At 46.9% G+C, this 72,089-nt stretch overlaps 1 protein-coding gene, 1 long non-coding RNA gene and 1 pseudogene across 7 annotated transcripts; 1 reads left to right on the top strand and 2 right to left on the bottom strand.

Annotated features, from left to right (window-relative positions):
* Positions 1 to 3,809: 3,809 nt before the first annotated feature.
* Positions 3,810 to 36,760, bottom strand: tsnax (translin-associated factor X). Of its 2 annotated transcripts, none has more exons than XM_052477436.1 (8): positions 36,739 to 36,760; positions 26,850 to 26,945; positions 23,579 to 23,693; positions 19,901 to 20,031; positions 14,785 to 14,894; positions 5,060 to 5,218; positions 4,590 to 4,655; positions 3,810 to 4,478 (listed from the first exon to the last, which is right to left on the bottom strand). In XM_052477436.1, the coding sequence occupies exons 2-8, from the start codon at positions 26,923 to 26,925 to the stop codon at positions 4,320 to 4,322; spliced, it is 816 nt and encodes a 271-aa protein (XP_052333396.1). In that variant the 5' UTR covers positions 26,926 to 26,945; positions 36,739 to 36,760; the 3' UTR covers positions 3,810 to 4,319. The 2 variants fall into 2 exon arrangements, with proteins under 2 accessions (XP_052333396.1, XP_052333395.1); XM_052477435.1 differs by lacking the exon at positions 36,739 to 36,760 and adding an exon at positions 34,052 to 34,201.
* On the bottom strand, positions 14,902 to 16,022 carry LOC127911274 (uncharacterized). 5 transcript variants are annotated; one of them, XR_008077682.1, is made up of 4 exons: positions 15,925 to 16,022; positions 15,604 to 15,822; positions 15,417 to 15,437; positions 14,902 to 15,382 (listed from the first exon to the last, which is right to left on the bottom strand). It is a non-coding gene; the product is annotated as an uncharacterized LOC127911274 (long non-coding RNA). The 5 variants fall into 5 exon arrangements; XR_008077685.1 differs by having other exon boundaries at positions 15,714 to 15,822; positions 15,871 to 15,969; XR_008077681.1 differs by lacking the exon at positions 15,417 to 15,437 and having other exon boundaries at positions 14,902 to 15,349; positions 15,494 to 15,822.
* On the top strand, positions 36,410 to 37,616 carry LOC127911253 (egl nine homolog 1-like; annotated as a pseudogene).
* The last annotated feature ends 34,473 nt before the right edge of the window (positions 37,617 to 72,089 follow it).

A 72,089-nucleotide genomic window follows, 5' to 3' on the forward strand; every position in this document is an offset into this window, starting at 1 on the left:
TGGTCCTGCCGTACATACCTACACGTACGCTACGGTCACAAGATGCAGGCCCCCTAATTGTCCCTAGAATTTCTAAGCAAACAGCTGGAGGCAGGGCTTTCTCCAATAGAGCTCAATTTTTATGGAACGGTCTGCCTACCCATGTCAGAGACGCAAACTCAGTCTCAACCTTTAAGTCTTTACTGAAGACTCATCTCTTCAGCGGGTCATATGATTGAGTGTAGTCTGGCCCAGGAGTGGGAAGGTGAACGGAAAGGCCCTTGCTGTCTCTGCCTGGCCGGTTCCCCTCTTTCCACTGGGATTCTCTGCCTCTAACCCTATTACAGGGGCTGAGTCACTGGCTTACTGGGGCTCTCTCATGCCGTCCCTGCAGGGGGTGCGTCACCTGAGTGGGTTGATTCATTGTTGTGGTCATCCTGTCTGGGTTGGCGCCCCCCCCTTGGGTTGTGCCGTGGCGGAGATCTTTGTGGGCTATACTCAACCTTGTCTCAGGATGGTAAGTTGGTGGTTGAAGATATCCCTCTAGTGGTGTGGGGGCTGTGCTTTGGCAAAGTGGGTGGGGTTATATCCTTCCTGTTTGGCCCTGTCCGGGGGTGTCCTTGGATGGGGCCACAGTGTCTCCTGACCCCTCCTGTCTCAGCCTCCATTATTTATGCTGCAGTGTCGGGGGGCTAGGGTCAGTTTGTTATATCTGGAGTACTTCTCCTGTCCTATTCGGTGTCCTGTGTGAATCTAAGTGTGCGTTCTCTAATTCTCTCCTTCTTTCTTTCTCTCTCTCGGAGGACCTGAGCCCTACGACCATGCCCCAGGACTACCTGACATGATGACTCCTTGCTGTCCCCAGTCCACCTGGCCATGCTGCTGCTCCAGTTTCAACTGTTCTGCCTTACTATTATTTGACCATGCTGGTCATTTATGAACATTTGAACATCTTGGCCATGTTCTGTTATAATCTCCACCCGGCACAGCCAGAAGAGGCCTGGCCACCCCACATATGCTCTCTCTAATTCTCTCTTTCTTTCTCTCTCTCTGAGGACCTGAGCCCAAGGACCGTGCCCCAGGACGACCTGACATGATGACTCCTTGCTGTCCCCAGTCCACCTGACTGTGCTGCTGCTCCAGTTTCAACTGTTCAACTGTGTACTAGGTAGAGACTATCGTCCTGGTCTAAAGTAGTGTACTATGGGAATAGGGAATAGGGTGGCATTTGCTCTGGCCCCCCAATGGTGGAACAAACTCCCTCACGACGCCAGGACAGCGGAGTCAATCACCACCTTCCGGAGACACCTGAAACCCCACCTCTTTAAGGAATACCTAGGATAGGATAAGTAATCCTTCTCCCCCCCCTAAAGATTTAGATGCACTATTGTAAAGTGGCTGTTCCACTGGATGTCATAAGGTGAATGCACCAATTTGTAAGTCGCTCTGGATAAGAGCGTCTGCTAAATGACTTAAATGTAAATGTAATGTAAATGTAAATTTGGGGCTAAATAAATCAGACAGGTGTAAAGGCTACTTTAGATTACCAGACAGGTGTAGTCTATTCTAGATTATCAGACAGGTGTAAAGTCTACTTTAGATAATCAGACAGGTGTAAAGGCTACTTTAGATTATCAGACTGATGTAAAGGCTACTTTAGATTATCAGACAGGTGTAAGGGATACTTTAGATAATCAGACAGGTGTAAAGGCTACTTTAGATTATCAGACTGATGTAAAGGCTACTTTAGATTATCAGACAGGTGTAAAGGCTACTTTAGATTATCAGACAGGTGTAAAGGCTACTTTAGATTATCAGACTGATGTAAAGGCTACTTTAGACTATCAGACAGGTGTAAAGGCTACTTTAGATTACCAGCCTGATGTAAAGGATACTTTAGATTATCAGACTGATGTAAAGGCTACTTTAGATTACCAGACTGATGTAAAGGCTACTTTAGATTATCAGACTGATGTAAAGGCTACTTTAGATTATCAGACTGATGTAAAGGCTACTTTAGATTACCAGACTGATGTAAAGGCTACTTTAGATTATCAGAAGGTGTAAAGGCTACTTTAGATTATCAGACTGATGTAAAGGCTACTTTAGATTATCAGACTGATGTAAAGGCTACTTTAGATTACCAGACTGATGTAAAGGCTACTTTAGATTATGAGACAGGTGTAAAGGGCACTTTAGATTATCAGACTGATGTAAAGGCTACTTTAGATTATCAGACTGATGTAAAGGCTACTTTAGATTATCAGACTGATGTAAAGTCTACTTTAGATAATCAGACAGGTGTAAAGGTTACTTTAGATAATCAGACAGGTGTAAAGGCTACTTTAGATTATCAGACAGGTGTAAAGGCTACTTCAGATTATCAGACTGATGTAAAGGCTACTTTAGATTATCAGCCTGATGTAAAGGCTACTTTAGATTATCAGACAGGTGTAGTCTATTTTAGATTATCAGACAGGTGTAAAGGCTACTTTAGATTATCAGACAGGTGTAAAGGCTACTTTAGATTATCAGACAGGTGTAAAGGCTACTTTAGATTATCAGACAGGTGTAAAGGATACTTTAGATTATCAGACTTATGTAAAGGCTACTTTAGATTACCAGACTGATGTAAAGGCTTCTTTAGATTATCAGACAGGTGTAGTCTACTTTAGATTATCAGACAGGTGTAAAGGCTACTTTAGATTACCAGACTGATGAACAGGCTACTTTAGATTATCAGACAGGTGTAAAGGCCACTTTAGATTATCAGACAGGTGTAAAGGCTACTTTAGATTATCAGACAGGTGTAAAGTCTACTTTAGATTATCAGACTGATGTAAAGTCTACTTTAGATTATCAGACAGGTGTAAAGGCTACTTTAGATTATCAGACTGATGTAAAGGCTACTTTAGATTACCAGACTGATGTAAAGGCTACTTTAGATTACCAGACTGATGTAAAGGCTACTTTAGATTATCAGACAGGTGTAGTCTACTTTAGATTATCAGACAGGTGTAAAGGCTACTTTAGATTATCAGACTGATGTAAAGTCTACTTTAGATTATCAGACAGGTGTAAAGGCTACTTTAGATTATCAGACTGATGTAAAGTCTACTTTAGATTATCAGACAGGTGTAGTCTACTTTAGATTATCAGACTGATGTAAAGTCTACTTTAGATTATCAGACAGGTGTAGTCTACTTTCGATTATCAGATAGGTGTAAAGGCTACTTTAGATTATCAGATAGGTGTAAAGGCTACTTTAGATTATCAGACTGATGTAAAGGCTAATTTAGATTACCAGACTGATGTAAAGGCTACTTTAGATTACCAGAATGATGTAAAGGCTACTTTAGATTATCAGACAGATATAAAGGCTACTTTAGATTATCAGACTGATGTAAAGTCTACTTTAGATTATCAGACAGGTGTAGTCTACTTTAGATTATCACAGGTGTAAAGGCTACTTTGGATTATCAGACAGGTGTAAAGGCTACTTTAGATTATCAGACAGGTGTAAAGGCTACTTTAGATTATCAGACAGGTGTAAAGTCTACTTTAGATTATCAGACAGGTGTAAAGGATACTTTAGATTATCAGACTGATGTAAAGGCTACTTTAGATTATCAGACTGATGTAAAGGCTACTTTAGATTACCAGACTGATGTAAAGGCTACTTTAGATTATCAGACAGGTGTAACGGCTACTTTAGATTACCAGACTGATGTAAAGTCTACTTTAGATTATCAGACTGATGTAAAGGCTACTTTAGATAGTGATAGAGGAGAGACCCAGCCTCACACACAATAATGCCTGAGAGTGTCATCTTCACAACACTTTTTGAACTTTATTGAAAAATACTAAATTAAGAGTGACATTTTCCATGCTATATCTTGACGACCTTCAGATTGTGATTGACCGTTTGGCACAGCAGAGATTGTGACGACACTGATCAGATTCAGAACAAACAGCAATGAACAATGTTTGAATGAAACAACAGTTGACACCAAATACCATAACAAACACATTATCCAGACCAACATCAGATGTCATCACAGAACAACAACAAACCAGAGTATAACGTTGTGGAACTTTCAGATAGAAATGTACTTTGTAGAACAAACATGCCTCTTGAACATCTAGAAAAAGGAATCATCACATCTTTATAGATTTATATCTGCAAAGTTCCACAACATTTTGCCTATTGAACATGACCCTGACTGCATAACAGGGCTCGGGGTGAAGTTTCCCCTAGGTACAGACCACGCCCATCATTTACCCCTACCCCTTTCCAGATCATTACACCCCACCTCCACCATTAAACCCCACCCCCATCGCTAGGCCATTCCTTCGTCCTGGTCCATCATGGCTGTCCTGCTGGAGAAGACGTCAGCCAGCATGTGTTTGGGGATCTCTGACCCCCGCACCTTCAGGGTATAGCAGGCATCCTCCACCTTGGACAGACTCTGCCTCAGCGTGTGGAGCTTCTTACTGACCTGGGATAGATCAATTCATTAAATTAGCCAATCAATCAATCAATCAATCAATCACAAAATGTACTGCCCCAGCCACCCACACACAGACAGAGTGAGCAGCTTCTTACTGACCTCATAAGGACCAGTGTTACCGATGTAGGAGAAACCATCGTGTATCTGACGCAGGAACATGGACACCTGGGATCGAGCAATCAGATGGATTTATAAAGCACTTTCTACATGAGTTGTCACAGTGTTTTACAGTGACAACAATATCTAGATCCAGTCTGTCTGTCAGTCAGCCTTTTTACATCAGTAGTTGTCTGTGTTTTTACATTAGTAGTTGTCTGTGTTTTTACATTAGTAGTTGTCTGTGTTTTTACATTAGTAGTTGTCTGTGTTTTTACATCAGTAGTTGTCTGTGTTTTTACAGTGACGAGGCTTACAAAAGTCTGGTAACTTTACCAAAATTCCCAGAAATCCTTCTTGGATTATTCCTGGATTTCCTGCTTATTGCCTCCTGAGTCTGGGAATACTTTAACAGAAATTTCTGGGGAAAAAAAATAATTGCAACCCTAACACAGATACAGGAATATGCTGACCTGGAAGGGTGTGTCCATGTCCCCGTTCCCCACGCTACTGATACACATCCTCATCAGCTCACCTGTCAGGTCGGCCACGCCCAACAGGTAGTCTGTAGGGGTCACCTGAAAGGTCAGCACTTGGGGGGTTCCCATTGGCTGCTGGCCCTCTGGGGTGTCCTATAGGTCAGAGGTGAGTCACGGTTAGTTAGTGACTATACTTTCACATTCCTTATCATTATTCTGTCAGTAGTACCACGCAGTCTGTCGTCCCTGAGGAACACTATGATACACTGACTGACTGTAGAGAGGAAAGAGCAAGCAGCAGATCATCTTGATATTGACAAACTTGGCTAAATACACAATAACTTGGCTAAATACACAATAACTTGGCTAAATACACAATAACTTGGCTAAATACACAATAACTTGGCTATATACACAATAACTTGGCTAAATACACAATAACTTGGCTAAATACACAATAACTTGGCTAAATACACAATAACTTGGCTATGTACACAATAACTTGGCTAAATGCACAATAACTTGGCTATATACACAATAACTTGGCTAAATACACAATAACTTGGCTATATACACAATAACTTGGCTAAATACACAATAACTTGGATATATACACAATAATGATTTTTAATAATTAAAAAAAGAAGGTAAATCCGAAACATACAATATACTTGCAGTGAAGCCGCTCAACAACTACACCACACCAGTCATCCAATAGACTCCCACTCAACAACTACACCACACCAGTCATCCAATAGACTCCCACTCAACAACTACACCACACCAGTCATCCAATAGACTCCCACTCAACAACTACACCATACCAGTCATCCAATAGACTCCAACTCAACAACTACACCACACCAGTCATCCAATAGACTCCCACTCAACAACTACACCACACCAGTCATCCAATAGACTCCCACTCAACAACTACACCACACCAGTCATCCAACAGACTCCCACTCAACAACTACACCACACCAGTCATCCAATAGACTCCCACTCAACAACTACACCATACCAGTCATCCAATAGACTCCAACTCAACAACTACACCACACCAGTCATCCAATAGACTCCCACTCAACAACTACACCATACCAGTCATCCAACAGACTCCCACTCAACAACTACACCACACCAGTCATCCAACAGACTCCCACTCAACAACTACACCATACCAGTCATCCAATAGACTCCCACTCAACAACTACACCACACCAGTCATCCAACAGACTCCCACTCAACAACTACACCATACCAGTCATCCAATAGACTCCCACTCAACAACTACACCACACCAGTCATCCAACAGATTCCCACTCAACAACTACACCACACCAGTCATCCAACAGACTCCCACTCAACAACTACACCACACCTGTCATCCAATAGACTCCCACTCAACAACTACACCACACCAGTCATCCAATAGACTCCCACTCAACAACTACACCATACCAGTCATCCAACAGACTCCCACTTAACAACTACACCACACCAGTCATCCAACAGACTCCCATTCAACAACTACACCACACCAGTCATCCAACAGACTCCCATTCAACAACTACACCATATCAGTCATCCAACAGACTCCCACTCAACAACTACACCACACCAGTCATCCAACAGACTCCCATTCAACAACTACACCACACCAGTCATCCAATAGACTCCCATTCAACAACTACACCACACCAGTCATCCAATAGACTCCCATTCAACAACTACACCACACCAGTCATCCAATAGACTCCCATTCAACAACTACACCACACCAGTCATCCAACAGACTCCCATTCAACAACTACACCACACCCGTCATCCAACAGACTCCCATTCAACAACTACACCACACCAGTCATCCAACAGACTCCCACTCAACAACTACATCATACCAGTCATCCAACAGACTCCCATTCAGAGCGACACACAGAAGCATCCAGGGTCAATGCCTTGCTCAAGGGCACGTTGACTGATCTACCACCAGGCCAAAAAACGTGAACCCGAACCCTCCAAGATCCCCCCCCACAGTTCCCCAATAGCTATCCCTCAACCTTTCGAGACCCCTTCCACAGACCCCCTCCCCCAAGAAGAAAAACAAAAAATACAATCAATTCCACTCCCCACTCCACAATGCACCAACAACCAAGAGAATAATAAACTAAAGAGACAAAAGAAAGACAGAAGAAAAGAGCAAACAATGCAAAAAAATTGAAAATGTAAAAAATAGATTTAAAACAAAGGACAATAAAGTTCATAACAGAAATGCCAACTGTATATGTTTTTGTGCATGTCTGGCACTATTACATGTATGTGTGTGTTCTTGTATGTGTTTATTTGAATGAGAGTTTTTTATTTTTTATTTCACCTTTATTTAACCAGGGAGGCCAGTTGAGAACAAGTTCTCATTTACAACTGCTAGCTGGCCAAGATAAAGCAAAGCAGTTTGACAGAAACAACAACACAGAGTTACACATGGAGTAAAACAAACATACAGTCAATAACACAGTAGAACAATCTATATACAGTGTGAGCAAATGTAGAAGAGTAGGGCGGTAAGGCAATAAATAGGAGGCAAAATAATTACAATTTAGCATTAACACTGGATGTGTAGATGATGATGTGCAAGTAGAGATACTGGGGTGCAAAAGGAACAAGAGGATAAATAACAATATGGGGATGAGGTAGTTGGGTGTATATTTACAGATTGGTTGTGTACAGGTACAGTGTGAGCTGCTCTGACAGCTGGTGCTTAAAGTTGAAGAGGGAGATATAAGACACCAGCTTCAGTGATTTTTGCAATTCGTTCCAGTCATTGGCAGCAGAGAACTGGAAGGAAAGGCGGCAAAAGGAGGAGTTGGCTTTGGGGTTGACCAGTGAGATATACCTGCTGGAGCGCGTGCTATGGGTGGGTGCTGCTATGGTGACCAGTGAGCTGAGATAAGGCGGGGCTTTACCTAGCAGAGACTTGTAGATGACCTGGAGCCAGTGGGTTCGGCAACGAGTATGAAGCAAGGGCCAGCCAACGAGAGCATACAGGTCGCAGTGGTGGGTAGTTTATGGGGCTTGGTGACGAAACAGTGATAGACTGCATCCAATTTGTTGAGTAGAGTGTTGGAGGTTATTTCGTAAATGACATCACCGAAGTCAAGGATCGGTAGGATGGTCAGTTTTACGAGGGCATGTTTGGCAGCATGAGTGAAGGATGCTTTGTTGCAAAATAGGAAGCCAATTCTAGATTTAATTTTGGATTGGAGATGCTTAATGTGAGTCTGGAAGGAGAGTTTACAGTCTAATCAGACACATATTCTAAGTCAGAACCGTCCAGAGTAGTGATGTTGGACAGACAAGCAGGTGCAGTGATCGGTTGAAGAGCACTACCCCAGAGGGTAGTGAGGTCTGCACAACGCATCACCGGGGGCAAACTACCTGCCCTCCAGGACACCTACACCACCCGATGTCACAGGAAGGTCATAAAGATCATCAAGGACAACAACCACCTGAGCCACTGCCTGTTCACCCCGCTATCATCCAGAAGGCGAGGTCAGTACAGGTGCATCAAAGCTGGGACCGAGAGACTGAAAAACAGCTTCTATCTCAAGGCCATCAGACTGTTAAACAGACACCTCTAACATTGAGTGGCTGCTGCCAACACATTGACACTGACTCGACTCCAGCCACTTTAATAATGGGAACTGATGGGAAATGATGTAAAATATATAACTCGCCACTTTAAACAATATATATGCCATTTAGCAGACGCTTTTATCCAAAGCGACTTACAGTCATGTGTGCATACATTCTACGTATGGGTGGTTCCGGGGATCGAACCCACTACCCTGGCGTTACAAGCGCCATGCTCTACCAACTGAGCTACAGAAGGACCATGCTACTTAATATTACATTTACATTTAAGTCATTTAGCAGACGCTCTTATCCAGAGCGACTTACAACGTTTACATACCCTACATTATTTATCTCATATGTATACGTATATACTGTACTCTATATCATCTACTGCATCTTTATGTAATACATGTATCACTAGCCACTTTAAACTATGCCACTTTGTTTACATACTCATCTCATATGTATATACTGCACTCAATACCATCTACTGTATCTTGCCTATGCCGCTCTGTACCATCACTCACTCATATATCTTTATGTACATATTCTTTATCCCTTTACACTTGTGTCTATAAGGTAGTAGTTTTGGAATTGTTAGCTCGATTACTCGTTGGTTATTACTGCATTGTCGGAACTAGAAGCACAAGCATTTCGCTACACTCGCATTAACATCTGCTAACCATGTGTATGTGACAAATAACATTTGATTTGATTTATTTAGTTTTACTTGCATTTAACAGCAGTTGGAGGCCACGGAAGAAGAATTGTATTGAAGCTCGTCTGGAGGTTATTCAACACAGTGTCCAACAAAGGGCCAGAAGTATACAGAATGGTGTCGTCTGCGTAGAGGTTGATCAGAGTATCACCAGCAGCAAGAGCAACATCATTGATATATACAGAGAAAAGAGTCGGCCCGAAAATTGAACCCTGTGGTACCCCCATAGAAACTGCCGGAGGTCCGGACAACAGGCCCTCTGATTTGATACACTGAACTCTGTCTGAGAAGTAGTTGGTGAACCAAGCGATGCAGTCATTTGAGAAACCAAGGCTGTTGAGTCTGCCAATAATTTCACATTGTCCATAAGCTTGAGTTCATTTGCACACAAAAAAATCATACAATGATGGAAAGACCAGTGTTGTCCTTGTTAATGGAGACAGAGAAGAGCTCCAACTTCTTAATCATAGCCCCAATTGTGTCCCGCACATTGAATATAGTTGTGGAGATTCCCTGTAATCCTAGATTCAGATCAGTCAGATGATAAAAAAACATCACCCAGACAGACCAGTCGTGTGAGAAACTCATCATCATCAAGCGGTCAGACAAGTGAACATTATGGTCAGTGAAGAAAACTTTAAGCTCATCTCTCAATTCAATAAAACGTGTCAATATTTTGCCCCTTGATAACCAGCGCTCTTCTGTATGTTGTAAAAGCATTACATGGTCACTGCCAATGTCATTGCATGATGTAGAAAATACACAAGAGTTCAGGGGCCTTACTGAAACAAAGTTAACCATTTTCACTGGTGTCCAAAACATCTTTCAAGCTGTCAGGCATTCCTTTGGCAGCAAGAGCCTCTCAGTGGATGCTGCAGTGTACCAAAGAGCCTCTAGGTGGATGCTGCAGTGTACCCAAGAGCCTCTAGGTGGATGCTGCAGTGTACCCAAGAGCCTCTAGGTGGATGCTGCAGTGTACCAAAGAGCCTCTCGGTGGATGCTGCAGTGTACCCAAGAGCCTCTAGGTGGATGCTGCAGTGTACCCAAGAGCCTCTAGGTGGATGCTGCAGTGTACCCAAGAGCCTCTAGGTGGATGCTGCAGTGTACCCAAGAGCCTCTAGGTGGATGCTGCAGTGTACCCAAGAGCCTCTAGGTGGATGCTGCAGTGTACCCAATAGCCTCTAGGTGGATGATGCAGTGTACCCAAGAGCCTCTATGTTGATGCTGCAGTGTACCCAAGAGCCTCTAGGTGGATGCTGCAGTGTACCCAAGAGCCTCTAGGTGGATGCTGCAGTGTACCCAATAGCCTCTAGGTGGATGCTGCAGTGTACCCAAGAGCCTCTGAGGTTGATGCTGCAGTGTACCCAAGAGCCTCTCGGTGGATGCTGCAGTGTGAACCAAGAGCCTCTCGGTGGATGCTGCAGTGTACCCAAGAGTCTCTCGGTGGATGCTGCAGTGTACCCAAGAGCCTCTAGGTGGATGCTGCAGTGTACCCAAGAGCCTCTCGGTGGATGCTGCAGTGTACCAAGAGCCTCTTGGTTGATGCTGCAGTGTACCCAAGAGCCTCTAGGTGGATGCTGCAGTGTACCCAAGAGCCTCTAGGTGGATGCTGCAGTGTACCCAAGAGCCTCTAGGTTGATGCTGCAGTGTACCCAAGAGCCTCTAGGTGGATGCTGCAGTGTACCCAAGAGCCTCTCGGTGGATGCTGCAGTGTACCCAAATGGCAACTGCTTGCACGAGCGTTACCACTCCACTATGTCTCCCTGTCATGGCTTTTGCACCATCAGTACAGATAACAACACATCTTGACCACTAAAGGCCATTTGATGTCACAAAGCTGTCCAGTACTTTATAAATACCCTCTCCTGTTGTCCTGGTTTCCAGTGGTTTGCAGAAAAGGATGTCTTCCTTAATTGACCCCCCCATAAACGTTACGGAGATATACCAGGAGCTGTCCCAGGCCCGCCTCGTCTGTTGACTCATCCAGCTGTAACAGACATATACCAGGAGCTGTGCCAGGCCTGTTGACTCATCCAGCTGTAACAGACATATACCAGGAGCTGTGCCAGGTCTGTTGACTCATCCAGCTGTAACATACATATACCAGGAGCTGCGCCAGGCCTGTTGACTCATCCAGCTGTAACAGACATATACCAGGAGCTGAGCCAGGCCTGTTGACTCATCCAGCTGTAACAGACATATACCAGGAGCTGTGCCAGGTCTGTTGACTCATCCAGCTGTAACAGACATATACCAGGAGCTGTGCCAGGCCTGTTGACTCATCCAGCTGTAACAGACATATACCAGGAGCTGAGCCAGGCCTGTTGACTCATCCAGCTGTAACAGACATATACCAGGAGCTGTGCCAGGTCTGTTGACTCATCCAGCTGTAACAGACATATACCAGGAGCTGTGCCAGGTCTGTTGACTCATCCAGCTGTAACAGACATATACCAGGAGCTGTGCCAGGCCTGTTGACTCATCCAGCTGTAACAGACATATACTAGGAGCTATGCCACGTCTGTTGACTCATCCTGCTGTAACAGACATATACCAGGAGCTGTGCCAGGCCTGTTGACTCATCCAGCTGTAACAGACATATACCAGGAGCTGTGCCAGGCCCGCCTCGTCTGTTGACTCATCCAGCTGTAACAGACATATACCAGGAGCTGTGCCATGTCTGTTGACTCATCCAGCTGTAACAGACATATACCAGGAGCTGTGCCAGGCCCTGTTGACTCATCCAGCTGTAACAGACATATACCAGGAGCTGTGCCAGGCCTGTTGACTCATCCAGCTGTAACAGACATATACCAGGAGCTGTGCCAGGCCTGTTGACTCATCCAGCTGTAACAGACATATACCAGGAGCTGTGCCAGGCCTGTTGACTCATCCAAATGTAACAGACATATACCAGGAGCTGAGCCAGGTCTGTTGACTCATCCAGCTGTAACAGACATATACCAGGAGCTGTGCCACGTCCTGTTGACTCATCCAGCTGTAACAGACATATACCAGGAGCTGTGCCAGGCCTGTTGACTCATCCAGCTGTAACAGACATATACCAGGAGCTGTGCCAGGTCTGTTGACTCATCCAGCTGTAACAGACATATACCAGGAGCTGTGCCAGGTCTGTTGACTCATCCAGCTGTAACAGACATATACCAGGAGCTGTGCCAGGCCTGTTGACTCATCCAGCTGTAACAGACATATACCAGGAGCTGTGCCACGCCTGTTGACTCATCCTGCTGTAACAGACATATACCAGGAGCTGTGCCAGACCTGTTGACTCATCCAGCTGTAACAGACATATACCAGGAGCTGTACCAGGCCCGCCACGTCTGTTGACTCATCCAGCTGTAACAGACATATACCAGGAGCTGTGCCAGGCCCACCATGTCTGTTGACTCATCCAGCTGTAACAGACATATACCAGGAGCTGTGCCAGGTCTGTTGACTCATCCAGCTGTAACAGACATATACCAGGAGCTGTGCCAGGTCTGTTGACTCATCCAGCTGTAACAGACATATACCAGGAGCTGTGCCAGGCCTGTTGACTCATCCAGCTGTAACAGACATATACCAGGAGCTGTGCCAGGCCTGTTGACTCATCCAGCTGTAACAGACATATACCAGGAGCTGTGCCAGGCCTGTTGACTCATCCAGCTGTAACAGACATATACCAGGAGCTGTGCCAGGCCTGTTGACTCATCCAGCTGTAACAGACATATACCAGGAGCTGTGCCACGCCTGTTGACTCATCCAGCTGTAACAGACATATACCAGGAGCTGTGCCAGGCCTGTTGACTCATCCAGCTGTAACAGACATATACCAGGAGCTGTGCCAGGCCTGTTGACTCATCCAACTGTAACAGACATATACCAGGAGCTGTGCCAGGTCTGTTGACTCATCCAGCTGTAACAGACATATACGAGGAGCTGTGCCAGGCCTGTTGACTCATCCAGCTGTAACAGACATATACCAGGAGCTGTGCCAGGCCTGTTGACTCATCCAGCTGTAACAGACATATACCAGGAGCTGTGCCAGGCCTGTTGACTCATCCAGCTGTAACAGACATATACCAGGAGCTGTGCCAGGCCTGTTGACTCATCCAGCTGTAACAGACATATACCAGGAGCTGTGCCAGGCCTGTTGACTCATCCAGCTGTAACAGACATATACCAGGAGCTGTGCCAGGTCTGTTGACTCATCCTGCTGTAACAGACATATACCAGGAGCTGTGCCAGGCCTGTTGACTCATCCAGCTGTAACAGACATATACCAGGAGCTGTGCCACGTCTGTTGACTCATCCAGCTGTAACAGACATATACCAGGAGCTGTGCCAGGTCTGTTGACTCATCCAGCTGTAACAGACATATACCAGGAGCTGTGCCAGGCCTGTTGACTCATCCAGCTGTAACAGACATATACCAGGAGCTGTGCCAGGCCTGTTGACTCATCCAGCTGTAACAGACATATACCAGGAGCTGTGCCAGGTCTGTTGACTCATCCAGCTCCTGCCATGTCACTGATGCGTCATGAAACAGTGTTGTTTGATGAAGGGATTGTCTGTATAGTTTTTTTTGCCTTTTCCCCCAGCATTGTCCCAGCCATATCAGCGGTAGCAGGAAGAATGAAGTCCTCCACAATAGTATGGGGCTTGCCTGTCCTAGCCACTCGGTAACTCACCATATAAGACGCTTCTAGAACCTTCTTATTAATGGTATCTGTTGCTTTTATACATGTCTTACTACTCGAAAGTCGTGTTAATTCTCGCTCCAAAAAACTTCTGTGGCTTATTTGTCAAATTAGAGAGTAACGGTTAGAGAGAGAGAGAGAGTAACGGTTAATGTGACTGGATGTTCATTATTTGACAAGGCTACTCGTAATTGACATTGTGTTGTTATTTCTCTGAGCACTAGACGGTTTTATTTGTTTTGGGCTACTCAGGCGAGAAAGAAAACTCACCCAAATGTATAGCCTCATCGGAAAAGATAAATAAACTGTTTGAATTTGTATTTCATTTTAAAGAAAACCCCTTGAATGAGTGTTCTAATACTATTGACCTGTAGTGTATCTCCACCAGAAGGACATTACTTATACAGTTAATTTACAATCACTTAGCCCAAGTAGTTGCTAAATCCGGGTTGACCGTTGGCAGTAATGTGTCAACCATATCCAGACACTATATCAGGTTCTTGGTATGCAGCTAGCATACTATGATTCATTATAATGGTCATGGTTCTTCCATGTCTATTCACTCAGTGCAATGTTACTCAATATTCTTCTCTCTGATATAAGGGTCAACTAATATCAAGAATTGTGATATGATCCAGTACACCTTTAGTGTAGCATGTTCATACCTCAGGCTCCTTGACGAAGACCAGCTTGGTGTTAATCTCCTCCAGGCTGATGAGAGTACGATGTCTGATGAAGTGATGAAATGACACAGCCTCCACGTACTCCTGGATACCTGAGGGAGGGAGGGAACAATGATCATTGACTACATAACATGTATCCACCTGAACACGCCCACTGACTCATGACTGTCCATCCCTGGCTAAACTAAACAGAATATGACATCAAAAGGTTCTAGAGTCTAAAGCCAGCAGGCCTCTAAACAGGAACTACAACATGATCATTAACCTTGGACCAGAACCGTTACCAGAACCACAGAGGAATGACATGATGAATAACATCAAACGATACCTGAAGGAAAGGCTGAGGGAAGCCCATTGGAACGAGCTGAGAGGGGAAACGAACCTGAAGGAAAGGCTGAGGGAAGCCCATTGGAACGAGCTGAGAGGGGAAACGATACCTGAAGGAAAGGCTGAGGGAAGCCCATTGGAACGAGCTGAGAGGTGAAACGATACCTGAAGGAAAGGCTGAGGGAAGCCCATTGGAACGAGCTGAGAGGGGAAACGATACCTGAAGGAAAGTCTGAGGGAAGCCCATTGGAACCTGAGAGGAAAGGCTGAGGGAAGCCCATTGGAACGAGCTGAGAGGGGAAACGAACCTGAAGGAAAGGCTGAGGGAAGCCCATTGGAACGAGCTGAGAGGGGGAAACGAAACCTGAAGGAAAGGCTGAGGGAAGCCCATTGGAACGAGCTGAGAGGGGAAACGATACCTGAAGGAAAGGCTGAGGGAAGCCCATTGGAACGAGCTGAGAGGGGAAACGATACCTGAAGGAAAGGCTGAGGGAAGCCCATTGGAACGAGCTGAGAGGGGAAACGATACCTGAAGGAAAGGCTGAGGGAAGCCCATTGGAACGAGCTGAGAGGTGAAACGAAACCTGAAGGAAAGGCTGAGGGAAGCCCATTGGAACGAGCTGAGAGGGGAAACGAACCTGAAGGAAAGGCTGAGGGAAGCCCATTGGAACGAGCTGAGAGGGGAAACGAAACCTGAAGGAAAGGCTGAGGGAAGCCCATTGGAACGAGCTGAGGGGAAACGGAAGGAAAGGCTGAGGGAAGCCCATTGGAACGAGCTGAGAGGGGAAACGATACCTGAAGGAAAGGCTGAGGGAAGCCCATTGGAACGAGCTGAGAGGGGAAACGATACCTGAAGGAAAGGCTGAGGGAAGCCCATTGGAACGAGCTGAGAGAGGAAACGATACCTGAAGGAAAGTCTTCTGTCCCTAGTTATAAACAAGTTATCATCAAATAGGCATTGATTAAATGTTCAATATCCTCACCCACGTGGAGATTCTATAAGAGTAATATATATATATATATATATGTGATGATCCGACCGCATTCTGTCCCCTATCAACACTTATTTTCAACTTCTGGCAGTGGGAATGACATAAGAAAGTAGTCAAGATGGCTTGAATGAGCCTCCACCATGTATATCTAGTATCAGCTACATTTATGCCTTTACTAGACTATGGGGATATTTTATATATGAATCCTTCCTCTCAGTGTTTGAGATCAATTGACACCCTTTACCATGATACTTTGATATTTATTTTAAACTGCAAAACCCTTACGCACCACTGCACTTTGTATACCAGGGTTGGCTGGCCTTCTCTAGTCACTCGTAGGCTCAGTCACTGGTATACTTTCATTTACAATGCCATTTTGGGTTTACTACCTTTTTATTTGTGCATTTTTATTGCTCAGAAATGTGGTGGGTCGTCTCTTCGTTCGCTGGACTTTATCCTGCTAACTGTTCCAAATGTCAGAACTGAATTTGGTAAAAGGTCTTTTATGTCCTCTGCGCCATTGTCTTGGAACGCCTTACAAAATACTTTTAAACTGGAAGAACTTGTCCCGATTGGTGTTTTTAAATCACTGATGAAGGATCTTGAGACTGATTCCCTGACTTGTCAATGTTTTTAATTAGCTATTTTATACTCTTGTGAATTCAATGGTTTTTACCAGATTACTTGTAGTTTTTCATGTCGTTTGTCTGTCATTTTTGTAATGACTTGATGCTGCCCATCTTGGCCAGGACGCTCTTGAAAAATAGATTTTAAATCTCAATGAGCCCTTCCAGGTTAAATAAAGGTTTAATAAATAAATTATAATAATAAAATCTCACGAGGTCAGGATAATAAACCTCCCTATATCCACTAGCTCCAATATATCCATGACATTTGTGATTTCCTGTAAGTGCCCGAGGGTGATAGTTGTAGTGTGATTTCCTTTAAGAGCCCGATGGTGATAGTTGTAGTGTGATTTCCTTTAAGTGCCCGAGGGTGATAGTTGTAGTGTGATTTCCTTTAAGTGCCCGAGGGTGATAGTTGTAGTGTGATTTCCTTTAAGTGCCCGAGGGTGATAGTTGTAGTGTGATTTCCTTTAAGAGCCCGAGGGTGATAGTTGTAGTGTGATTTCCTGTAAGAGCCCGAGGGTGATAGTTGTAGTGTGATTTCCTGTAAGTGCCCGAGGGTGATAGTTGTAGTGTGATTTCCTTAAGTGCCCGAGGGTGATAGTTGTAGTGTGATTTCCTTTAAGAGCCCGAGGGTGATAGTTTGTAGTGTGATTTCCTTCACAGTCCATTGAGTTATTTAAAACCGTATTTTAATCTCCCACCATAATAATAGAGTATTGATGGTAGGTTTCATAAATAATTATATACACTGCCGGTCAAATATATTTTAGTGATTGTAGTGGGTGTGTCTATATCATATTGTAGTGGGTGTGTCTATATCCTATTGTAGTGGGTGTGTCTATATCATATTGTAGTGGGTGTGTCTATATCATATTGTAGTGGGTGTGTCTATATCATATTGTAGTGGGTGTGTCTATATCATATTGTAGTGGGTGTGTCTATATCATATTGTAGTGGGTGTGTCTATATCCTATTGTAGTGGGTGTGTCTATATCATATTGTAGTGGGTGTGTCTATATCATATTGTAGTGGGTGTGTCTATATCATATTGTAGTGGGTGTGTCTATATCATATTTTAGTGAGTGTGTCTATATCATATTGTAGTGGGTGTGTCTATATCATATTGTAGTGGGTGTGTCTATATCATATTGTAGTGAGTGTGTCTATATCATATTGTAGTGGGTGTGTCTATATCCTATTGTAGTGGGTGTGTCTATATCATATTGTAGTGGGTGTGTCTATATCATATTGTAGTGGGTGTGTCTATATCATATTGTAGTGGGTGTGTCTATATCATATTGTAGTGGGTGTGTCTATATCATATTGTAGTGAGTGTGTCTATATCATATTGTAGTGGGTGTGTCTATATCATATTGTAGTGGGTGTGTCTATATCATATTGTAGTGGGTGTGTCTATATCATATTGTAGTAGGTGTGTCTATATCATATTGTAGTAGGTGTGTCTATATTATATTGTAGTGGGTGTGTCTATATCATATTGTAGTGGGTGTGTCTATATCCTATTGTAGTGGGTGTGTCTATATCCTATTGTAGTGGGTGTGTCTATATCATATTGTAGTGGGTGTGTCTATATCCTATTGTAGTGGGTGTGTCTATATCCTATTGTAGTGGGTGTGTCTATATCATATTGTAGTGGGTGTGTCTATATCATATTGTAGTGGGTGTGTCTATATCATATTGTAGTGGGTGTGTCTATATCATATTGTAGTGGGTGTGTCTATATCATATTGTAGTGGGTGTGTCTATATCATATTGTAGTGGGTGTGTCTATATCATATTGTAGTGGGTGTGTCTATATCATATTGTAGTGCGTGTGTCTATATCATATTGTAGTGCGTGTGTCTATATCATATTGTAGTGGGTGTGTCTATATCATATTGTAGTGGGTGTGTCTATATCATATTGTAGTGGGTGTGTCTATATCATATTGTAGTGGGTGTGTCTATATCATATTGTAGTGGGTGTGTCTATATCATATTGTAGTGGGTGTGTCTATATCATATTGTAGTGGGTGTGTCTATATCATATTGTAGTGGGTGTGTCTATATCATATTGTAGTGGGTGTGTCTATATCATATTGTAGTGGGTGTGTCTATATCATATTGTAGTGGGTGTGTCTATATCATATTGTAGTGGGTGTGTCTATATCATATTGTAGTGGGTGTGTCTATATCATATTGTAGTGGGTGTGTCTATATCATATTGTAGTGGGTGTGTCTATATCATATTGTAGTGCGTGTGTCTATATCATATTGTAGTGGGTGTGTCTATATCCTATTGTAGTGGGTGTGTCTATATCATATTGTAGTGGGTGTGTCTATATCATATTGTAGTGGGTGTGTCTATATCATATTGTAGTGGGTGTGTCTATATCATATTGTAGTGGGTGTGTCTATATCATATTGTAGTGGGTGTGTCTATATCATATTGTAGTGGGTGTGTCTATATCATATTGTAGTGGGTGTGTCTATATCATATTGTAGTGGGTGTGTCTATATCATATTGTAGTAGGTGTGTCTATATCATATTGTAGTGGGTGTGTCTATATCATATTGTAGTGGGTGTGTCTATATCATATTGTAGTGGGTGTGTCTATATCATATTGTAGTGGGTGTGTCTATATCCTATTGTAGTGGGTGTGTCTATATCATATTGTAGTGGGTGTGTCTATATCCTATTGTAGTGGGTGTGTCTATATCCTATTGTAGTGGGTGTGTCTATATCATATTGTAGTGGGTGTGTCTATATCATATTGTAGTGGGTGTGTCTATATCATATTGTAGTGGGTGTGTCTATATCATATTGTAGTGGGTGTGTCTATATCATATTGTAGTGGGTGTGTCTATATCATATTGTAGTGGGTGTGTCTATATCATATTGTAGTGGGTGTGTCTATATCATATTGTAGTGCGTGTGTCTATATCATATTGTAGTGGGTGTGTCTATATCCTATTGTAGTGGGTGTGTCTATATCATATTGTAGTGGGTGTGTCTATATCATATTGAGTCTGTTCTTCAGATCAGGAGGTTAACTGGAAACCGGAGGACTGCGTGTCCTGCCGTTGTATCCTGTGTCCGTCCATCCGTCCGTCCGTCCATCTGTCCGTCCGTCCGTCCATCCGTCCGTACCTGGTGTGAAGGCTCTATGGAACTGGTGCAGGTCCTCTCCTCTGAGCTCCTCAGCAATCATTCTGATGTTCAGTCTCACTCCATCCAGCTTCAGATCAGCTTCTGTGAGGACCTCCTCCACGTCTGGGACACTGCAGGGACAATAATTTCACATCAGGCTAGTCCATCTACTGTTGGGACAATAGATTCACATCAGGCTAGTCCATCTACTGTTGGGACAATAGATTCACATCAGGCTAGTCCATCTACTGTTGGGACAATACATTCACATCAGGCTAGTCGACCTACTGTTAGGACAATACATTCACATCAGGCTAGTCCATCTACTGTTGGGACAATACATTCACATCAGGCTAGTCCATCTACTGTTGGGACAATACATTCACATCAGGCTAGTCCACCTACTGTTAGGACAATACATTCACATCAGGCTAGTCCATCTACTGTTAGGACAATACATTCACATCAGGCTAGTCCATCTACTGTTGGGACAATACATTCACATCAGGCTAGTCCATCTACTGTTGGGACAATACATTCACATCAGGCTAGTCCATCTACTGTTGGGACAATACATTCACATCAGGCTAGTCCATCTACTGTTGGGACAATACATTCACATCAGGCTAGTCCATCTACTGTTGGGACAATACATTCACATCAGGCTAGTCGACCTACTGTTGGGACAATACATTCACATCAGGCTAGTCCATCTACTGTTAGGACAATACATTCACATCAGGCTAGTCGACCTACTGTTGGGACAATACATTCACATCAGGCTAGTCCATCTACTGTTGGGACAATACATTCACATCAGGCTAGTCCATCTACTGTTAGGACAATACATTCACATCAGGCTAGTCGACCTACTGTTGGGACAATACATTCACATCAGGCTAGTCGACCTACTGTTGGCTTCTTATAGGATGGACATGACATTTAAAGGAGCAAGTTGCAGAAATCACTCAGCCATTTCCTGCTTGCTAAAATTCTAATAGCTAGCCTAATTTCAGGTTGTGACAAAACAAGCAAGTATAGTGTAGAGAATCAAATCAAATTATATAGCCCTTCGTACATCAGCTGATATCTCAGCAAGTATAGTGTAGAGAATCATTGTACCATCTAAACCGCTGTGAGATATATTTTCTATAAGCAAAAATATTGTATTTTCAGCTGTTTGATGCTGGTGTACAAAACCGAAAGTAAATACACATGGTTATCAGATGTTAATGGTCACATGGTTATCAGATGTTAATGTTTACATGGTTATCAGATGTTAATGGTCACATACACATGGTTAGCAGATGTTAATGGTCACATGGTTATCAGATGTTATTGGTCACATGGTTATCAGATGTTAATGGTCACATGGTTATCAGATGTTAATGGTCACATGGTTATCAGATGTTAATGGTCACATGGTTATCAGATGTTATTGGTCACATACACATCAGATGTTAATGGTCACATGGTTATCAGATGTTATCAGATGTTAATGGTCACATGGTTATCAGATGTTAATGGTCACATGGTTATCAGATGTTAATGGTCACATGGTTATCAGATGTTAATGGTCACATGGTTATCAGATGTTATTGGTCACATGGTTATCAGATGTTAATGGTCACATGGTTATCAGATGTTAATGGTCACATGGTTATCAGATGTTAATGGTCACATGGTTATCAGATGTTAATGGTCACATGGTTATCAGATGTTAATGGTCACATGGTTATCAGATGTTAATGGTCACATGGTTATCAGATGTTATTGGTCACATGGTTATCAGATGTTAATGGTCACATGGTTATCAGATGTTAATGGTCACATGGTTATCAGATGTTATTGGTCTCATGGTTATCAGATGTTATTGGTCACATGGTTATCAGATGTTATTGGTCACATGGTTATCAGATGTTATTGGTCACATGGTTATCAGATGTTATTGGTCACATGGTTATCAGATGTTAATGGTCACATGGTTATCAGATGTTAATGGTCACATGGTTATCAGATGTTATTGGTCACATACACATGGTTATCAGATGTTATTGGTCACATGGTTATCAGATGTTAATGGTCACATGGTTATCAGATGTTAATGGTCACATACACATGGTTATCAGATGTTAATGGTCACATACACATGGTTAGCAGATGTTAATGGTCACATGGTTATCAGATGTTAATGGTCACATACACATGGTTATCAGATGTTATTGGTCACATACACATGGTTATCAGATGTTATTGGTCACATGGTTATCAGATGTTATTGGTCACATACACATGGTTAGCAGATGTTAATGTTTACATGGTTATCAGATGTTAATGGTCACATACACATGGTTATCAGATGTTATTGGTCACATGGTTATCAGATGTTATTGGTCACATACACATGGTTAGCAGATGTTAATGGTCACATGGTTATCAGATGTTATTGGTCACATGGTTATCAGATGTTATTGGTCACATGGTTATCAGATGTTAATGGTCACATGGTTATCAGATGTTATTGGTCACATGGTTATCAGATGTTATTGGTCACATGGTTATCAGATGTTATTGGTCACATGGTTATCAGATGTTATTGGTCACATGGTTATCAGATGTTAATGGTCACATGGTTATCAGATGTTATTGGTCACATACACATGGTTATCAGATGTTATTGGTCACATACACATGGTTAGCTGATGTTAATGGTCACATGGTTAGCAGATGTTAATGGTCACATGGTTAGCAGATGTTAATGGTCACATGGTTAGCAGATGTTAATGGTCACATGGTTATCAGATGTTATTGGTCACATGGTTATCAGATGTTATTGGTCACATACACATGGTTATCAGATGTTATTGGTCACATACACATGGTTATCAGATGTTATTGGTCACATGGTTATCAGATGTTAATGGTCACATGGTTAGCAGATGTTAATGGTCACATGGTTATCAGATGTTAATGGTCACATGGTTATCAGATGTTAATGTTTACATGGTTAGCAGGTGTTAATGGTCACATACACATGGTTAGCAGATGTTAATGGTCACATGGTTAGCAGATGTTATTGGTCACATACACATGGTTAGCAGATGTTAATGGTCACATGGTTAGCAGATGTTAATGGTCACATGGTTATCAGATGTTAATGGTCACATACACATGGTTAGCAGATGTTAATGCTCACATGGTTAGCAGATGTTAATGGTCACATACACATGGTTAGCAGATGTTAATGGTCACATACACATGGTTAGCAGATGTTAATGGTCACATACACATGGTTAGCAGATGTTAATGGTCACATACACATGGTTAGCAGATGTTAATGGCTAGAGATTTGAGTCAGTATGTGGCAGCAGCCACTCAATGTTAGTGGTGGCTGTTTAACAGTCTGATGGCCTTGAGATAGAAGCTGTTAACCACTTATTAGACTCACTTTCAATGAGAATGATAGATCTGTAACTCACACTTCTACGTGCATTTGCAGCTTTAATCAATGCATCCACAAACATTTATTAGAAAAATAAACCTAGATGATATTTAACACTGCATTTGAAAACCATTAGAAGTGGCCAACTATATGAGATTCCTTTTTTTCTTCCGCCTTGCTGCTGAGGACCCCTTAAGGACCCTGGCGGACCACATTTTGTAGTTCAGACAATTTACCTGGTGACTCTGTGCAGTAGAAATATTGTCCTCTTGCTTTCAATGGTGATGTCTCTGCTGAGTTTGACCAGGCGCTCATGCTTGTCATGTTTGGTGTCTAGCTCCTGCTGGAACACTGGCATGGAAGAAATATCTGATTAGTCGTCGATATAAGAATATTTTGAAGGTAAATACACAACGCAGAGGATGAGAGAGGACAAAAAACTAGAGAACTAATGGTCAATAGGGATTGGCCATTGGCTCAGTTGTACTGCAAGGACTTCTGATTGGTCAACCCAAGGCTAGGGTGGGGGGTTATAAATGGCATCATGTTCCTTAGTTCTGTGGAAAAAAGCTGAGAGGGGAGACAAAATATCTACCTCCCAGCATAACATTTATGATTTGTCCTCTCTGAATAAACCTAATTTTCTAGATTAGTAGTGAAGAGAGAGGGGAGGTAAAGAGGAGGTGAAGAGGGGGGAGGGGGAAGGAGGTGAAGAGGGAGGAGGTGAAGAGGGGGAGGTGAAGAGAGAGGTGAAGAGGGGGGAGGTGAAGAGGGGGGAGATGAAGAGAGAGGAGGTGAAGAGAGAGGAGGTGAAGGGGGGGAGAAGGAGGTGAAGAAGGAGGAGGTGAAGAGGGGGAGGTGAAGAGAGAGGAGGTGAAGAGAGAGGTGAAGAGGGGGAGGTGAAGAGGGGGGAGGTGAAGAGAGGGTGAAGAGGGAAGAAGGTGAAGAGGGGGAGGTGAAGAGGGGGAGGTGAAGAGGGGGAGGTGAAGAGGGGAGGTGAAGGGGGAGGTGAAGAGAGGGAGGTGAAGAGGGGGGAGGTGAAGAGGGGGAGGTGAAGAGAGAGGAGGTGAAGAGGGGGAGGTGAAGAGTGGGGAGGTGAAGAGTGGGGAGGTGAAGAGGGGGAGGTGAAGAGGGGGAGGTGAAGAGGGGGAGGTGAAGATGGGGAGGTGAAGAGGGGGAGGTGAAGAGGGGGAGGTGGAGAGAGGGGGAGGTGAAGAGGGGAGGTGAAGAGGGGAGGTGAAGAGAGGTGAAGAGAGAGGAGGTGAAGAGGGGGAGGTGAAGAGAGAGGAGGTGAAGTGGGGGGAGGTGAAGAGAGAGGAGGTGAAGAGAGAGGAGGTGAAGAGAGAGGTGAAGAGGGGGAGGTGAAGAGGGGGAGGTGAAGAGAGAGGTGAAGTGAAGAGGGGGAGGTGAAGAGGGGGAGGTGAAGAGAGAAGAGGGGGAGGTGAAGAGAGGGTGAGGGGGGAGGTGAAGAGAGGAGGTGAAGAGAGGGAGGTGAAGAGGGGAAGGTGAAGAGGGGGGAGGTGAAGAGAGAGGAGGTGAAGAGGGGAGGTGAAGAGAGGTGAAGAGGGGGAGGTGAAGAGGGGGAGGTGAAGAGGGGAGGTGAAGAGGGGGAGGTGAAGAGAGAGTGAAGAGGGGGGAGGTGAAGAGAGGGTGAAGAGGGGGAGGTGAAGAGAGAGGAGGTGAAGAGGGGGAGGTGAAGAGGGGGAAGGTGAAGAGGGGAGGTGAAGAGGGGGAGGTGAAGAGGGGGAGGTGAAGAGGGGGAGGTGAAGAGGGGGAGGTGAAGAGAGAGGAGGTGAAGAGGGGGAGGTGAAGAGGGGGAGGTGAAGAGGGGGAGGTGAAGAGAGGGGAGGTGAAGAGAGGGAGGTGAAGAGAGGGGAGGTGAAGAGAGGGAGGTGAAGAGGGGAGGTGAAGAGAGGGAGGTGAAGAGGGGAGGTGAAGAGAGGGAGGTGAAGAGAGTGGAGGTGAAGAGGGGGAGGTGAAGAGAGGGAGGTGAAGAGTGAAGGGGGAGGTGAAGAGGGGGGAGGTGAAGAGGGGGAGGTGAAGAGAGTGAAGAGAGGGAGGTGAAGAGAGAGGAGTGAAGAGAGAGGAGGTGAAGAGAGGTGAAGAGGGGGAGGTGAAGAGGGGGAGGTGAAGAGAGGGACGTGAAGAGAGAGGAGGTGAAGAGAGGTGAAGAGGGGGGAGGTGAAGAGGGGGAGGTGAAGAGAGGGAGGTGAAGAGGGGGAGGTGAAGAGGGGGAGGTGAAGAGAGAGGAGGTGAAGAGGGGGAGGTGAATAGGGGGAGGTGAAGAGAGGGTGAAGAGGGGGAGGTGAAGAGAGAGGTGAAGATGGGGGGAGGTGAAGAGAGGAGGTGAAGAGAGAGGAGGTGAAGAGGGGGAAGGTGAAGAGGGGGGAGGTGAAGAGGGGGGAGGTGAAGAGGGGGAGGTGAAGAGAGAGGAGGTGAAGAAGAGGGAAGAGGGGAGGTGAAGAGGGGGAGGTGAAGAGGAGGAGGTGAAGAGGGGGAGGTGAAGAGGGGGAGGTGAAGAGAGAGGTGAAGAGGGGGAGGTGAAGAGGGGGAGGTGAAGGAGAGGTGAAGAGGGGGAGGTGAAGAGAGAGGTGAAGAGGGGGAGGTGAAGAGGGGGAGGTGAAGAGAGGGTGAAGAGGGAGGTGAAGAGGGAGGTGAAGAGAGAGGAGGTGAAGAGGGGGAGGTGAAGAGAGGGAGGTGAAGAGGGGGGTGAAGAGAGAGGAGGTGAAGAGGGGGAGGTGAAGAGAGAGGAGGTGAAGAGAGGGAGGTGAAGAGAGGGGAGTTGAAGAGAGGAGGTGAAGAGGGGGGTGAAGAGGGAGGAGGTGAAGAGGGGAGGTGAAGAGAGAGGAGGTGAAGAGGGGGAGGTGAAGAGAGAGGTGAAGAGGGGAGGTGAAGAGGGGGAGGTGAAGAGAGAGGAGGTGAAGAGAGAGGAGGTGAAGAGGGGGAGGTGAAGAGGGGGAGGTGAAGAGGGGGGAGGTGAAGAGAGAGGAGGTGAAGAGAGAGGGAGGTGAAGAGGGGGAGGTGAAGAGGGGGGAGGTGAAGAGGGGGAGGTGAAGAGAGAGGAGGTGAAGAGAGGGGAGGTGAAGAGGGGAGGTGAAGAGGGGGAGGTGAAGAGGGGGAGGTGAAGAGAGGAGGTGAAGAGGGGAGGTGAAGAGGGGGAGGTGAAGGGGGGGAGGTGAAGAGGGGGAGGTGAAGAGAGAGGAGGTGAAGAGAGAGGAGGTGAAGAGAGGGGAGTTGAAGAGAGAGGAGGTGAAGAGGGGGGGTGAAGAGGGGGGAGGTGAAGAGAGGGGAGGTGAAGAGAGAGGAGGTGAAGAGGGGGGAGGTGAAGAGGGAGGAGGTGAAGAGAGAGGAGGTGAAGAGGGGGGAGGTGAAGAGAGAGGAGGTGAAGAGAGAGGAGGTGAAGAGGGGGAGGTGAAGAGGGGGGAGGTGAAGAGGAGGGGGAGAAGGAGGAGTGTACTCTAGGCTGAATGTAAATTCAGGTACCACAGAAAATGATCTAGTAGATACCTTTGAATGCAGCCATCACAGGTGATGTCAGGTTAGCTCCTGTGTCGCGGTCATCTGTTTTCTGACTTGTCTTCATCCTCCGAGGATACCCTTCACCTGAGGAGGGGCGGCAGGTAGCCTAGTGGTTAGAGTGCACTGGTCTAGTAACCGAAAGGTTGCAAGATCGAAACCCCAAGCTGACAAGGTACAAATCTGTAGTTGTGCTCCTGAACAGGCAGTAAACCCACTGTTCCCAGGCCGTCATTGAAAATAATAACTTGTTCTTAACTGACTTGCCTGGTTAAATAAAGATACGTAAAAAAGGAGACAGGGAGATTACAAATCAAATCAAATCAAAATCTAATTTTAATGGTCACATACACATGGTTAGCAGATGTTATTGGTTACATACACATGGTTAGCAGATGTTAATGGTCACATACACATGGTTAGCAGATGTTATTGGTCACATACACATGGTTAGCAGATGTTATTGGTCACATACACATGGTTAGCAGATGTTATTGGTCACATACACATGGTTAGCAGATGTTAATGGTCACATACACATGGTTAGCAGATGTTAATGGTCACATACACATGGTTAGCAGATGTTAATGGTCACATACACATGGTTATCAGATGTTATTGGTCACATACACATGGTTAGCAGATGTTATTGGTCACATACACATGGTTAGCAGATGTTATTGGTCACATACACATGGTTATCAGATGTTAATGGTCACATGGTTATCAGATGTTAATGGTCACATGGTTATCAGATGTTAATGGTCACATACACATGGTTAGCAGATGTTAATGGTCACATGGTTAGCAGATGTTAATGGTCACATACACATGGTTAGCAGATTTTAATGGTCACATACACATGGTTATCAGATGTTAATGGTCACATACACATGGTTAGCAGATGTTAATGGTCACATACACATGGTTAGCAGATGTTAATGGTCACATACACATGGTTATCAGATGTTAATGGTCACATACACATGGTTATCAGATGTTAATGGTCACATACACATGGTTAGCAGATGTTAATGGTCACATACACATGGTTAGCAGATGTTAATGGTCACATACACATGGTTAGCAGATGTTAATGGTCACATACACATGGTTAGCAGATGTTAATGGTCACATACACATGGTTAGCAGATGTTAATGGTCACATACACATGGTTATCAGATGTTAATGGTCACATACACATGGTTAGCAGATGTTATTGGTCACATACACATGGTTAGCAGATGTTAATGGTCACATACACATGGTTAGCAGATGTTAATGGTCACATACACATGGTTAGCAGATGTTAATGGTCACATACACATGGTTAGCAGATGTTAATGGTCACATACACATGGTTAGCAGATGTTAATGGTCACATACACATGGTTAGCAGATGTTAATGGTCACATGGTTAGCAGATGTTAATGGTCACATACACATGGTTATCAGATGTTAATGGTCACATACACATGGTTAGCAGATGTTAATGGTCACATGGTTAGCAGATGTTAATGGTCACATACACATGGTTAGCAGATTTTAATGGTCACATACACATGGTTATCAGATGTTAATGGTCACATACACATGGTTAGCAGATGTTAATGGTCACATACACATGGTTATCAGATGTTAATGGTCACATACACATGGTTATCAGATGTTAATGGTCACATACACATGGTTATCAGATGTTAATGGTCACATACACATGGTTATCAGATGTTAATGGTCACATACACATGGTTAGCAGATGTTAATGGTCACATACACATGGTTAGCAGATGTTAATGGTCACATACACATGGTTATCAGATGTTAATGGTCACATACACATGGTTATCAGATGTTAATGGTCACATACACATGGTTAGCAGATGTTATTGGTCACATACACATGGTTAGCAGATGTTAATGGTCACATACACATGGTTAGCAGATGTTAATGGTCACATACACATGGTTAGCAGATGTTAATGGTCACATACACATGGTTATCAGATGTTAATGGTCACATACACATGGTTAGCAGATGTTATTGGTCACATACACATGGTTAGCAGATGTTAATGGTCACATACACATGGTTAGCAGATGTTAATGGTCACATACACATGGTTAGCAGATGTTAATGGTCACATACACATGGTTAGCAGATGTTAATGGTCACATACACATGGTTAGCAGATGTTAATGGTCACATACACATGGTTAGCAGATGTTAATGGTCACATACACATGGTTAGCAGATGTTAATGGTCACATACACATGGTTAGCAGATGTTAATGGTCACATACCCATTGGTTAGCAGATGTTAATGGTCACATACACATGGTTAGCAGATGTTAATGCGAGAGTAGTGAAATGCTTGTGCTTCTATTTCCGACAATGCAGTAATAACCAACAAGTAATCTAACCTAAACAATTCCAAAACTACTACCTTACACACAAGTGTAAAGGGATAAAGAATATGTACATAAAGATATATGAATGAGTGATGGCACAGAACGGCATAGGCAAGATGCAGTAGATGGTATCGAGTACAGTATATACAGTGGGGCAAAAAAAGTATTTAGTCAGCCACCAATTGTGCAAGTTCTCCCACTTAAAAGATGAGAGGGCCTGTAATTCTCATCATAGGTAAACTTCAACTATGACAGACAAAATGAGAGAAAAAAATCCAGAAAATCACATTGTAGGATTTTAATGAATTTATTTGCAAATTATAGTGGAAAATAAGTATTTTCCACCATTTTGTCTGTCATAGTTGAAGTGTACCTGTGATGAAAATTACAGGCCTCTCTCATCTTTTTAAGTGGGAGAACTTGCACAATTGGTGGCTGACTAAATACTTTTTTGCCCCACTGTAATTTTGAATGTTTGTCTGCGTTGTCGTGACCGCTATTTCCGGTGGATTCCGGGGCATAACGCACCAAACTAACGGAGGAATTTGGATATAAAAAATATCTTTATGGAACAAAAGGAACATTTGCTGTCTAACTGGGAGTCTCATGAGTGAAAACATCCGAAGATCATCAAAGGTACTTCCGGCGCCGACAGAGATGGCTGCCTCGCTTTGCGTTCCTAGGAAACTATGCAGTTTTTTGTTTTTTTACGTGTTATTTCTTACATTAGTACCCCAGGTCATCTTAGGTTTCATTACATACAGTCGAGAAGAACTACTGAATATAAGATCAGCGTCAACTCACCATCAGTACGACCAAGAATATGTTTTTCGCGACGCGGATCCTGTGTTCTGCCTTACAAACAGGACAACGGAATGGATTCCATGCATCGACCCAAAAAACTACTCCGAAAAAGAGGGAAACGAGGCGGTCTTCTGGTCAGACTCCGGAGACGGGCACATCGGGCACCACTCCCTAGCATTCTTCTTGCCAATGTCCAGTCTCTTGACAAGAAGGTTGACGAAATCCGAGCAAGGGTGGCATTCCAGAGGGACATCAGAGACTGTAACGTTCTCTGCTTCACGGAAACATGGCTCACTGGAGAGACGCTATCCGGGGCGGTGCAGCCAACGGGTTTCACCACGCATCGCGCCGACAGAAACAAACTTCTGGTAAGAAGAGTGGCGGGGGCGTATGCCTCATAACTAACGAGACATGGTGTGATGAAAGAAACATACAGGAACTCAAATCCTTCTGTTCACCTGATTTAGAATTCCTCACAATCAAATGTAGACCGCATTATCTTCCAAGAGAATTCTCTTCGATTATAATCACAGCCGTATATACCCCCCCAAGCAGACACATCGATGGCTCTGAACAAACTTTATTTAACTCTTTGCAAACTGGAATCCATATATCCTGAGGCTGCATTCATTGTTGCTGGGGATTTTAACAAGGCTAATCTGAAAACAAGACTCCTTAAATTTTATCAGCATATCGATTGCGCAACCAGGGGTGGTAAAACCTTGGATCATTGTTACTCTAACTTCCGCGACGCATATAAGGCCCTGCCCCGCCCCCTTTCGGAAAAGCTGACCACGAATCCATTTTGTTGATCCCTGCCTACAGACAGAAACTAAAACAAGAGGCTCCCACGCTGAGGTCTGTCCAACGCTGGTCCGACCAAGCTGACTCCACACTCCAAGACTGCTTACATCACGTGGACTGGGATATGTTTCGTATTGCGTCAGATAACAATATTGACGAATACGCTGATTCGGTGTGCGAGTTCATTAGAACGTGCGTTGAAGATGTCGTTCCCATAGCAACGATTAAAACATTCCCTAACCAGAAACCGTGGATTGATGGCAGCATTCGCGTGAAACTGAAAGCGCGAACCACTGCTTTTAATCAGGGCAAGGTGTCTGGTAACGTGACTGAATACAAACAGTGCAGCTATTCCCTCCGCAAGGCTATCAAACAAGCTAAGCGTCAGTACAGAGACAAAGGCTCTCCAGAGGGTAGTGAGGTCTGCACAACGCATCACCGGGGGCAAACTACCTGCCCTCCAGGACACCTACACCACCCGATGTTACAGGAAGGCCATAAAGATCATCAAGGACATCAACCACCCGAGCCACTGCCTGTTCACCCCGCTATCATCCAGAAGCGAGGTCAGTACAGGGTGCATCAAAGCTGGGACCGAGAGACTGAAAAACAGCTTCTATCTCAAGGCCATCAGACTGTTAAACAGCCACCACTAACATTGAGTGGCTGCTGCCAACACATTGACACTGACTCGACTCCAGCCAATTTAATAATGGGAACTGATGGGAAATGATGTAAATATATCACTAGCCACTTTAAACAATACTACCTTATATAATGTTACTTACCCTACATTATTCATCTCATATGCATACGTATATACTGTACTCTATATCATCGACTGCATCCTTATGTAATACATGTATCACTAGCCACTTTAACTATGCCACTTTGTTTACATACTCATCTCATATGTATATACTGCACTCGATACCATCTACTGTATTTTGCCTATGCTGCCCTGTACCATCACTCATTCATATATCCTTATGTACATATTCTTTATCCCCTTACACTGTGTATAAGACAGTAGTTTTGGAATTGTTAGCTCGATTACTTGTTGGTTATTACTGCATTGTCGGAACTAGAAGCACAAGCATTTCGCTACACTCGCATTAACATCTGCTAACCATGTGAATGTGGACCATTAACATCTGCTAACCATGTGTATGTGGACCATTAACATCTGCTAACCATGTGTATGAGGACCATTAACATCTGCTAACCATGTGTATGAGGACCATTAACATCTGCTAACCATGTGACCATTAACATCTGCTAACCATGTGTATGTGACAAATAACATTTGATTTGATTTGAAAGGTAAACGGTTAATTTGATTGCTTTTCTGATTTTCGTGACCAAGCTTCCTGATGCTAAGTGCAAATAATGCTATGCTATCGATACGCTTGTATTGCTTTCGCTGTAAAGCATAATTTCAAAATCTGAGACGACAAGGTGATTAACAAAAGGCTAAGCTGTGTTTCAAAATATTTAACTTGTGATTTCATGAATATGAATATTTTCTAGTAATATTTTTTGACTGTGCTATTCGGGAGGGGTAGTTCTAAGAGGTTTTAAATGCAAGTAAAACTAAATGCATGCTCTTCAATCGATCGCTACCAGCAACTGACTTAGAATATGTGGACATCTACAAATACCTAGGTGTCTGGTTAGACTGTAAACTCTCCTTCCAGACTCACATTAAGCATCTCCAATCCAAAATTAAATCTAGAATCGTCTGCCTATTTCACAACAAAGCCTCTTTCACTCATGCTGCCAAACATACCCTTGTAAAACTGACTATCCTACCGATCCTTGACTTCGGTGATGTCATTTACAAAATAGCCCCCAACACTACTCAGCAAATTGGATGCAGTCTATGGCAGTGCCATCCATTTTGTCACCAAAGCCCCATATACTACCCACCACTGCGACCTGTATGCTCTCGTTGGCTGGCCCTCGCTTCATACTCGTCGCCAAACCCACTGGAACTAGGTTATCTATAAGTCTATGCTAAGTAAAGCCCTGCCTTATCTCAGCTCACTGGTCACCATAGCAGCATCCACCCGTAGCATGCGCTCCAGCAGGTATATTTCACTGGTCACCCCCAAAGCCAATTTCTCCTTTGGCCGCCTTTCCTTCCAGTTCTCTGCTGCCAATGACTGGAACGAACAGCAAAAATCACTGAAGCTGGAGACTCATATCTCCCTCACTAGCTTTTCATTTTTTTGCTGCTTTTGCAGCCCATTATCTCTACTTGCACATTCATCTTCTGCACATCTATCACTCAAGTGTTTAATTGCTAAATTGTAAATACTTCGTCACTATGGCCTATTTTTTGACTTTCTTCCCTTATCTTACCTCATTTGCACACACTGTATATATACTTTTTTCTATTGTGTTATTGACTTGTTCTCAACAAGCCTACCTGGTTAAATAAAGGTGAAATACAAATGTACAAATTAAATTCCCATGGAAAGTTTCCGCCTCTGAATATTCCCCAAACTGTGAAACCCTAGGTATGATAAAACATTTATTTTTACTGCTCTAATTACGTTGGTAAACAGTTTATAATAGCAATAAGGCACCTTGGGGGTTTGTGGCATATAAGGACCATATATAATACCACGGCTACGGGCTGTATCCAGGCACTTCGCATTGCGTCCTGCTGAAGAACAGCCCTTAGCCGGTATATTGGCCATATACCACACCTCCTTGGTCCTTATTACTTAAAAATACCACAGCTTTCAGCCAATCAGAATTCAGGGTTCAAACCACTAGGTTTATAATTTACATTATAAACGGTATTACAAAACATGTATTTTTACTGGTTTAATTACGTTGGTAACCAGTTTATATTAGCAATAAGGCACCTCGGTAGTTTGTTGTATTTGACCAATATTCCACGGCTAAGGGCTGTATCCAGGCACTCCGCGTTGCGTCATGATTAAGAAAGTATATTGTCCATCTACCACACCCCATTGGGGCTTATTGCATAAATATAACGAGTCTAGGCTTTATGAAACAAACGTGATTAGCCAGCTATGTGAATTCCACATGTGGAGCTGCATTGATGCGAAATTAGGAGTCCGCAGTTTTTGCCCCGTATCAAATCCAGAGCATTGCGACTTTACACATCATACATAATGTTAATAATGAATTTGATTACCTTCCCGCTTGCTCATAACTTCTATATAATCGTATTATCGTACAGGAATGTTCTTATTTTACAGTTACCTAGCTTGAAGCATTTGATTACAACCTGAAGTGACTGTTGTGATTGCAAGTTGAAGAAGCATGATACCCATGTAAATCGCCTTAACCATTCGAGTTATTTTGATTCATCAAATATATTTTCAGAAGAAGAGAAGGATTACTGGAAGAATACTGAAAAACCATACACAATTTTTGCATTATTTTATATAATGTAGAAGAGTAAACCCAAAGCTTTGTTGTATTCGAATATTCCGGCATTCCTAGGGAAACCCCCTTCTTTTGGAGCGATGCATTTTGGGAAATGTAGTTTCTGGTAGAACAGCCGTGGTGTCCGTGATGATCCGTTTAAAAAAAATGTATTTGTCAACTTTTGTTCAAAATTGATAGGCTACATAAGCATCATTGCCATTTGCCTATAGCCTATGTAATAAATCAGCCTATAGCAAAGATTCCTCGGCTTTGTAATACTTAGGTTCAGACTACAGAGCACCAACATTACAAGGACAGTATTAATAGGCCAGAAATAACAGAATAATCCCTTATTTTTTGTTTTTATTTGATTTACAAATCTATTTTAGTCTACATATCTGTTATATCTGTTATATAGTTAGTAGTAGACATACATAACAAAGCTGGGACTTTGTAACCTCTATTATTGGACAGATCAGATTCTCTCTCTCTCTCAATTCAATTTAAGGGCTCTATTGGCGTGGGAAACATAATTACAATGAAAAAGCAAGTGAAATAGGTAATAAACAAAAGTGAAATCAACAATAAAAATGAACAGTAAACATTACACTCACAACATTTCCAAAAGGATAAAGACATGTCAAATGTCATATGATGTATATATATACGACGTGCAAATGCTTAAATTACAAAAGGGAAAATAAATCAACATAAATATAGGTTGTATTTATGTAACAGTATACTTTTAAACCGTCCCCTCGCCCATACCCGGGCGCGAACCAGGGACCTTCTGCGCACAACGACAACAGTCACCCTCGAAGCATCGTTACCCATCGCTCCACAAAAGCCGCGGCCCTTGCAGAGCAAGGGGAACTACTACTTCAAGGTCTTAGAGCAAGTGACGTAACCGATTGAAACGCTATTTAGCGCACACCGCTGACTAAGCTAGCCGTTTCACATCCGTTACATATACAATGGTGTTTGTTCTTCACTGGTTTCCCCTTTCTCATGGCAACAGGGCACACATCTTGCTGCTGTGATGGAACACTGTGGTATTTCACCCAAAAGATATGGGAGTTTATCAAAATGGGGTTTGTTTTCGAATTCTTTGTGGATCTGTGTAATCTGAGGGAAATGTGTGTCTCTAATATGGTCATACATTTGGCAGGTTAGGAAGTGCAGCTCTGTCCCGAGGAAACCCGGCTGTGTACGTGCCACCCGCCTGGTGCTAACTTCCAAAATGTCGAATTATTCTATGCCATTTTAATACCGAATGTAGGCCAATAAAAACAGGGAGGAGATTTTGAGGACATAATAAGGTTATTTTTGTAATATCTTAGCACACTGAGGCAGGGATGCGGGGAGAAGAACCACGTTTATCAGATGTCATGGGTCAAGTGCAAGTACAGATGATCACATGTAGCATCACCCTCATGCACTCCAGGTAAGTTCATGTACATACGTGATCATTTTTGTATTCTCGGGCTCAGTCCAGAGGAAGAGGGAGACCCAACTCGAGGAAGAAAATGTGTCTCCCTCCAGCAGGTGGCGTTTTCCTGTTGTGTCACCCACCAAGCAAGGAGATTTTAAATTGCTGTCAATGAGAGTTTCGAATTTGATCAACAAAGAAATTAATGGCTTATTGGTACGTGAGGTTTATTTGATCGATGAGAGGTTTCTTAATGCTTAAGTTGTTACGAGTGTACGGCTATAAGTAGGACACGTGACATCCCGGTAAAAAAAACACTTATAGTTCCTGTTTGTATCATAACGGGTCGTGAATGGGAGTCCCAGAGTGCGGCGCACAATTGGCTCAGCGCGGTCTGGCTTTGACCGGTGTAGGCCGTCATTGTAAATAATAATGTGTTCTTCACTGACTTGCCTTGTTAAATAAAGGTTTAAAAATATATATATGTTGTCTCGAGATGGCTATACATATTCATGACATGAGACTAGTAGCATAATACAGGCGGTTGACGTCAACAACCCGAATCAAATGTTAAAAAATGTATTACAATAATGAGATGTATCCACCAATTCAAAGAAAAAAGAGACGGGAGCAAAGACCGACTGCCGTCGCTTTGTGGACAACGATTGTTAGCGCAGAGGGACAGGTAGTGTATCCATAATATTTGCATAGCCCAACGTTTTGCAACTAAAACTAGAGTTTCTACCAGACACATTCAGGTTCCTCGCTGTCTTCCCTTGAAGAAACGTTTTGCTACGGAATGGCGTGATGAATAAGCCCCGGGGAGAGGGAGCGCGGAGCTGAATATACATACTGTCATCGGTGTAGGACACCGACGGGCGCACACGGGGAAGGGTACCATGCGGGACAGATGGTTAACGCCTCGCTACAAAACGACCCGGGGACTTGGATGTATCGATATGTTGGGCTCGAACGCACCGACTCTCCTATTAAAGTGTAATATAAAGTAAACAACAGAATACCTGTGATGAAATGATCGGGTCTTATGTCGTCGGGAGCTGGTTTTCAGGTCCACTCTGTGTGTATTACATCCACATTGATCAGTAGAAGGACGAGTGTAAAGGATTAGCTTTTAAGACCGTAACATTAGTCAACTTTACTTCCAACTGCACACATGGAGACTAAACATAAGACTGTAGCCCAGACTACTCAGGACTTGGAGCGAGAAAGACAGTATTGTGAACTTTGTGGGGAAATGGAAAATCTCCTCAAGTGCGGCCAGTGTCGAAACTCGTTTTACTGCATCAAGGAGCACCAGAAGCAGCACTGGAAAATGCACAAGGTGAATTGTAAAGAATCCGAGGCGAAGAAACCTGCTGGACGTCAGGCACCGTGTCGGGGGATAGATGGACAGACACTACCGCAACAAAACACCCGCACTGCATCTCGGAGTGGAGAGACTATAATGAAAGGGTTCATAACCAGCGCGGTGTCCTCGGTCTATAAGCCCGGCTGGTTGAATAACCATACCAAACCCTGCGGACAAACCACCACCCGGTCCACGCATCAGAAACTCGCCAGGGAGTAGTAGTACATCGTCCCGTGTATGACTAAGCATGGGATATGTGTAGTTGACAACTTCATCGGCGGGGAAACGGGCCTGGCCATCCTGGAGGACGTTAAAGTGCTGCATAAACCCGTGAAGTTTACCGACGGTCAGTTGGTCAGTCAGAAAACGGACTCCATTAAAGACGTTAGTGATGGATCGAAGATCCGGGTGTGAGAAGATCCGCTTCCTCATGAGCCATATGGATGATCTGGCCAGACATTGTAATGGTAAACGGGGAACTTTACAATTAATGGAAGGACTAAAGTAAGTAGCCAGGTTAAATACATTTAAACGTGGGTATAATCCTTGTCTTGGGCCATATTGGCCCAGCGTCGTCCAGGTTTAGCCAGGGTAGGCTGTCACTGTAACTAAGAATGTGTTCTTAACTGACTTGCCTAGTTAAATCCAGGTTACATGTGAAGTCCTATAGACAAGGCAGTGTCCCAAAGGGAACCCTGTTCCCTACATTAATCCCTATGGATCCTGGTCAAAAGTAGTCCACTAGAAAATAGGGTGACATTTGGTTTGGTCTATAGGTGTGGTGACAACAGCATGACTGTGGGATTACATGTATTACTAGTAATCAAAATGTCAGGAACATTTCTCTTGTTGAATGCTTCAGATATACATGTGCTGGGGCTTTCCATAGGCCTTCATGTTACCTGTACACATCGTATAGTCGTAATATATAACTTTTGTGTGTGTGTGTGTGTGTGTGTGTGTGTGTGTGTGTGTGTGTGTGTGTGTGTGTGTGTGTGTGTGTGTGTGTGTGTGTGTGTATTTTGCATTTGCATTTGACTCCTGCATACTTTGTTGACTACAAACTTTCTTTACCCGACGTGGGACAGACTGTTTGTTCCCACACTTTATTTAACCAGGTAGGCTAGTTGAGAACAAGTTCTCATTTGCAACTGCGACCCGGCCAAGATAAAGCATAGCAGTGTGAACAGACAACACAGAGTTACACATGGAGTAAACAATTAACAAGTCAATAACAAGGATCCCTATTGGTTACACAGACTTTTGGCTTCCCAGGTAGGGGTAAAGGATAGATAATAGACAGTAACAGCAGAATACTGTAGGTAGGGGTAAACGATAGATAATAGACAGTAACAGCAGTATACTGTAGGGGTAAAGGATAGATAATAGACAGTAAGTAACAGCAGTATACTGTAGGTAGGGGTAAAGGATAGATAATAGACAGTAACAGCAGTATACTGTAGGTAGGGGTAAATGATAGATAATAGACAGTAACAGCAGTATTCTGTAGGTAGGGGTAAAGGATAGATAATAGACAGTAACAGCAGTATACTGTAGGTAGGGGTAAAGGATAGATAATAGACAGTAACAGCAGTATACTGTAGGTAGGGGTAAAAGGATAGATAATAGACAGTAACAGCAGTATACTGTAGGTAGGGGTAAAGGATAGATAATAGACAGTAACAGCAGTATACTGTAGGTAGGGGTAAAAGATAGATAATAGACAGTAACAGCATTATACTGTAGGTAGGGGTAAAGGATAGATAATAGACAGTAACAGCAGTATACTGTAGGTAGGGGTAAAGGATAGATAATAGACAGTAACAGCAGTATACTGTAGGTAGGGGTAAAGGATAGATAATAGACAGTAACAGCAGTATACTGTAGGTAGGGGTAAAGGATAGATAATAGACAGTAACAGCAGTATACTGTAGGTAGAGGTAAAGGATAGATAATAGACAGTAACAGCAGTATACTGTAGGTAGGGGTAAATGATAGATAATAGACAGTAACAGCAGTATACTGTAGGTAGGGGTAAATGATAGATAATAGACAGTAACAGCAGTATACTGTAGGTAGGGGTAAAGGATAGATAATAGACAGTAACAGCAGTATACTGTAGGTAGGGGTAAAGGATAGATAATAGACAGTAACAGCAGTATACTGTAGGTAGGGGTAAAGGATAGATAATAGACAGTAACAGCAGTATACTGTAGGTAGGGGTAAAGGATAGATAATAGACAGTAACAGCAGTATACTGTAGGTAGGGTAAAGGATAGATAATAGACAGTAACAGCAGTATACTGTAGGTAGGGTAAAGGATAGATAATAGACAGTAACAGCAGTATACTGTAGGTAGGGGTAAAGGATAGATAATAGACAGTAACAGCAGTATACTGTAGGTAGGGGTAAAGGATAGATAATAGACAGTAACAGTAGTATACTGTAGGTAGGGGTAAAGGATAGATAATAGACAGTAACAGCAGTATACTGTAGGTAGGGTAAAGGATAGATAATAGACAGTAACAGCAGTATACTGTAGGTAGGGGTAAAGGATAGATAATAGACAGTAACAGCAGTATACTGTAGGTAGGGGTAAAGGATAGATAATAGACAGTAACAGCAGTATACTGTAGGTAGGGGTAAAGGATAGATAATAGACAGTAACAGCAGTATACTGTAGGTAGGGGTAAAGGATAGATAATAGACAGTAACAGCAGTATACTGTAGGTAGGGGTAAAGGATAGATAATAGACAGTAACAGCAGTATACTGTAGGTAGGGGTAAAGGATAGATAATAGACAGTAACAGCAGTATACTGTAGGTAGGGGTAAAGGATATATAATAGACAGTAACAGCAGTATACTGTAGGTAGGGTAAAGGATAGATAATAGACAGTAACAGCAGTATACTGTAGGTAGGGGTAAAGGATAGATAATAGACAGTAACAGCAGTATACTGTAGGTAGGGGTAAAGGATAGATAATAGACAGTAACAGCAGTATACTGTAGGTAGGGGTAAAGGATAGATAGTAACAGCAGTATACTGTAGGTAGGGGTAAAGGATAGATAATAGACAGTAACAGCAGTATACTGTAGGTAGGGGTAAAGGATAGATAATAGACAGTAACAGTAGTATACTGTAGGTAGAGGTAAAGGATAGATAATAGACAGTAACAGCAGTATACTGTAGGTAGGGGTAAAGGATAGATAATAGACAGTAACAGCAGTATACTGTAGGTAGGGGTAAAGGATAGATAATAGACAGTAACAGCAGTATACTGTAGGTAGGGGTAAAGGATAGATAATAGACAGTAACAGCAGTATACTGTAGGTAGGGGTAAAGGATAGATAATAGACAGTAACAGCAGTATACTATAGGTAGGGGTAAAGGATAGATAATAGACAGTAACAGCAGTATACTGTAGGTAGGGTAAAGGATAGATAATAGACAGTAACAGCAGTATACTGTAGGTAGGGGTAAAGGATAGATAATAGACAGTAACAGCAGTATACTGTAGGTAGGGGTAAAGGATAGATAATAGACAGTAACAGCAGTATACTGTAGGTAGGGGTAAAGGATAGATAATAGACAGTAACAGCAGTATACTGTAGGTAGGGGTAAAGGATAGATAATAGACAGTAACAGCAGTATACTGTAGGTAGAGGTAAAGGATAGATAATAGACAGTAACAGCAGTATACTGTAGGTAGGGGTAAAGGATAGATAATAGACAGTAACAGCAGTATACTGTAGGTAGGGTAAAGGATAGATAATAGACAGTAACAGCAGTATACTGTAGGTAGAGGTAAAGGATAGATAATAGACAGTAACAGCAGTATACTGTAGGTAGGGGGTAAAGGATAGATAATAGACAGTAACAGCAGTATACTGTAGGTAGGGTTAAAGGATAGATAATAGACAGTAACAGCAGTATACTGTAGGTAGGGGGTAAAGGATAGATAATAGACAGTAACAGCAGTATACTGTAGGTAGGGGTAAAGGATAGATAATAGACAGTAACAGCAGTATACTGTAGGTAGGGGTAAAGGATAGATAATAGACAGTAACAGCAGTATACTGTAGGTAGGGGTAAAGGATAGATAATAGACAGTAACAGCAGTATACTGTAGGTAGGGGTAAAGGATAGATAATAGACAGTAACAGCAGTATACTGTAGGTAGGGGTAAAGGATAGATAATAGACAGTAACAGCAGTATACTGTAGGTAGGGGTAAAGGATAGATAATAGACAGTAACAGCAGTATACTGTAGGTAGGGGTAAAGGATAGATAATAGACAGTAACAGCAGTATACTGTAGGTAGGGGTAAAGGATAGATAATAGACAGTAACAGCAGTATACTGTAGGTAGGGGTAAAGGATAGATAATAGACACAACAGCAGTATACTGTAGGTAGGGGTAAAGGATAGATAATAGACAGTAACAGCAGTATACTGTAGGTAGGTAGGTAAAGGATAGATAATAGACAGTAACAGCAGTATACTGTAGGTAGAGGTAAAGGATAGATAATAGACAGTAACAGCAGTATACTGTAGGTAGGGGTAAAGGATAGATAATAGACAGTAACAGCAGTATACTGTAGGTAGGGTAAAGGATAGATAATAGACAGTAACAGCAGTATACTGTAGGTAGGGGTAAAGGATAGATAATAGACAGTAACAGCAGTATACTGTAGGTAGGGGTAAAGGATAGATAATAGACAGTAACAGCAGTATACTGTAGGTAGGGGTAAAGGATAGATAATAGACAGTAACAGCAGTATACTGTAGGTAGGGGTAAAGGATAGATAATAGACAGTAACAGCAGTATACTGTAGGTAGGGGTAAAGGATAGATAATAGACAGTAACAGCAGTATACTGTAGGTAGGGGTAAAGGATAGATAATAGACAGTAACAGCAGTATACTGTAGGTAGGGGTAAAGGATAGATAATAGACAGTAACAGCAGTATACTGTAGGTAGGGGCAAAGGATAGATAATAGACAGTAACAGCAGTATACTGTAGGTAGGGGTAAAGGATAGATAATAGACAGTAACAGCAGTATACTGTAGGTAGGGGGTAAAGGATAGATAATAGACAGTAACAGCAGTATACTGTAGGTAGGGGTAAAGGATAGATAATAGACAGTAACAGCAGTATACTGTAGGTAGAGGTAAAGGATAGATAATAGACAGTAACAGCAGTATACTGTAGGTAGGGGTAAAGGATAGATAATAGACAGTAACAGCAGTATACTGTAGGTAGGGGTAAAGGATAGATAATAGACAGTAACAGCAGTATACTGTAGGTAGGGGTAAAGGATAGATAATAGACAGTAACAGCAGTATACTGTAGGTAGAGGTAAAGGATAGATAATAGACAGTAACAGCAGTATACTGTAGGTAGGGGTAAAGGATAGATAATAGACAGTAACAGCAGTATACTGTAGGTAGGGAGTAAAGGATAGATAATAGACAGTAACAGCAGTATACTGTAGGTAGGGGTAAAGGATAGATAATAGACAGTAACAGCAGTATACTGTAGGTAGGGGTAAAGGATATATAATAGACAGTAACAGCAGTATACTGTAGGTAGGGGTAAAGGATAGATAATAGACAGTAACAGCAGTATACTGTAGGTAGGGAGGTAAAGGATAGATAATAGACAGTAACAGCAGTATACTGTAGGTAGGGGTAAAGGATAGATAATAGACAGTAACAGCAGTATACAGTAGGTAGGGGTAAAGGATAGATAATAGACAGTAACAGCAGTATACTGTAGGTAGAGGTAAAGGATAGATAATAGACAGTAACAGCAGTATACTGTAGGTAGGGTTAAAGGATAGATAATAGACAGTAACAGCAGTATACAGTAGGTAGGGGTAAAGGATAGATAATAGACAGTAACAGCAGTATACTGTAGGTAGGGCAAAGGATAGATAATAGACAGTAACAGCAGTATACTGTAGGTAGGGGTAAAGGATAGATAATAGACAGTAACAGCAGTATACTGTAGGTAGGGGTAAAGGATAGATAATAGACAGTAACAGCAGTATACTGTAGGTAGGGGTAAAGGATAGATAATAGACAGTAACAGCAGTATACTGTAGGTAGGGGTAAAGGATAGATAATAGACAGTAACAGCAGTATACTGTAGGTAGGGGTAAAGGATAGATAATAGACAGTAACAGCAGTATACTGTAGGTAGGGTAAAGGATAGATAATAGACAGTAACAGCAGTATACTGTAGGTAGGGGTAAAGGATAGATAATAGACAGTAACAGCAGTATACTGTAGGTAGGGGTAAAGGATAGATAATAGACAGTAACAGCAGTATACTGTAGGTAGGGGTAAAGGATAGATAATAGACAGTAACAGCAGTATACTGTAGGTAGGGGTAAAGGATAGATAATAGACAGTAACAGCAGTATACTGTAGGTAGAGGTAAAGGATAGATAATAGACAGTAACAGCAGTATACTGTAGGTAGGGGCAAAGGATAGATAATAGACAGTAACAGCAGTATACTGTAGGTAGAGGTAAAGGATAGATAATAGACAGTAACAGCAGTATACTGTAGGTAGGGGTAAAGGATAGATAATAGACAGTAACAGCAGTATACTGTAGGTAGGGTAAAGGATAGATAATAGACAGTAACAGCAGTATACTGTAGGTAGGGGTAAAGGATAGATAATAGACAGTAACAGCAGTATACTGTAGGTAGGGGTAAAGGATAGATAATAGACAGTAACAGCAGTATACTGTAGGTAGGGGTAAAGGATAGATAATAGACAGTAACAGCAGTATACTGTAGGTAGGGGTAAAGGATAGATAATAGACAGTAACAGCAGTATACTGTAGGTAGGTAAAGGATAGATAATAGACAGTAACAGCAGTATACTGTAGGTAGGGGTAAAGGATAGATAATAGACAGTAACAGCAGTATACTGTAGGTAGGGGTAAAGGATAGATAATAGACAGTAACAGCAGTATACTGTAGGTAGGGGTAAAGGATAGATAATAGACAGTAACAGCAGTATACTGTAGGTAGGGGCAAAAGGATAGATAATAGACAGTAACAGCAGTATACTGTAGGTAGGGGTAAAGGATAGATAATAGACAGTAACAGCAGTATACTGTAGGTAGGGGTAAAGGATAGATAATAGACAGTAACAGCAGTATACTGTAGGTAGGGGTAAAGGATAGATAATAGACAGTAACAGCAGTATACTGTAGGTAGGGGTAAAGGATAGATAATAGACAGTAACAGCAGTATACTGTAGGTAGGGGTAAAGGATAGATAATAGACAGTAACAGCAGTATACTGTAGGTAGGGGTAAAGGATAGATAATAGACAGTAACAGCAGTATACTGTAGGTAGGGGTAAAGGATAGATAATAGACAGTAACAGCAGTATACTGTAGGTAGGGGTAAAGGATAGATAATAGACAGTAACAGCAGTATACTGTAGGTAGGGGTAAAGGATAGACAGACAGTAACAGCAGTATACTGTAGGTAGGGGTAAAGGATAGATAGACAGTAACAGCAGTATACTGTAGGTAGGGAGTAAAGGATAGATAATAGACAGTAACAGCAGTATACTGTAGGTAGGGAGTAAAGGATAGATAATAGACAGTAACAGCAGTATACTGTAGGTAGGGGTAAAGGATAGATAATAGACAGTAACAGCAGTATACTGTAGGTAGGGTAAAGGATAGATAATAGACAGTAACAGCAGTATACTGTAGGTAGGGGTAAAGGATAGATAATAGACAGTAACAGCAGTATACTGTAGGTAGAGGTAAAGGATAGATAATAGACAGTAACAGCAGTATACTGTAGGTAGGGGTAAAGGATAGATAATAGACAGTAACAGCAGTATACTGTAGGTAGGGGTAAGGATAGATAATAGACAGTAACAGCAGTATACTGTAGGTAGGGGTAAAGGATAGATAATAGACAGTAACAGCAGTATACTGTAGGTAGGGGTAAAGGATAGATAATAGACAGTAACAGCAGTATACTGTAGGTAGGGGTAAAGGATAGATAATAGACAGTAACAGCAGTATACTGTAGGGGGAGTAAAGGATATATAATAGACAGTAACAGCAGTATACTGTAGGGGTAAAGGATAGATAATATACAGTAACAGCAGTATACTGTAGGTAGGGGTAAAGGATAGATAATAGACAGTAGCAGCAGTATACTGTAGGTAGGGGTAAAGGATAGATAATAGACAGTAACAGCAGTATACTGTAGGTAGGGGTAAAGGATAGATAATAGACAGTAACAGCAGTATACTGTAGGTAGGGGTAAAGGATAGATAATAGACAGTAACAGCAGTATACTGTAGGTAGGGGTAAAGGATAGATAATAGACAGTAACAGCAGTATACTGTAGGTAGGGGTAAAGGATAGATAATAGACAGTAACAGCAGTATACTGTAGGTAGGGGTAAAGGATAGATACAGTAACAGCAGTATACTGTAGGTAGGGAGTAAAGGATAGATAATAGACAGTAACAGCAGTATACTGTAGGTAGGGGTAAAGGATAGATAATAGACAGTAACAGCAGTATACTGTAGGTAGGGGTAAAGGATAGATAATAGACAGTAACAGCAGTATACTGTAGGTAGGGGTAAAGGATAGATAATAGACAGTAACAGCAGTATACTGTAGGTAGGGGTAAAGGATAGATAATAGACAGTAACAGCAGTATACTGTAGGTAGGGTTAAAGGATAGATAATAGACAGTAACAGCAGTATACTGTAGGTAGGGGTAAAGGATAGATAATAGACAGTAACAGCAGTATACTGTAGGTAGGGGTAGAAAGGATAGATAATAGACAGTAACAGCAGTATACTGTAGGTAGGGGTAAAGGATAGATAATAGACAGTAACAGCAGTATACTGTAGGTAGGGGTAAAGGATAGATAATAGACAGTAACAGCAGTATACTGTAGGTAGAGGTAAAGGATAGATAATAGACAGTAACAGCAGTATACTGTAGGTAGAGGTAAAGGATAGATAATAGACAGTAACAGCAGTATACTGTAGGTAGGGGTAAAGGATAGATAATAGACAGTAACAGCAGTATACTGTAGGTAGGGGTAAAGGATAGATAATAGACAGTAACAGCAGTATACTGTAGGTAGGGGTAAAGGATAGATAATAGACAGTAACAGCAGTATACTGTAGGTAGAGGTAAAGGATAGATAATAGACAGTAACAGCAGTATACTGTAGGTAGGGGTAAAGGATAGATAATAGACAGTAACAGCAGTATACTGTAGGTAGAGGTAAAGGATAGATAATAGACAGTAACAGCAGTATACTGTAGGTAGGGGTAAAGGATAGATAATAGACAGTAACAGCAGTATACTGTAGGTAGGGGTAAAGGATAGAGAATAGACAGTAACAGCAGTATACTGTAGGTAGGGGTAAAGGATAGATAATAGACAGTAACAGCAGTATACTGTAGGTAGGGGTAAAGGATAGATAATAGACAGTAACAGCAGTATACTGTAGGTAGAGGTAAAGGATAGATAATAGACAGTAACAGCAGTATACTGTAGGTAGGGGTAAAAGATAGATAATAGACAGTAACAGTAGTATACTGTAGGTAGGGCAAAGGATAGATAATAGACAGTAACAGCAGTATACTGTAGGTAGGGGTAAAGGATAGATAATAGACAGTAACAGCAGTATACTGTAGGTAGGGAGTAAAGGATAGATAATAGACAGTAACAGCAGTATACTGTAGGTAGGGGTAAAGGATAGATAATAGACAGTAACAGCAGTATACTGTAGGTAGGGGTAAAGGATAGATAATAGACAGTAACAGCAGTATACTGTAGGTAGGGGTAAAGGATAGATAATAGACAGTAACAGCAGTATACTGTAGGTAGGGGTAAAGGATAGATAATAGACAGTAACAGCAGTATACTGTAGGTAGGGGTAAAGGATAGATAATAGACAGTAACAGCAGTATACTGTAGGTAGGGGTAAAGGATAGATAATAGACAGTAACAGCAGTATACTGTAGGTAGGGGTAAAGGATAGATAATAGACAGTAACAGCAGTATACTGTAGGTAGGGGTAAAGGATAGATAATAGACAGTAACAGCAGTATACTGTAGGTAGGGGTAAAGGATAGATAATAGACAGTAACAGCAGTATACTGTAGGTAGGGGTAAAGGATAGATAATAGACAGTAACAGCAGTATACTGTAGGTAGGGGTAAAGGATAGATAATAGACAGTAACAGCAGTATACTGTAGGTAGGGGTAAAGGATAGATAATAGACAGTAACAGTATACTGTAGGTAGGGGTAAAGGATAGATAATAGACAGTAACAGTATACTGTAGGTAGGGGTAAATGATAGATAATAGACAGTAACAGTATACTGTAGGTAGGGGTAAAGGATAGATAATAGACAGTAACAGTATACTGTAGGTAGGGGTAAAGGATAGATAATAGACAGTAACAGCAGAATATGTGGTGATTGTGGAAGTGTGTGTGGCATCAGAGTGTGTGTGTGGACGTATGTAGTGTGTGTGTTGGTGAGTGTGTGTGATTCGTCAGTGCAGGTGGTCTGGGTAACCTTTTGATTAGCTATGTAGCAGTCTTGTTTAGCAGTCTCATGACTTGGGGGGTAGAAGCTGTTCAGGGTCCTGTTGGTTCCCGACTTCGTGAGCTGGTATGGCTGTTTGGGAAGCAGAAAAAAACATCCTAGCCACCGTGCTTCTACACCTGTATTGCTTGCTGTTTGGGGTTGTAGGCTGGGTTTCTGTACAGCACTTTGAGATATCAGCTGATGTAAGAAGGGCTTTATAAATACATTTGATTGATTGATTGGTCTAGCGGCCAGTCAAGATTCTCAACGGCGCAGCTGTCAAACGTTGTGAGGGTCTGAGGGCCCATGCCAAACCTGGGACTCCTGAGGGGGAAGAGGTGCTGTTGTGTCCTCCATACAACTGTGTAGACCATGTTAAATACTTAGTGACACAGAGGAACTTGAATCTCTCGACCCGTTCCACTACAGCCCGTCGATGTTGAAGTGCTTGCCCCTCCGTTTCTTGTAGTCTACGATCAGCTCCTTTGTCTTGCTGATGTTTTAGGCAGAGGTTGTTGTCCTGGCATCACTCTGCCAGGTCAGACCTCCTCACAGAGGAGACTGATTTAGACCTTGTCTGACCCTGAGCGTTGATGATAGGTCATGCAGGTTGCAGAGAAGGTCACAGAGGAGACTGATTTAGACACTACATATCATTTAACAGTTCCATTTCACGCCATGCTGTTCAGAGAAATAATGTATTGGTCTGTCGCAGTTATTTATCCTGGAACACGGGAGTGAGTTTGGGTGGTAAATCTTGGTAACCCGATTCTCACTATTAAACCCTACCTGACACACACACACACCTGAGTGGTGACAGACAGACACACACACACCTGAGTGGTGACAGACACACACACACACACACACACACACACACACACACACACACACACACACACACACACACACACACACACACACACACACCTGAGTGGTCACACAGGTGTGGTGGAGGACTGGGGGAGAGACTGGGCTGGTGGAGGACTGGGGGAGAGACGGGGCTGGTGGAGGACTGGGGGAGAGACTGGGCTGGTGGAGGACTGGGGGAGAGATGGGGCTGGTGGAGGACTGGGGAGAGACGGGGCTGGTGGAGGACTGGGGAGAGATGGGGCTGGTGGAGGACTGGGGAGAGACTGGGCTGGTGGAGGACTGGGCTGGTGGAGGACTGGGGAGAGACTGGGCTGGTCGAGGACTGGGGGTGAGATGGGGCTGGTGGAGGACTGGGGGAGAGACTGGGCTGGTGGAGGACTGGGGAGAGATGGGGCTGGTGGAGGACTGGGGGAGAGACTGGGCTGGTGGAGGACTGGGGGAGAGATGGGGCTGGTGGAGGACTGGGGAGGACTGGGGAGAGACTGGGCTGGTGGAGGACTGGGGAGAGATGGGGCTGGTGGAGGACAGGGGAGAGACTGGGCTGGTGGAGGACTGGGGGAGAGACTGGGCTGGTGGAGGACAGGGGGAGAGACTGGGCTGGTGGAGGGCTGGGGGAGAGACTGGGCTGGTGGAGGACTGGGGGAGAGATGGGGCTGGTGGAGGACTGGGGAGAGACTGGGCTGGTGGAGGACTGGGGGAGAGACTGGGCTGGTGGAGGACTGGGGGAGAGATGGGGCTGGTGGAGGACTGGGGAGAGACTGGGCTGGTGGAGGACTGGGGGAGAGACGGGGCTGGTGTAGGACTGGGCTGGTGGAGGACTGGGGAGAGACTGGGCTGGTGGAGGACTGGGGGAGGACTGGGCTGGTGGAGGACTGGGGGAGAGATGGGTCTGGTGGAGGACAGGGGGAGAGACTGGGCTGGTGGAGGACTGGGGGAGAGACGGGGCTGGTGTAGGACTGGGGGAGAGACGGGGCTGGTGGAGGACTGGGCTGGTGGAGAGACTGGGCTGGTGGAGGACGGGGAGAGATGGGGCTGGTGGAGGACAGGGGGAGAGACTGGGCTGGTGGAGGACTGGGGGAGAGACTGGGCTGGTGGAGGACTGGGGGAGAGACTGGGCTGGTGGAGGACAGGGGAGAGACTGGGCTGGTGGAGGACAGGGGGAGAGACTGGGCTGGTGGAGGACAGGGGAGAGACTGGGCTGGTGGAGGACTGGGGGAGAGACTGGGCTGGTGGAGGACTGGGGGAGAGATGGGGCTGGTGGAGGACTGGGCTGGTGGAGGACTGGGGGAGAGATGGGGCTAGGGAGGACTGGGCTGGTGGAGGACTGGGGGAGACGGGGCTGGTGGAGGACTGGGCTGGTGGAGGACTGGGGAGAGACAGGGCTAGCGGAGGACTGGGCTGGTGGAGGACTGGGGAGAGACGGGGCTGGTGGAGGACTGGGATGGTGGAGGACTGGGGAGAGAGACGGGGCTGGTGGAGGACTGGGCTGGTGGAGGACTGGGGGAGAGACGGGGCTGGTGGAGGACTGGGCTGGTGGAGGACTGGGCTGGTGGAGGACTGGGCTGGTGGAGGACTGGGGGAGAGACGGGGCTGGTGGAGGACTGGGCTGGTGGAGGACTGGGCTGGTGGAGGACTGGGGGAGAGACGGGGCTGGTGGAGGACTGGGCTGGTGGAGGACTGGGCTGGTGGAGGACTGGGGGAGAGACGGGGCTGGTGGAGGACTGGGCTGGTGGAGGACTGGGCTGGTGGAGGACTGGGATGGTGGAGGACTGGGGGAGAGACGGGGCTGGTGGAGGACTGGGCTGGTGGAGGACTGGGGGAGAGACGGGGCTGGTGGAGGACTGGGCTGGTGGAGGACTGGGCTGGTGGAGGACTGGGGAGAGACTGGGCTGGTGGAGGACTGGGCTGGTGGAGGACTGGGGGAGAGATGGGGCTGGTGGAGGACTGGGCTGGTGGAGGACTGGGGGAGAGATGGGGCTGGTGGAGGACTGGGCTGGTGGAGGACTGGGGGAGAGACTGGGCTGGTGGAGGACAGGGGGAGAAACTGGGCTGGTGGAGGACAGGGGGAGAGACTGGGCTGGTGGAGGACTGGGGGAGAGACTGGGCTGGTGGAGGACTGGGGAGAGACTGGGCTGGTGGAGGACTGGGGGAGAGATGGGGCTGGTGGAGGACTGGGCTGGTGGAGGACTGGGGGAGAGATGGGGCTAGCGGAGGACTGGGCTGGTGGAGGACTGGGGAGAGACGGGGCTGGTGGAGGACTGGGCTGGTGGAGGACTGGGGAGAGACGGGGCTAGCGGAGGACTGGGCTGGTGGAGGACTGGGGGAGAGACGGGGCTGGTGGAGGACTGGGCTGGTGGAGGACTGGGGGAGAGACGGGGCTGGTGGAGGACTGGGCTGGTGGAGGACTGGGGGAGAGACGGGGCTGGTGGAGGACTGGGCTGGTGGAGGACTGGGCTGGTGGAGGACTGGGCTGGTGGAGGACTGGGGAGAGACGGGGCTGGTGGAGGACTGGGCTGGTGGAGGACTGGGCTGGTGGAGGACTGGGGGAGAGACGGGGCTGGTGGAGGACTGGGCTGGTGGAGGACTGGGCTGGTGGAGGACTGGGGGAGAGACGGGGCTGGTGGAGGACTGGGCTGGTGGAGGACTGGGCTGGTGGAGGACTGGGCTGGTGGAGGACTGGGGGAGAGACGGGGCTGGTGGAGGACTGGGCTGGTGGAGGACTGGGGAGAGACGGGGCTGGTGGAGGACTGGGCTGGTGGAGGACTGGGCTGGTGGAGGACTGGGGGAGAGACTGGGCTGGTGGAGGACTGGGCTGGTGGAGGACTGGGGGAGAGATGGGGCTGGTGGAGGACTGGGCTGGTGGAGGACTGGGGGAGAGATGGGGCTGGTGGAGGACTGGGCTGGTGGAGGACTGGGGGAGAGACTGGGCTGGTGGAGGACAGGGGGAGAAACTGGGCTGGTGGAGGACAGGGGACTGGGCTGGTGGAGGACTGGGGGAGAGACTGGGCTGGTGGAGGACTGGGGAGAGACTGGGCTGGTGGAGGACTGGGGAGAGATGGGGCTGGTGGAGGACTGGGCTGGTGGAGGACTGGGGAGAGATGGGGCTGGGAGGACTGGGCTGGTGGAGGACTGGGGGAGAGACGGGGCTGGTGGAGGACTGGGCTGGTGGAGGACTGGGGGAGAGACGGGGCTAGAGGACTGGGCTGGTGGAGGACTGGGGGAGAGACGGGGCTGGTGGAGGACTGGGATGGTGGAGGACTGGGGGAGAGACGGGGCTGGTGGAGGACTGGGCTGGTGGAGGACTGGGGGAGAGACGGGGCTGGTGGAGGACTGGGCTGGTGGAGGACTGGGCTGGTGGAGGACTGGGCTGGTGGAGGACTGGGGGAGAGACGGGGCTGGTGGAGGACTGGGCTGGTGGAGGACTGGGCTGGTGGAGGACTGGGGGAGAGACGGGGCTGGTGGAGGACTGGGCTGGTGGAGGACTGGGCTGGTGGAGGACTGGGGGAGAGACGGGGCTGGTGGAGGACTGGGCTGGTGGAGGACTGGGCTGGTGGAGGACTGGGATGGTGGAGGACTGGGGGAGAGACGGGGCTGGTGGAGGACTGGGCTGGTGGAGGACTGGGGAGAGACTGGGCTGGTGGAGGACTGGGCTGGGAGGACTGGGCTGGTGGAGGACTGGGGGAGAGACTGGGCTGGTGGAGGACTGGGCTGGTGGAGGACTGGGGGAGAGATGGGGCTGGTGGAGGACTGGGCTGGTGGAGGACTGGGGGAGAGATGGGGCTGGTGGAGGACTGGGCTGGTGGAGGACTGGGGGAGAGACTGGGCTGGTGGAGGACAGGGGGAGAAACGGGGCTGGTGGAGGACAGGGGGAGAGACTGGGCTGGTGGAGGACGGGGGGAGAGACTGGGCTGGTGGAGGACTGGGGGAGAGACTGGGCTGGTGGAGGACTGGGGGAGAGATGGGGCTGGTGGAGGACAGGGGAGAGACTGTTTGGGTGGTAAATCTTGGTAACCCGATTCTCACTATTAAACCCTACCTGACACACACACACACCTGACACACACCTGAGTGGTGACAGACACACACACACACACACACACACACACACACACACACACACACACACACACACACACACACACACACACACACACACACACACCACAGTGGTCACACAGGTGGTGGAGGACTGGGGAGAGACTGGGCTGGTGGAGGACTGGGGGAGAGACGGGGCTGGTGGAGGACTGGGGGAGAGACTGGGCTGGTGGAGGACTGGGGGAGAGATGGGGCTGGTGGAGGACTGGGGGAGAGACTGGGCTGGTGGAGGACTGGGGGAGAGATGGGGCTGGTGGAGGACTGGGGGAGAGACTGGGCTGGTGGAGGACTGGGCTGGTGGAGGACTGGGGGAGAGACTGGGCTGGTCGAGGACTGGGGGAGAGATGGGGCTGGTGGAGGACTGGGGGAGAGACTGGGCTGGTGGAGGACTGGGGGAGAGATGGGGCTGGTGGAGGACTGGGGGAGAGACTGGGCTGGTGGAGGACTGGGGGAGAGATGGGGCTGGTGGAGGACTGGGGGAGAGACTGGGCTGGTGGAGGACTGGGCTGGTGGAGGACTGGGGAGAGATGGGGCTGGTGGAGGACTGGGAGAGAGACTGGGCTGGTGGAGGGCTGGTGGAGGACTGGGCTGGTGGAGGACTGGGGGAGAGATGGGGCTGGTGGAGGACTGGGGGAGAGACTGGGCTGGTGGAGGACTGGGCTGGTGGAGGACTGGGGGAGAGATGGGGCTGGTGGAGGACTGGGCTGGTGGAGGACTGGGGGAGAGATGGGGCTGGTGGAGGACTGGGCTGGTGGAGGACTGGGGGAGAGACTGGGCTGGTGGAGGACAGGGGGAGAAACGGGCTGGTGGAGGACAGGGGGGAGAGACTGGGCTGGTGGAGGACTGGGGGAGAGACTGGGCTGGTGGAGGACTGGGGAGGACTGGGCTGGTGGAGGACTGGGGGAGAGACTGGGCTGGTGGAGGACTGGGGAGAGACTGGGCTGGTGGAGGACTGGGGGAGAGACTGGGCTGGTGGAGGACTGGGGAGAGACTGGGCTGGTGGAGGACTGGGGGTGGAGGACTGGGGGTGAGACTGGGGGACTGGGGAGGACTGGGGTGGAGGACAGGGGGAACGGGGCTGGTGGAGGACTGGGGGAGAGACTGGGCTGGTGGAGGACTGGGGGAGAGACTGGGCTGGTGGAGGACAGGGGGAGAGACTGGGCTGGTGGAGGACTGGGGGAGAGATGGGGCTGGTGGAGGACAGGGGAGAAACGGGCTGGTGGAGGACTGGGGGAGAGACTGGGCTGGTGGAGGACAGGGGGAGAGACTGGGCTGGTGGAGGACTGGGGGAGAGACTGGGCTGGTGGAGGACTGGGGGAGAGACTGGGCTGGTGGAGGACTGGGGGAGAGACTGGGCTGGTGGAGGACTGGGGGAGAGATGGGGCTGGTGGAGGACAGGGGGAGAGACTGGGCTGGTGGAGGACTGGGGGAGAGACTGGGCTGGTGGAGGACAGGGGAGAGACTGGGCTGGTGGAGGGCTGTGGGAGAGACTTGGCTGGTGGAGGGCTGGGGGAGAGACTGGGCTGGTGGAGGACTGGGGGAGAGATGGGGCTGGTGGAGGACTGGGGGAGAGACTGGGCTGGTGGAGGACTGGGGGAGAGACTGGGCTGGTGGAGGACTGGGGGAGAGACTGGGCTGGTGGAGGACTGGGGGAGAGACTGGGCTGGTGGAGGACTGGGGAGAGACAGGGCTGGTGGAGGACTGGGGGAGAGACTGGGGAGGACTGGGCTGGTGGAGGACTGGGGGAGAGACTGGGCTGGTGGAGGACTGGGGGAGAGACTGGGCTGGTGGAGGACTGGGGGAGAGATGGGTCTGGTGGAGGACAGGGGGAGAGACTGGGCTGGTGGAGGACTGGGGGAGAGACTGGGCTGGTGGAGGACTGGGGGAGAGACGGGGCTGGTGGAGGACTGGGCTGGTGGAGAGACTGGGCTGGTGGAGGACTGGGGGAGAGATGGGGCTGGTGGAGGACAGGGGGAGAGACTGGGCTGGTGGAGGACTGGGGGTGGAGACTGGGGGTGGAGGACTGGGGGAGGACTGGGCTGGTGGAGGACAGGGGGAGAGACTGGGCTGGTGGAGGACTGGGGGAGAGACTGGGCTGGTGGAGGGCTGGGGGAGAGACTGGGCTGGTGGAGGGCTGGGGGGAGAGACTGGGCTGGTGGAGGACTGGGGGAGAGATGGGGCTGGTGGAGGACTGGGGGAGAGACTGGGCTGGTGGAGGACTGGGGAGAGACTGGGCTGGTGGAGGACTGGGGGAGAGACTGGGCTGGTGGAGGACTGGGGGAGAGACTGGGCTGGTGGAGGACTGGGGGAGAGACAGGGCTGGTGGAGGACTGGGCTGGTGGAGGACTGGGGAGAGACGGGGCTGGTGGAGGACTGGGCTGGTGGAGGACTGGGGAGAGACTGGGCTGGTGGAGGACTGGGGAGAGACTGGGCTGGTGGAGGACTGGGGGAGAGATGGGTCTGGTGGAGGACAGGGGAGAGACTGGGCTGGTGGAGGACTGGGGGAGACGGGGCTGGTGGAGGACTGGGGGAGAGACGGGGCTGGTGGAGGACTGGGCTGGTGGAGAGACTGGGCTGGTGGAGGACTGGGGGAGAGATGGGGCTGGTGGAGGACAGGGGGAGAGACTGGGCTGGTGGAGGACTGGGGGAGAGACTGGGCTGGTGGAGGACTGGGGGAGAGACTGGGCTGGTGGAGGACAGGGGGAGAGACTGGGCTGGTGGAGGACTGGGGGAGAGACTGGGCTGGTGGAGGACTGGGGAGGACTGGGCTGGTGGAGGACTGGGGGAGAGATGGGGCTGGTGGAGGACTGGGCTGGTGGAGGACTGGGGGAGAGACGGGGCTAGCGGAGGACTGGGCTGGTGGAGGACTGGGGGAGAGACGGGGCTGGTGGAGGACTGGGGGTGGAGGACTGGGGGGGAGACGGGGGGGGTGGAGGACTGGGCTGGTGGAGGACTGGGGGAGACGGGGCTGGTGGAGGACTGGGCTGGTGGAGGACTGGGCTGGTGGAGGACTGGGCTGGTGGAGGACTGGGCTGGTGGAGGACTGGGGGAGAGACGGGGCTGGTGGAGGACTGGGCTGGTGGAGGACTGGGCTGGTGGAGGACTGGGGAGAGACGGGCTGGTGGAGGACTGGGCTGGTGGAGGACTGGGGGAGAGACTGGGCTGGTGGAGGACTGGGCTGGTGGAGACTGGGCTGGTGGAGGACTGGGGAGAGACTGGGCTGGTGGAGGACTGGGCTGGTGGAGGACTGGGCTGGTGGAGGACTGGGATGGTGGAGGACTGGGGGAGAGACGGGGCTGGTGGAGGACTGGGCTGGTGGAGGACTGGGCTGGTGGAGGACTGGGGAGAGACGGGGCTGGTGGAGGACTGGGGGAGAGACTGGGCTGGTGGAGGACTGGGGGAGAGACGGGGCTGGTGGAGGACTGGGCTGGTGGAGGACTGGGGAGGACTGGGGGTGGAGGACTGGGCTGGTGGAGGACTGGGGGAGAGATGGGGCTGGTGGAGGACTGGGGGTGGAGGACTGGGGGTGGAGGGGCTGGGGAGGACTGGGCTGGTGGAGGACTGGGGGAGAGACTGGGCTGGTGGAGGACTGGGGGAGAGACTGGGCTGGTGGAGGACAGGGGAGAGACTGGGCTGGTGGAGGACTGGGGGAGAGACTGGGCTGGTGGAGGACTGGGGGAGAGACTGGGCTGGTGGAGGACTGGGGGAGAGACTGGGCTGGTGGAGGACTGGGCTGGTGGAGGACTGGGGAGAGATGGGGCTGGTGGAGGACAGGGGGAGAAACTGGGCTGGTGGAGGACTGGGGGAGAGACTGGGCTGGTGGAGGACTGGGGGAGAGACTGGGCTGGTGGAGGACAGGGGAGAGACTGGGCTGGTGGAGGACTGGGGGAGAGATGGGCTGGTGGAGGACTGGGGGAGAGACTGGGCTGGTGGAGGACTGGGGGAGAGACTGGGCTGGTGGAGGACTGGGGAGAGACTGGGCTGGTGGAGGACTGGGGGAGAGACTGGGCTGGTGGAGGACTGGGGGAGAGACTGGGCTGGTGGAGGACTGGGGAGAGACTGGGCTGGTGGAGGACTGGGGAGAGATGGGGCTGGTGGAGGACAGGGGGAGAGACTGGGCTGGTGGAGGACTGGGGGAGAGACTGGGCTGGTGGAGGACTGGGGGAGAGACTGGGCTGGTGGAGGACTGGGGGAGAGACTGGGCTGGTGGAGGGCTGGGGGAGAGACTGGGCTGGTGGAGGACTGGGGGAGAGATGGGGCTGGTGGAGGACTGGGGGAGAGACTGGGCTGGTGGAGGACTGGGGGACAGACTGGGCTGGTGGAGGACTGGGGGAGAGATGGGGCTGGTGGAGGACTGGGGGAGAGACGGGGCTGGTGGAGGACTGGGCTGGTGGAGGACTGGGGGAGAGACTGGGCTGGTGGAGGACTGGGGGAGAGACTGGGCTGGTGGAGGACTGGGGGAGAGATGGGTCTGGTGGAGGACAGGGGAGAGACTGGGCTGGTGGAGGACTGGGGGAGAGACGGGGCTGGTGGAGGACTGGGGAGAGACGGGGCTGGTGGAGGACTGGGCTGGTGGAGAGACTGGGCTGGTGGAGGACTGGGGGAGAGATGGGGCTGGTGGAGGACAGGGGGAGAGACTGGGCTGGTGGAGGACTGGGGGAGGACTGGGCTGGTGGAGGACTGGGGAGAGACTGGGCTGGTGGAGGACAGGGGAGAGACTGGGCTGGTGGAGGACAGGGGAGAGACTGGGCTGGTGGAGGACTGGGGGTGGAGACTGGGCTGGTGGAGGACTGGGGAGAGATGGGGCTGGTGGAGGACTGGGCTGGTGGAGGACTGGGGAGAGACGGGGCTGGTGGAGGACTGGGCTGGTGGAGGACTGGGGGAGAGACGGGGCTGGTGGAGGACTGGGCTGGTGGAGGACTGGGGGAGAGACGGGGCTGGGCTGGTGGAGGACTGGGGGGAGAGACGGGGCTGGTGGAGGACTGGGATGGTGGAGGACTGGGCTGGTGGAGGACTGGGATGGTGGAGGACTGGGGGAGAGACGGGGCTGGTGGAGGACTGGGCTGGTGGAGGACTGGGCTGGTGGAGGACTGGGGGAGAGACGGGGCTGGTGGAGGACTGGGCTGGTGGAGGACTGGGCTGGTGGAGGACTGGGGGAGAGATGGGCTGGTGGAGGACAGGGGGGCTAGAGACTGGGCTGGTGGAGGACTGGGGGAGAGACTGGGCTGGTGGAGGACTGGGGAGAGACTGGGCTGGTGGAGGACAGGGGAGAGACTGGGCTGGTGGAGGACAGGGGGAGAGACTGGGCTGGTGGAGGACTGGGGGAGAGACTGGGCTGGTGGAGGACTGGGGGAGAGATGGGGCTGGTGGAGGACTGGGCTGGTGGAGGACTGGGGGTGAGACTGCGGAGGACTGGGCTGGTGGAGGACTGGGGGAGAGACGGGGCTGGTGGAGGACTGGGCTGGTGGAGGACTGGGGGAGAGACGGGGCTAGCGGAGGACTGGGCTGGTGGAGGACTGGGGGAGAGACGGGGCTGGTGGAGGACTGGGATGGTGGAGGACTGGGCTGGTGGAGGACTGGGATGGTGGAGGACTGGGGGAGAGACGGGGCTGGTGGAGGACTGGGCTGGTGGAGGACTGGGCTGGTGGAGGACTGGGGGAGAGACTGGGCTGGTGGAGGACTGGGCTGGTGGAGGACTGGGGGAGAGATGGGGCTGGTGGAGGACTGGGGGAGGACTGGGGGGAGAGATGGGGCTGGTGGAGGACTGGGCTGGTGGAGGACTGGGGGAGAGACTGGGCTGGTGGAGGACAGGGGGAGAAACGGGGCTGGTGGAGGACAGGGGGAGAGACTGGGCTGGTGGAGGACTGGGGGAGAGACTGGGCTGGTGGAGGACTGGGGGAGAGACTGGGCTGGTGGAGGACTGGGGGAGAGACTGGGCTGGTGGAGGACTGGGCTGGTGGAGGACTGGGGGAGAGATGGGGCTGGTGGAGGACAGGGGGAGAAACGGGGCTGGTGGAGGACTGGGGGAGAGACTGGGCTGGTGGAGGACTGGGGGAGAGACTGGGCTGGTGGAGGACAGGGGGAGAGACTGGGCTGGTGGAGGACTGGGGGAGAGATGGGGCTGGTGGAGGACAGGGGGAGAGACGGGGCTGGTGGAGGACTGGGGGAGAGACTGGGCTGGTGGAGGACTGGGGGAGAGACTGGGCTGATGGAGGACTGGGGGGATGATGGGGCTGGTGGGGGACTGGGGGAGAGACTGGGCTGGTGGAGGACTGGGGGAGAGACTGGGCTGGTGGAGGACTGGGGGAGAGACGGGGCTGGTGGAGGACTGGGCTGGTGGAGGACTGGGGGAGAGACGGGGCTGGTGGAGGACTGGGCTGGTGGAGGACTGGGGGAGAGACTGGGCTGGTGGAGGACTGGGGGAGAGACTGGGCTGGTGGAGGACTGGGGGAGAGATGGGTCTGGTGGAGGACAGGGGGAGAGACTGGGCTGGTGGAGGACTGGGGGAGAGACGGGGCTGGTGTAGGACTGGGGGAGAGACGGGGCTGGTGGAGGACTGGGCTGGTGGAGAGACTGGGCTGGTGGAGGACTGGGGGAGAGATGGGGCTGGTGGAGGACAGGGGGAGAGACTGGGCTGGTGGAGGACTGGGGGAGAGACTGGGCTGGTGGAGGACTGGGGGAGAGACTGGGCTGGTGGAGGACAGGGGGAGAGACTGGGCTGGTGGAGGACAGGGGGAGAGACTGGGCTGGTGGAGGACTGGGGGAGAGACTGGGCTGGTGGAGGACTGGGGGAGAGATGGGGCTGGTGGAGGACTGGGCTGGTGGAGGACTGGGGGAGAGACGGGGCTAGCGGAGGACTGGGCTGGTGGAGGACTGGGGGAGAGACGGGGCTGGTGGAGGACTGGGCTGGTGGAGGACTGGGGGAGAGACGGGGCTAGCGGAGGACTGGGCTGGTGGAGGACTGGGGGAGAGACGGGGCTGGTGGAGGACTGGGATGGTGGAGGACTGGGGGAGAGACGGGGCTGGTGGAGGACTGGGCTGGTGGAGGACTGGGGGAGAGACGGGGCTGGTGGAGGACTGGGCTGGTGGAGGACTGGGCTGGTGGAGGACTGGGCTGGTGGAGGACTGGGCTGGTGGAGGACTGTGATGGTGGAGGACTGGGGGAGAGACGGGGCTAGCGGAGGACCGAGGGAGAGACGTTATTTCTGATTTCGGGCCTTAAATTTGTCAGAAGCAAATGGGCCAATTGTTTTTATTTTTTTATTTCACCTTTATTTAACCAGGTAGGCAAGTTGAAAACAAGTTCTCGTTTAAAACTGCGACCTGGCCAAGATAAAGCAAAAGCAGTGTGCCACAGACAACAACACAGAGTTACACATGGAGTAAACAATAAACAAGCCAATAACACAATAAACAAGTCAATGACACAGTAGAAAAAAAATAAGGTCTATATACAGTGTGTGCAAAAGGCATGAGGAGGTAGGCAGTAAATAGGCCATAGGAGCGAATAATTACAATTTAGCAGATTAACATTGGAGTGATACATGAGCAGATGATGATGTGCAAGTAGAGATACTGGTGTGCAAAATAGCAGAAAAGTAAATTAAATAAAAACAGTATGGGGATGAGGTAGGTAGATTGGGTGGGCTATTTAGTATTTTAGTGGTCCTTCTGTAGCACAGTTGGTAGAGCATGGCGCTTGTAACGCCAGGGTAGTGGGTTCGATTCCCGGGACCACCCATACGTAGAATGTATGCACACATGACTGTAAGTCGCTTTGGAGAAAAGCGTCTGCTAAATGGCATATATTATTATTATTATTACTATTTACAGATGGACTATGTACAGATGCAGCAATCGGTTAGCTGCTCAGATAGCTGATGTTTAAAGTTGGTGAGGGAGATAAAAGTCTCCAACTTCAGCGATTTTTGCAATTCGTTCCAGTCACTGGCAGCAGAGAACTGTAAGGAAAGGCGGCCAAAGGAGGTGTTGGCTTTGGGGATGATCAGTGAGATATACCTGCTGGAACGTGTGCTATGGTTGGGTGTTGTTATCGTGACCAGTGAGCTGAGATAAGGCAGAGCTTTACCTAGCATAGACTTATAGGTGACCTGGAGCCAGTGGGTCTGGCAATGAATATGTAGCGAGGGCCAGCCGACTAGAGCATACAGGTCGCAGTGGTGGGTTTTATAAGGTGATTTGGGAACAAAACGGGTGGCACTGTGATAGACTGCAACCAGTTTGCTGAGTAGAGTATTGGAAGCTATTTTGTAGATAACATCGCCAAAGTCGAAAATCAGTAGGATAGTCAGTTTTACTAGGGTAAGTTCGGCGGCATGAGTGAAGGAGGCTTTGTTGCGAAATAGAAAGTCGATTCTAGATTTGATTTTGGATTGGAGATGTTTAATATGAGTCTGGAAGGAGAGTTTACAGTCCTACCAGACACCGAGGTATTTGTAGTTGTACACATATTCTAGGTCGGAACCGTCTAGGGTGGTGATGCTAGTCGGGCGGGCGGGCAGGTGCGGGCAGCGAACGGTTGAAAAGCATGCATTTGGTTTTACAAGCGTTTAAGAGCAGTTGGAGGCCACGGAAGGAGTGTTGTATGTCATTGAAGCTTGTTTGGAGGTTAGTTAGCACAGTGTCCAAGGAAGGGCCAGAAGTATACAGAATGGGTTCGTCTGCGTAGAGGTGGATCAGGGAATCGCCCGCAGCAAGAGCGACTTCATTGATGTATACAGAGAAGAGAGTCGGTCCAAGAATTGAACCCTGTGGCACCCCCATAGAGACTGCCAGAAGTCCGGACAGCAGACCGTCTGATTTGACACACTGAACTCTATCAGAGAAGTAGTTGGTGAACCGGGCGAGGCAATCATTTGAGAAACCAAGGCTGTCGAGTCTGCCGATGAGGATGTGGTGATTGACAGAGTCGAAAGCCTTGGCCAGATCAATGAATACGGCTGCACAGTAATGTTTCTTATCGATGGCGGTTAAGATATCGTTTAGGACCTTGAGCGTGGCTGAGGTGCACCAATGACCAGCTCTGAAACCAGATTGCATAGCAGAGAAGGTATGGTGAGATTTGAAATGGTCGGTAATCTGTTTGTTGACTTGGCTTTCGAAGACCTTAGAAAGGCATGGTAGGATAGATATAGGTCTGTAGCAGTTTGGGACAAGAGTGTCCCCCCCTTTGAAGAGGGGGATGACCGCAGCTGCTTTCCAATCTTTGGGAATCTCAGACGACACAAAAGAGAGGTTGAACAGGCTAGTAATAGGGGTGGCAACAATTTCCGCAGATAATTTTAGAAAGAAAGGGTCCAGATTGTCTAGCCCGGCTGATTTGTAGGGGTCCAGATTTTTCAGCTCTTTCAGAACATCAGCTGAATGTATTTGGGAGAAGGAGAAATGGGGAAGGCTTGGGCGAGTTGCTGTTGGGGGTGCAGTGCTGTTGACCGGGGTAGGAGTAGCCAGGTGGAAAGCATGGCCAGCCGTAGAAAAATGCTTATTGAAATTCTCAATTATGGTGGATTTATCAGTGGTGACAGTGTTTCCTATCTTCAGTGCAGTGGGCAGCTGGAAGGAGGTGTTCTTATTCTCCATGGACTTTACAGTGTCCCAGAACTTTTTTGAGTTAGTGTTGCAGGAAGCAAATTTCTGCTTGAAAAAGCTAGCCTTGTCTTTTCTAACTGCCTGTGTATAACGGTTTCTAGCTTCCCTGAACAGCTGCATATCACGGGGGCTGTTCGATGCTAATGCAGAACGCCATAGGATGTTTTTGTGTTGGTTAAGGGCAGTCAGGTCTGGGGTGAACCAAGGGCTATATCTGTTCCTGGTTCTAAATTTCTTGAATGGGGCATGTTGTTTATTTAAGATGGTTAGGAAGGCATTTAAAAAAAATATCCAGGCATCCTCTACTGACGGGATGAGATCAATATCCTTCCAGGTTCCCCCCGGCCAGGTCGATTAGAAAGGCCTGCTCGCTGAAGTGTTTCAGGGAGCGTTTTACAGTGATGAGTGGAGGTCGTTTGACCGCTGACCCATTACGGATGCAGGCAATGAGGCAGTGATCGCTGAGATCTTGGTTGAAAACAGCAGAGGTGTATTTAGAGGGGAAGTTGGTTAGGATGATATCTATGAGGGTGCCCGTGTTTAAGGCTTTGGGGGGGATTGAGGGCATCAAGTTTAGATTGTAGGATGGCTGGGGTGTTAAGCATGTTCCAGTTTAGGTCGCCTAGCAGCACGAGCTCTGAAGATAGATGGGGGGCAATCAGTTCACATATGGTGTCCAGAGCACAGCTGGGGGCAGAGGGTGGTCTATAGCAGGCGGCAACGGTGAGAGACTTGTTTTTAGAGAGGTGGATTTTTAAAAGTAGAAGTTCAAATTGTTTGGGTACAGACCTGGATAGTAGGACAGAACTCTGCAGGCTATCTTTGCAGTAGATTGCAACACCGCCCCCTTTGGCAGTTCTATCTTGTCTGAAAATGTTGTAGTTTGGAATTAAAATTTCAGAATTTTTGGTGGTCTGCCTAAGCCAGGATTCAGACACAGCTAGAACATCCGGGTTGGCAGAGTGTGCTAAAGCAGTGAATAGAACAAACTTAGGGAGGAGGCTTCTAATGTTAACATGCATGAAACCAAGGCTATTACGGTTACAGAAGTCATCAAAAGAGAGCGCCTGGGGAATAGGAGTGGAGAGACGTTCTAGACATGGAGAGAAAAATTGGTCCGGTATGTTCCGTTCCGAGCTGCGCTGCGCCGTACAAAACTGGCGATAGATTTTCGAGCTAAAGGATAGCTGATGACCACAAACCGTGGTTAGCTGAATACTAACGATTTGCCAGTAAAGAAGCTAACTAGCTTCTGAACTAGCTTCTGATTAGCTTCTGGATTAGCTTCTGGGCTAGCTTCTGGCTAGCTCCTGGCTAGCTTCTGGCTAGTTTCTGGCTAGCTTCTTGGAGTTTCTGGCTAACTTCTTGGAGGATTGCAGATTTGAGGTAAATAATACTTATTTATAAATATACATTGGTGAGGCGGGTTGCAGGAGAGTGTTTTGAAGATGAGTTGATGGAAAATAAAAAATAAAATGTGAAAAAAGTTGTAAATATATATATATATATTATATATATGTATATATATATATATATATATACAGGACACGACAAGACGAGGACAAAAGACGTCTGAACTGCTATGCCATCTCGGTAATTATATATATAAATATCACTCTCAACCATACCATTTTTTAATTACTCATCAATTCGCAGGGATTTAATTGTTTTTACAATCATTTTCTTAGTGGATGCGTGCTTATTAGTAACTGGGATAAGTAATTTCATAAATGTGTGAAGTGCAGCGTCTGGTTGCTCCTCATTACTCACCACAGACCAACAAATATGCTTTACATCATCAACATATGAATCACTACAAAACTTATTGTAATGACCTCTTATACACTATATTTGGCCCAGCCTTTGGAACTTTGGTTTTCCTACATATGGCCACTATATGTGATCACTACAGAGCTGTTTCCTACAGCCATGAGCTGTTTCTTACGGTCATGAGCTGTTTCCTACAGCCATGAGCTGTTTCCTACAGCCATGAGCTGTTTCTTACAGTCATGAGCTGTTTCCTACAGCCATGATGAGCTGTTTCCTACAGCCATGAGCTGTTTCCTACAGCCATGAGCTGTTTCCTACAGTCATGAGCTGTTTCCTACAGTCGTGAGCTGTTTCCTACACCCATGAACTGTTTCCTACAGTCATGAGCTGTTTCCTACAGCCATGAGCTGTTTCTTTCAGTCATGAACTGTTTCTTACATTCATGAGCTGTTTCTTACAGTGATGAACTGTTTCTTAAAGTCATGGGCTGTTTCTTACAGTCATGAGCTGTTTCTTACAGTCATGGGCTGTTTCTTACAGTCATGAGCTGTTTCTTACAGTCATGAGCTGTTTCTTACAGTCATGAGCTGTTTCTTACAGTCATGGGCTGTTTCTTACTTGCTGAAACAGCATGATGTTATGTCATTCAAGATCAGAGCCACTTTCCCGAAGAATCAAAACTCTTCAGTTCGTTTTTCTACCTGGTTACAATGCCTTCAGAAAGCATTCATACCCCTTCACTTATTCCACATTTTGTTACAGCCTAAATTCAAAGTGAAAACATGCTTTTTTTAAAGAATGTTGGCAAATTTATTGAAAACGAAATACAGCAATATTTAATTCACACCCCTGAATGTGGCAAAGCAATTAACTTTTGGTCCTGAATATGAAGCAGTATGTTTGGGGCAAATCCAATACAACACATCACTAGGTACTACTCTCCATATTTTCAAGCACATTGGTGGCTGCATCATGTTATGGGTATGCTTGTAATCGTTACGGTATGGGAAGTTTTTCAATTTAAAGAAATTGAATGGAGCCAAGCACAGCCAAAATCCTAGAGGAAAACCTGGTTCAGTCTGTTTTCCACCACACAGTGGTGTCAAGCCCTGACCTTAGAGAGACGTTTTATTTCTCTATTTGGTTAGGTCGGGGTGTGATTTGGGGTGGGCATTCTATGTTGTGTATTTCTATGTTGGCCTGATATGGTTCCCAATCAGAGACAACTGTTTATCGTTGTCTCTGATTGGGGATCATATTTTGGCAGCCCTTTTTCCCACTTTCTGGTGTGGGATCTTGTCTACATTTAGTTGCATTAGTGCACAACAGTAGCTTCACATTTCGTTTGGTTGTTTATTGTTTTTGTTCAGTGAGTAAGTCGCTCTGGATAAGAGCGTCTGCTAAATGACTTAAATGTAAATGTGAGTTTCGGTTTATTAAAATTATGTGGAACTCTACTCACGCTGTGCCTTGGTCAGATCATTACGACAATTGTGACAGAAGGTCCCACCAAAAATGGACCAAGCATTTGGGAGGAGATCCTGGATGGAAAAGGACCCTGGATGCAGGCCGGGGAGTATCACCGTCCTCAGGAGGAGACAGAGGTAGCAAAAGCGAAACGGCGACATTTCACAGTCCGGAACCTCCAGCGACGCGCCCCAGTCCGGGGCCTCCAGGGACGAGCCGCAGTCCAGAGTCTTCAGCGACGAGCTGCAGTCCAGAGCCTCCAGCGGTGGTTCCCAGTTCTGAGCCTCCGGCAATGATCCATGGTCCGGTTCCACAGAAGCTGAGGGATCAGTGAAGGGAGCAGGGGACTACACCCCGAACCGGAGCCGCCACGGAGGGTAGATGCCCACCCGGACCCTCCCCTATAGGTTCAGGTTTGCGGCCGGGAGTCCGCACCTTTGGGGGGAGGGTCTGGGTACTGTCAAGCCCTGACCTTAGAGCCGTTTTATTTCTCTATTTGGTTAGGTTGGGTGTGATTTGGGGTGGGCATTCTATGTTGTGTATTTCTATGTTGGCCTAATATGGTTCCCAATCAGAGACAGCTGTTTATTGTTGTCTCTGATTGAGGGTCATATTTAGGCAGCCCTTTTTCCCACTTTCTGGTGTGGGATCTTGTCTACATTTAGTTGCATTAGTGCACAACAGTAGCTTCACATTTCGTTTGGTTGTTTATTGTTTTTGTTCAGTGAGTTTCGGTTTATTATAATTATGTGGAACTCTACTTACGCTGAGCCTTTCTATTTCTGTGTTTGGCCTGGTATGGTTCTCAATCAGAGGCAGCTGTCAATCGTCGTCCCTGATTGAGAACCATATTTAGGTAGCCTATTTTCCATTGTGTTTTGTGGGTGGTTGTTTTCAGTCTGTGTGTCGACACCAGACAGAACTGTTCCGGTTGTTTTCAGTCTTTGTGTGTCTGTACCAGACAGAACTGTTCCGGTTGTTTTCAGTCTTTGTGTGTCTGTACCAGACAGAACTGTTCTGGTTGTTTTCAGTCTTTGTGTGTCTGTACCAGACAGAACTGTTCTGGTTGTTTTCAGTCTTTGTGTGTCGACACCAGACAGAACTGTTCCGGTTGTTTTCAGTCTTTGTGTGTCGACACCAGACATAACTGTTCCGGTTGTTTTCAGTCTTTGTGTGTCTACACCAGACAGAACTGTTCCGGTTGTTTTCAGTCTTTGTGTGTCTACACCAGACAGAACTGTTCCGGTTGTTTTCAGTCTTTGTGTGTTTACACCAGACAGAACTGTTCCGGTTGTTTTCAGTCTTTGTGTGTCTGTACCAGACAGAACTGTTCTGGTTGTTTTCAGTCTTTGTGTGTCTGTACCAGACAGAACTGTTCTGGTTGTTTTCAGTCTTTGTGTGTCTGTACCAGACAGAACTGTTCCGGTTGTTTTCAGTCTTTGTGTGTCGATACCAGACAGAACTGTTCCGGTTGTTTTCAGTCTTTGTGTGTCTGCACCAGACAGAACTGTTCCGGTTGTTTTCAGTCTTTGTGTGTCTGCACCAGACAGAACTGTTCCGGTTGTTTTCAGCTTTGTGTGTCTGCACCAGACAGAACTGTTCCGGTTGTTTTCAGTCTTTGTGTGTCGACAGACAGAACTGTTCCGGTTGTTTCCAGTCTTTGTGTGTCGACACCAGACAGAACTGTTCCGGTTGTTTTCAGTCTTTGTGTGTCGACACCAGACAGAACTGTTCCGGTTGTTTTCAGTCTTTGTGTGTCTGCACCAGACAGAACTGTTCCGGTTGTTTTCAGTCTTTGTGTGTCTGTACCAGACAGAACTGTTCCGGTTGTTTTCAGTCTTTGTGTGTCTGTACCAGACAGAACTGTTCCGGTTGTTTTCAGTCTTTGTGTGTCGACACCAGACAGAACTGATCCGGTTGTTTTCAGTCTTTGTGTGTTTACACCAGACAGAACTGTTCCGGTTGTTTTCAGTCTTTGTGTGTCTGTACCAGACAGAACTGTTCCGGTTGTTTTCAGTCTTTGTGTGTCTGTACCAGACAGAACTGTTCCGGTTGTTTTCAGTCTTTGTGTGTCTGTACCAGACAGAACTGTTCCGGTTGTTTTCAGTCTTTGTGTGTCTGTACCAGACAGAACTGTTCCGGTTGTTTTCAGTCTTTGTGTGTCTGTACCAGACAGAACTGTTCCGGTTGTTTTCAGTCTTTGTGTGTCTGTACCAGACAGAACTGTTCCGGTTGTTTTCAGTCTTTGTGTGTCTGTACCAGACAGAACTGTTCTGGTTGTTTTCAGTCTTTGTGTGTCTGTACCAGACAGAACTGTTCCGGTTGTTTTCAGTCTTTGTGTGTCTGTACCAGACAGAACTGATCCGGTTGTTTTCAGTCTTTGTGTGTCTGTACCAGACAGAACTGTTCCGGTTGTTTTCAGTCTTTGTGTGTCTGTACCAGACAGAACTGTTCCGGTTGTTTTCAGTCTTTGTGTGTCGACACCAGACAGAACTGTTCCGGTTGTTTTCAGTCTTTGTGTGTCGACACCAGACAGAACTGTTCCGGTTGTTTTCAGTCTTTGTGTGTCTACACCAGACAGAACTGTTCCGGTTGTTTTCAGTCTTTGTGTGTCTACACCAGACAGAACTGTTCCGGTTGTTTTCAGTCTTTGTGTGTCTGTCACCAGACAGAACTGTTCCGGTTGTTTTCAGTCTTTGTGTGTTTACACCAGACAGAACTGTTCCGGTTGTTTTCAGTCTTTGTGTGTCTGTACCAGACAGAACTGTTCTGGTTGTTTTCAGTGTTTTGTGTGTCTGTACCAGACATAACTGTTCTGGTTGTTTTCAGTCTTTGTGTGTCTGTACCAGACAGAACTGTTCCGTTGTTTTCAGTCTTGGTTGTTTTCAGTCTTTGTGTGTCTGTACCAGACAGAACTGTTCCGGTTGTTTTCAGTCTTTGTGTGTCTGTACCAGACAGAACTGTTCCGGTTGTTTTCAGTCTTTGTGTGTCTGTACCAGACAGAACTGTTCCGGTTGTTTTCAGTCTTTGTGTGTCTGTACCAGACAGAACTGTTCCGGTTGTTTTCAGTCTTTGTGTGTCTGTACCAGACAGAACTGTTCCGGTTGTTTTCAGTCTTTGTGTGTCTGTACCAGACAGAACTGTTCTGGTTGTTTTCAGTCTTTGTGTGTCTGTACCAGACAGAACTGATCCGGTTGTTTTCAGTCTTTGTGTGTCTGTACCAGACAGAACTGTTCCGGTTGTTTTCAGTCTTGTGTGTCTGTACCAGACAGAACTGTTCCGGTTGTTTTCAGTCTTTGTGTGTCTGCACCAGACATAACTGTTCTGGTTGTTTTCAGTCTTTGTGTGTCTGTACCAGACAGAACTGATCCGGTTGTTTTCAGTCTTTGTGTGTCTGTACCAGACAGAACTGTTCCGGTTGTTTTCAGTCTTTGTGTGTCTGTACCAGACAGAACTGTTCCGGTTGTTTTCAGTCTTTGTGTGTCTGTACCAGACAGAACTGTTCTGGTTGTTTTCAGTCTTTGTGTGTCTGTACCAGACAGAACTGTTCTGGTTGTTTTCAGTCTTTGTGTGTCTGTACCAGACAGAACTGTTCTGGTTGTTTTCAGTCTTTGTGTGTCTGTACCAGACAGAACTGTTCTGGTTGTTTTCAGTCTTTGTGTGTCTGTACCAGACAGAACTGTTCTGGTTGTTTTCAGTCTTTGTGTGTCTGTACCAGACAGAACTGTTCTGGTTGTTTTCAGTCTTTGTGTGTCTGTACCAGACAGAACTGTTCCGGGTGTTTTCAGTCTTTGTGTGTCTGTACCAGACAGAACTGATCCGGGTGTTTTCAGTCTTTGTGTGTCTGTACCAGACAGAACTGTTCCGGTTGTTTTCAGTCTTTGTGTGTCGACACCAGACAGAACTGTTCCGGTTGTTTTCAGTCTTTGTGTGTCGACACCAGACATAACTGTTCCGGTTGTTTTCAGTCTTTGTGACATAACTGTTCGGTCTTTGTGTGTCTACACAGACAGAACTGTTCCGGTTGTTTTCAGTCTTTGTGTGTCGACACCAGACAGAACTGTTCTGGTTGTTTTCAGTCTTTGTGTGTCTGTACCAGACAGAACTGTTCCGGTTGTTTTCAGTCTTTGTGTGTTTACACCAGACAGAACTGTTCCTGTTGTTTTCAGTCTTTGTGTGTCTGTACCAGACAGAACTGTTCCGGTTGTTTTCAGTCTTTGTGTGTCTGTACCAGACAGAACTGATTCCGGGTGTTTTCAGTCTTTGTGTGTCTGTACCAGACAGAACTGATCCGGTTGTTTTCAGTCTTTGTGTGTCTGTACCAGACAGAACTGTTCCTGTTGTTTTCAGTCTTTGTGTGTCGACACCAGACAGAACTGTTCCAGGTGTTTTCAGTGTTTGTGTGTCTGTACCAGACAGAACTGTTCCGGTTGTTTTCAGTCTTTCTGTGTCTGACACCAGACAGAACTGTTCCGGTTGTTTTCAGTCTTTGTGTGTCTGTACCAGACAGAACTGTTCTGGTTGTTTTCAGTCTTTGTGTGTCTGTACCAGACAGAACTGTTCTGGTTGTTTTCAGTCTTTGTGTGTCTGTACCAGACAGAACTGTTCCGGTTGTTTTCAGTCTTTGTGTGTCTGTACCAGACAGAACTGTTCCGGTTGTTTTCAGTCTTTGTGTGTCTGTACCAGACAGAACTGTTCTGGTTGTTTTCAGTCTTTGTGTGTCTGTACCAGACAGAACTGTTCTGGTTGTTTTCAGTCTTTGTGTGTCTGTACCAGACAGAACTGATCCGGGTGTTTTCAGTCTTTGTGTGTCTGTACCAGACAGAACTGTTCCGGTTGTTTTCAGTCTTTGTGTGTCGACACCAGACAGAACTGTTCTGGTTGTTTTCAGTCTTTGTGTGTCTGTACCAGACAGAACTGTTCCGGTAGTTTTCAGTCTTTGTGTGTTGACACCAGACAGAACTGTTGTGGTTGTTTTCAGTCTTTGTGTGTCTGTACCAGACAGAACTGATCCGGTTGTTTTCAGTCTTTGTGTGTCTGTACCAGACAGAACTGTTCCGGTTGTTTTCAGTCTTTGTGTGTCTACACCAGACAGAACTGTTCCGGTTGTTTTCAGTCTTTGTGTGTCTGTACCAGACAGAACTGTTCTGGTTGTTTTCAGTCTTTGTGTGTCTGTACCAGACAGAACTGATCCGGTTGTTTTCAGTCTTTGTGTGTCTACACCAGACAGAACTGTTCCGGTTGTTTTCAGTCTTTGTGTGTCTGTACCAGACAGAACTGTTCTGGTTGTTTTCAGTCTTTGTGTGTCTGTACCAGACAGAACTGTTCTGGTTGTTTTCAGTCTTTGTGTGTCTGTACCAGACAGAACTGTTCTGGTTGTTTTCAGTCTTTGTGTGTCTGTACCAGACAGAACTGTTCTGGTTGTTTTCAGTCTTTGTGTGTCTGTACCAGACAGAACTGTTCTGGTTGTTTTCAGTCTTTGTGTGTCTGCACCAGACAGAACTGTTCCGGTTGTTTTCAGTCTTTGTGTGTCTGCACCAGACAGAACTGTTCCGGTTGTTTTCAGTCTTTGTGTATCTGTACCAGACAGAACTGTTCCGGTTGTTTTCAGTCTTTGTGTGTCGACACCAGACAGAACTGTTCCGGTTGTTTTCAGTCTTTGTGTGTCGACACCAGACAGAACTGTTCCGGTTGTTTTCAGTCTTTGTGTGTCTGTACCAGACAGAACTGTTCCGGTTGTTTTCAGTCTTTGTGTGTCTGTACCAGACAGAACTGTTCCGGTTGTTTTCAGTCTTTGTGTGTCGACACCAGACAGAACTGTTCCGGTTGTTTTCAGTCTTTGTGTGTCTGTACCAGACAGAACTGTTCCGGTTGTTTTCAGTCTTTGTGTGTCGACACCAGACAGAACTGTTCCGGTTGTTTTCAGTCTTTGTGTGTCTGTACCAGACAGAACTGTTCCGGTTGTTTTCAGTCTTTGTGTGTCTGTACCAGACAGAACTGTTCTGGTTGTTTTCAGTCTTTGTGTGTCGACACCAGACAGAACTGTTCCAGGTGTTTTCAGTCTTTGTGTGTCTGTACCAGACAGAACTGTTCCGGTTGTTTTCAGTCTTTGTGTGTCGACACCAGACAGAACTGTTCTGGTTGTTTTCAGTCTTTGTGTGTCTGTACCAGACAGAACTGTTCCGGTTGTTTTCAGTCTGTGTGTCGACACCAGACAGAACTGTTCCAGGTGTTTTCAGTGTTTGTGTGTCTGTACCAGACAGAACTGTTCCGGTTGTTTTCAGTCTTTGTGTGTCTGTACCAGACAGAACTGTTCTGGTTGTTTTCAGTCTTTGTGTGTCTGTACCAGACAGAACTGTTCCGGTTGTTTTCAGTCTTTGTGTGTCTGTACCAGACAGAACTGTTCCAGGTGTTTTCAGTGTTTGTGTGTCTGTACCAGACAGAACTGTTCCGGTTGTTTTCAGTCTTTGTGTGTCGACACCAGACAGAACTGATCCGGTTGTTTTCAGTCTTTGTGTGTCGACACCAGACAGAACTGTTCCGGTTGTTTTCAGTCTTTGTGTGTCTGTACCAGACAG

Source organism: Oncorhynchus keta, chromosome 24 (assembly GCF_023373465.1).
Source record: "Oncorhynchus keta strain PuntledgeMale-10-30-2019 chromosome 24, Oket_V2, whole genome shotgun sequence".
Lineage (NCBI taxonomy): Eukaryota > Metazoa > Chordata > Actinopteri > Salmoniformes > Salmonidae > Oncorhynchus > Oncorhynchus keta.

Coding starts and splice junctions, on each gene's coding strand:
- tsnax (XM_052477435.1), bottom strand. Junction 4,656..5,059: donor ACATGGACACACCCTTCCAG/GTCAGCATATTC, acceptor GCTCGATCCCAG/GTGTCCATGTTCCTGCGTCA. Junction 4,479..4,589: donor GTAACACTGGTCCTTATGAG/GTCAGTAAGAAG, acceptor GATCTATCCCAG/GTCAGTAAGAAGCTCCACAC.